This window comes from Quercus robur, chromosome 2, assembly GCF_932294415.1.
Source record: "Quercus robur chromosome 2, dhQueRobu3.1, whole genome shotgun sequence".
In the NCBI taxonomy this organism is placed as follows: Eukaryota; Viridiplantae; Streptophyta; class Magnoliopsida; order Fagales; family Fagaceae; genus Quercus; species Quercus robur.
This window is the reverse complement of record NC_065535.1, coordinates 28060307-28131146: the sequence shown is the minus strand read 5'-3', so window position 1 is coordinate 28131146 and position 70840 is coordinate 28060307. Positions and strand designations below refer to the sequence as shown.

Here is a 70840-nt window from a genome sequence, read left to right as displayed (position 1 = left end):
AGCTGGATGGACCCCATAAAGAACTTCCTCCAAGACGATATCTTACCGGAAGAAAAACTAGAGGCTGATAAGATACGTAGAAATGCTCCTCGGTTCTGGCTATCAGAGGACCACAAACTATATCGATGCTCCTACTCTGGACCGTACCTACTATGCGTACATCCAGAAGAGTCCGAGTCTCTACTTGAAGAGTTACATGAGGGAATTTGTGGAAGTCACACCGGAGGGAGGTCGCTGGCGCATAGGGCACTCACCCAAGGATACTGGTGGCCGAACATGCAAAGAAAGGCCAAAGAATACGCTAAGAAGTGCGATCAATGCCAAAGATTTGCCCCGAATATCCACCAACCTGGAGGGGTTCTCAACCCACTCTCTAGCCCATGGCCGTTCGCACAATGGGGTCTTGATATTGTCGGACCTTTCCCGAAAGCTGCGGGGAACAAGCGATACATAATAGTCAGAACTGATTACTTCACTAAATGGGTGGAAACTGAACCTTTGGCCAACATTAGGGACGTGGATGCCCAGAAATTCCTTTGGAAGAACATTATCACCCGCTTCGGAACTCCACGTACACTCATTTCCGACAATGGTCTTCAGTTCGACAGTAAGAGCTTTAGGGAGTATTGCCGCGAGTTTGGGATCATTAATCGATATTCCACCCTCGCATACCCCCAAGGAAATGGGCAAGTCGAGGCCGTGAACAAGGTCATAGTGAACGGACTGAAGAAAAGACTGGATGAGGCAAAGGGGAGATGGGTAGAAGAGCTCCCGCACGTCTTATGGACCTATCGGACAACGCCGCGACGTTCAACCGGTGAGACCCCCTTTTCGATGACTTATGGGGCTGAGGCCGTGCTCCCAATCGAGAACAACTTCCCCACGCTGAGGTCTAACTCGTTTACCCCAAACGGTAGCGATGAATTATTGGGAAGAAGTCTAAACTTAGCCGAGGAAAGAAGGGAAAAAGCCACGATTCATATGGCCTATTATCACCAGAAGCTGAGACAAGGGTATGATGCCAATGTTAAGTTGCGACCACTGGGTCCAGGTGATCTCGTAATGAGAAAGATTCTCGGTAGCGCGAAAAACCCCTCTTGGGGCAAGTTGGGGCCCAATTGGGAAGGACCATACCGTGTCACATCCGTAGCCGGGATAGACGCTTATTACCTAGAAGATCTGGATGAAAAAACCGTACCTCGACCATGGAATGTAAATAACCTCAGAAGATATTGTTATTAATGAAAATGGCTTCGCCCATGTTTTGTTTCGTGATTATCCTCTGCCTGCTAATCTGTCTACGACCGTTCATAGTTTTAAACAGAACCTAAGTCTTGCATGGCTCCTCGGACCACAGACTTACGGGAAATTATTACTCATGACAATTTATACAAGTTTTAAACAGAACCTAAGTCCTGCATGGATCCTCGGACCACAGACTTAGGGGAAATTATTACTTATGGTGACTATTCATAGTTTTAAACAGAACCTAAGTCCTGCATGGCTCCTCGGACCACACACTTAGGGGAAATTATTACTCATGACAATTTATACAAGTTTTAAACAGAACCTAAATCCTGCATGCATCCTCGGCCCACAGACTTAGGGGAAATTATTACTTATGGCAACTATTCATAGTTTTAAACAGAACCTAAGTCCTGCATGGATCCTCGGACCACAGACTTAGGGGAAATTATTACTCATGACAATTTATACAAGTTTTAAACAGAACCTAAATCCTGCATGGATCCTCGAACCACAGACTTAGGGGAAATTATTACTTATGGCGACTATTCATAGTTTTAAACAGAACCTAAGTCCTGCATGGATCCTCGGACCACAGACTTAGGGGAAATTATTACTCATGACAATTTATACAAGTTTTAAACAGAATCTAAGTCCTGCATGGATCCTTGGACCACAGACTTAGGGGAAATTATTACTTATGGCGACTATTCATAGTTTTAAACAGAACCTAAGTCCTGCATGGCTCCTCGGACCACAGACTTAGGGGAAATTATTACTCATGACAATTTATACAAGTTTTAAATAGAACCTAAGTCCTGCATGGATCCTCGAACCACAGACTTAGGGGAAATTATTACTTATGGCCCACAGACTTGGGGGAAATCACTTTAAGGCGTGCGCGCAGTCTAGCACCGTTGCGACCCTCATTCAAATTCACTACAAGACATCCTCTTCACCTTGATCGTTTATATCGTTATCAGCGTTAAATAAAGGGATAGTGCTAACATAAATCCATGAAAATGAAGGAAACATTCTATATTAATATTCCGAGATTAATACAAAAAGAGAGGTCCTTACAAAAAGAGCGCAAAGGCAGGACGACTCTCGTTCAAAAAAAAATAATAATAATAAAGAGAGGAAGGAAATATAAAAGTTAAAAAGCCTAAAAGCTAAGCCTTGGCAGGAGGGTCTTCTTTCTGCTCTGGCTGAGGAGGAGGAGCCTCAATGGTAGGATCCGCAGCCGGATCCTTCAAGTTGTCAGGCATAGGGACGGCATTTGGCACCGTCAAATCCTGCTCAGAAGCTGCTTGGACGCCGTCAGGATTCTCTCGGATCTCCTGAGGGTAGAAGACGTTCTCAGGAAGTCTTAACACCGAGTCTGCAGGAACTCCTGCAGCATCAAGGGCCTGAGCCCATGAGATGCTGCAGTAGTCCCTGCACACCTCGGGGATCTCCTCGGATAGCCTGGCCTCCGTTTCTTGGACCCCAAGCTGGCGAGCAGCATTCTTTTCAGCCTCCGTAGCCTCTCGGATCAGCTAAGCCTCCTCTTTGACCCGCCGCAGCTCACCCTCAACTTTTTGCAGAGCAGTCTTGAGATCCAGCACTGCCTGCTTCTCGGTGGCGAGGTTGATCTGGGTCGAGTATAGCTCTTTGCGCTGGTCCTCCGCCTGGGTCTCGGCACTCTTCAGACCAGCCTCAGCACTTTTGCGCCGTTTCTCCGACTCCTTGAACTTCTCAGCGAGTTCAAGGTGATCGTGCTTGAGGGACCCCAAGGCTTTCTCCATCTCCGTCCAAGACTGAGCCTCAGCCTCAGCCTCAGCTCGACTTCGATTATCACGACAAAATTCCTCAGCCACAAATACTTGCTGAGTAATCTGCAAACGAAACAAAATCGGTTCAGAATTTAACAGGGTTAAATAAATTAATAAAACAGTAAAAGGATTACTTACCATCGCAAGATCCCTTTTAAGGGATAGGAAAATCTCGGGCTGAGAGAACCGCCTATAGGCCTCCATATCCCGAGGAAACAGTAGGGGTTGCTCTAAGGCATCAGCCACGTACCCTGCTCGGCCCCGGTTGTACTCTCGGATCGACGAGTTGTAGGGGATAGCAACCCTATCCAACTCCAACTTAGGGCTCCACGTACGCGGGGTAGCGCGCACCTCAGCACGGTTCTCCTCGTCTCTGCTCTCGGAGGAGTTTGCCCTCTTACTCCTCTGTCCCTTTGTAGCCTTCTGCTGCTTAGCAGGTCGGGTAACCAGCTCACCCTCCTCAGGGATGTCAGCCTGCCTCTTCTTTTTCAGGTCGGGGATAGCCTTGAGGCCAGGATCAGTAGGGACCTGAGGGGCGATTGGAGGTGGGTCCTGGGTTTGCGCTTTGGCAGGCGCCTTCGAGGACTGACCCTTGCCTCGGCTGGACATCAACTCTCTTAGAGACTTTCCCATATCACCTCCTTCTCTGTCCGAGGAGTCTTCCGAGCAGGTTATTATGATTGGACCACCAGCCACGGAGTTGCGGTCCTGCTCTCCTTCAGGATCAGAAAGCTCAACCACGAGGTCTTGCTGAACTTCCTCCTCGAAATAAAACTCGTCTATTTCTTCCTCAAGGGAAAGACGAGATGATTCGGTTTGCCCCTCAACTGGAACAGCAACACCAGGCTCTTCTGGCGGAGGTAGTTGCTCTGCTATACGGGGATGCCGAACGCCGGGTAGTACGACTGGTGGAAGATCACGTTGAGCTAGGAACCCGGTCTTGGATACGTCAATCCTAGCCAACCTCGGACTGCCAGCCCTTATGGCGTGACCAATAGCTTGGAAAGAGCGGCTTAGAGGTTGATAGCCCAGAACCAGATAAGCCGCACGTAGCTGTCCGTCCTCAGCAACGTAAATCTCCGACCTCAGAAGGTAGTTCAGCGCCGGCACATTCACGAAGTTTAGCCGGGGAGCGACGTGAACTTTATCTGCAAACATCCAAGAAAAGTGGGGTTAGTACATGAAATTCTCCAAGTGTAAGGAAAGCAAGAAAAATAACCCCCCAATGCTAAACTCTTTCCCCAAAAGGATTGGCCCTAAAGACGCCGCACCTGGGATTCTTGCCCTGGTCGGACAATGAATACTATCGAACCACTCCCCCGAAGCAATAAGAAAATCATTCTTCACGGTCTTATTGGATACTGGAAGACAAGAGATCAATCTAACAACCTCGGATCGGGATTTAAGATAATACCCTCCACTCTCGAGGCGGTGACACTCATACAGATAAGCCACGTCGTGCCAAGTAAGGCCTAGATTCATCCGCTCGTCTAAGACATCTACACAGCCTAGTATCTTGAACATATTTGGGGCACACTGATGCGGCGTCAACCTATGGTTGAACAGGTACTCCCTTGTGATCCTACGCATGGGAAGTGTCATCCCTCCCTCTATGAAAGCAATCATGGGGATAACAACTTCTCCCTCGCCTCTATCTGTTAATACTCCTTCAAGAGGACAGTACTGCAGCCCCACACCCGGGGGAATGTGGTATTTTGCCCTAAAGGCCTCCATAGCGGCCGGAGTATTTACTAATTTTTCGAATCTACCCATCTGAGCTGTACTGGAAGAATGAAAATAAAGACCAAGGGAAAAACAAAGTCCGAGGAGGAAGTCGAAGCGACAAAGCGAACGGAACTTACAGGTATCTTCTCAAATGACCAATGAGGAAATCGGAAAGCTCTTCTATGGAGGGTGCCTCGCAGAAATGACTATGAAGATCTGAAGGAAGGATGTGCTCAAGGATTTCTGGGCGCTGGAGTTCTCTGGAGGTCTCTGTTCTGATATGCGGATAAAAAAAAAAAAAAAAGGGAGCCTGTCTGACGTCTTTTATAGCCGGGAGGAAAGAGAAAAGATCGACCTCGCCTAAAAAGTCGAGAAATTATGATGGCCGTTCGATCCACGTCTCACCGTTGGATGAAGGGGACAAGAAACCTCCAGAAGTAAATGGCCGCGCCTCGTAAATTATAGCGCGTCCAAAAGTAACTGCCCGCACGCGTGCCCCAAGCCTTCCTTACTTCCATCCTCTCACTGACATCAAAACCCCGCTTTTCTCCTCGGAAGGAGATAAAAACCGGAGTTTTGAGGGGCTATTGTGGGGCCCAGCCCAAAATAATGGGCTAGTTAAATACAGGCCCATCCAAGAAGCATCGTGTCCGAGGAGAAGTCATAGCTAAAACATTATTCAAGCCCAACTGCGGTAAAAGAAACCTGTCCGAGGAGTAACACCTCCTCGAACACCACGAAGTCCAGATCAAAAAGCTCGCCCCAACCACTGCAGCTCATCCTCCAAGCATATAAAAAAGAATAAAACCCAAAATATCTCATGGAAAGCTGCTACCACCACATTAAATGTGTCACAACCACCCTCTTGGCCGCATTAATGAGGAAAAGACCCCTGAACAGTACTACCTTGGCCACTGCAACTCACAAGGGAGTGATAAAGGTGTCTGATAGGACAGGTGCTCAAGTGGGGACTTAGATGATCAACAAGTGTAAGGTTCAGATAAAAATGAGAGAGCTATATAATGTAAGGGAGTCCCTCAAAGAAGGGGACGGAAAAACTGTATTGAGCATTCCGAAAATAGAATCTTCTGTGGAGTATCCATTTTGGTGTTTTTATACCTGCAACAACATTCTCCATACCTCAGGCCGACTAGGTTCACTGAAACTAAGTTTTTTGACCCATCCTCTACAAACATTTATTGTGTGTTGCGCCTTGGGCCAGGGCCTGATCAAAAGGGTTTAGGCCAGGAAAACCGTGCAACTGCACCAGTCATAACTCATAATTAATACAGTAATTATATTTTATATAAAATAGTCAAATTTAACATTTTATAATATTTTAAAACTCCAATTAGAATAAAAAATTGTTCAATTTGCTATAAACATATAAAAGAATTTAAAAAAAAAAAAAAAGCCTTAGCATCTCCTATTAGAATTGTGCTTGATGATGATCATTCATAAAATAAATTCCATTCATTATCATTTTCATACTGAAATTCTTAACAATTTTCCCCTTTTTCAAATTTGGGAGGGGGTTAATACTTAAGAATGTATCTTATCTCTATCGCAACCTAAATTTTGTTGTAGAAACATATCAATGTTGGTACAACTTATAAGGCACCTAGATTCATAAAGGAAATAAAAATTAACTAAAAATATATAAAAATGAGATGATGATAATGAGAGAAAAACATATAACTATGAGGAAAAAAAATGGAAATATGAGAAAATGATCAAATTTTGTGAAAAAATGATGATGATGGGATCTGAATAAATGAATTTGAAGGCTAAGAATGAAAAAGAAAAACACACCAATTCGAGCAACGCGCTTGCATTTAACAATTGAAAACAATAGGAACACCATCCTTTTTCTATTCTTAAAAAAATAAAAAGAAAGACACCTAGAGATTAGAGATTTATAAGATTTTGGTAAAAGTGTGTGTATTGTTTGGGTGGAGTCCACTTGAGAAACTAACTTAATATTGGAATTGTAAATGGCTAAATACAGTCATTGTTATATTTCAAAGAGACAACATAAAAACTAACAATGAACAGGGCTCTATGACATTTTTTTATAAAGGAAAGTCATTATCCAAAAACAGAGTAAAGAGAAAACTAAGCAAAACAACAGTAAAAAAAATTAACATGAACTGTGAAGATGATAAACATTCATAGCTAATTGGAATTCTAAAACCAGAGACTATAGGAACTCTAAAACTAGAGATTATCTTCTATTCAATAGTTTGAAAATTCCAAGTTCTTGGCATGTTGTGCTAGTAGGTGGGCCACTTGATTACTTTCTCTTTTATTATGATTTAAATTGAGTTAAGAGTAGTCTTGATTCATGTATTAGGTGGCCTATCCAACATGTTAGACCAATTTTCTTTCATTGACACCATGAAGGTTTTGTGAAATTTTTTGGAGGTGCCCATCATTACAATTTGTGGGGCTCAATTTAGGCATAGTTACGTCCCTACTTGAAGCTAGAGAGAACTACCAAAGAAAGGAAGTATTAGAAAAATATTGAAGACGTACAATTTTTTTTTTTTTTTTTTTTAAATTACAATAAAGGTAAGAGGAGTTGAACCATGAAGGTAAACAACTGCACATATCTTCTAACAGTCGGAAGCTAATTCAAAAGGTTCAGATAAGTGGAATAAGCATTTAACTTTTACGACCACTAGAAAATGATTGCATACAACCGTTAAACAAGATATCATACCTTAACATCTCCTATAACATCCATTGATTTCTTTCCAAGTCTAAATTATTCTTTCTGTCTTTAGCAGGAAACATCATAGTTCTGCACAATGGGCAGGTCACTTGGCCCTCATCCACCCATCTATCCAAACATTCCTTGTGAAACACATGGTAACAGTTGCACAGCTCTCTGATCTCATGGCTTCTCTCCACGCAATTCAAGCAGACAGAACATTCCATATCCACATCTTCATCATGCATTACACCATATCTTTCAAGAAAGTTACTATACTCTATCACAGGAACCCTCTTTTTGATCAACACCATTAGACTTTGGACCGGGATTAGCGATGGAGATAAACCATCCATTATTACAAGAACTAAACCAGAGGCAGGTTCTTCACTCTCAGCTTGCTCTGGCGGATTGAGCATATCTAGACGTGTGAGTGCCAACATAACCATGAACTTTAACTGGTCCAGCAGGCCTTGTAAGAATATGATGTTTATGATTCTTGGCATCTTCATTGCAATGATTATGAGAGGGGAATAGATGTTGAAGAGGTAGAAAGAAAATGAAGGTTGAAAATTATATGCAGGAGTAATAGGAGGAGGATTTGGTTAGCGTCTTCGACTCTTGGTGACGTGAAAGAATATGCTGCATGCCGCGGCACTTATTGTTCAGGGGGTTCAACGAACACCTGACTTCCAAAATAAAAAATAATTACATATAAAAAATAATTTTTTATTAGTTTATTTTATGCTTAAAAATATTTTTGCATACATTGGTTGAAATCTTGCACACCCTGATTATAGATCAGTACAACCTAAAACTAAACAACAATTAGACATTTAGTATATTATTTATGTTAGTACATAATTGAAGAAAAAAAAATGGTAAAGTTAGCAATTGTTCAAATGTTTGACTGGTTAAGTAGACACTTGGTATACTATTTATGTATCATTCTAAAAATAAGTATAATATTTATGTATGGATAAATATGGATGTGTGGGTTAATAAATAATATAGTGTAGTGGGTTATGTTTTGTCATTTTAGTTTAAAATATTTTTATAAAAATAATGATAACTACATAAAAATAAATAATTGTTATACAAACTTAATAAAATAAAATGGTCACATCTAGTCACATTGACAATAGATAATAAAAACTGATAATGAACTACCATGTAATGATTTAAAAATATAAAAACTCATAGAAGTTGTAAAATTTCATATACTTTCATTTTTTGTGACTTGATATATTCAAAAAAAAATTATTAAATTTAAATTTCTTAATAACACCTTAAAAAAAATTCGTGAAACTGCTCCTGAGTGTATCACGCATATATTTCTTCATCTTGGTGACCCTCTGGAGAGCATTATTGTTGTGAAAAATAAAACTTAACATAACAGTTTTAAGCGTGCATTGACCTTTCCAAATTACAAGACAGAAATATAGTTAAATAAAAAAAAATATTATCCCAAATCAGGGAAAAATATCCTAACACCCTTATGAATTTTAAAGTAGTTGTCTTGACACCCTTAAACTTTTATTTTGACCAATTTAGTACCTAAACTTTACTGTTGTGACAAATTGCTACTTACGTTAGTGTTGTTTAATAAACTAAAAAAAAAAAAAAAAACTAACGTTCTAACCACGCGTGGACAACATTTTTTTTTTCTTAATAAAAAACGAAGTGTTTGTAGGTTCAGTTTAGAGAGAGAAACCTAGGAGAGAGAGGACTAGAGGAGCAAGCTAGGTGAACCTAGACATGGCAAAACGGGTCAGAATTTTCTGACCCTACCCGAACCGATTTTTTTGACCCGAAGCAAAAACGGGTTGACCCGTGACTTGACCCGTGTTTTTTTTTTTTTGTGGGTCAACCCGACCCGACCCGAACCCGAACCATTTAAATTTTTTTTTTTTTTGGTAAAACAAATAGTGAAATTAAGACAATATTGGTTTAATTGTTTATTGTGAGTTTTAAGGAAACCATTGATATATTTACATAACTGCATGCAAATTAATTGAAAAATAAATGGTTGAGCATTCTGTAATGAGTAAAGATTTTTAGATATCAAATAGCAAAATACATGCCAAGATAATCTGGTTACAGTAAAGTTAAAAACAGATTTAAAATTGTAGATATGTGTGAGACACATTCACAAGTATGAAAATAGTAAAACCAAAGTATCAAATTAGCATAAATTATGAATGCTTAGATCTATTTTTTAACAATTTATGTTCAAAATAAACGGCTTTTCAAAATAAATTATAATGTTTCCTAGAGTGTGTGCTGCTTAACAATGATATGATCTTCATAAAAGAGACTAGGTATAAATAAGTAAGCAATCAAACTTTAATGTATATCTTAAATTGAAATAGAGTGTCAACTACAACTGATAATAGATTATAAAATTAATTTTTAAAATTGTAACTTTCTTATATGTTTTTATTATTTATCAAATGAGTTATCCAATAAGTCATTTGTAATTTTTTTTTTTAGAATGTTGATATTGTGTAAAAATAAAACTTGTATATTTGTTTTACTTATCTTTGTGTTGTTTTGTTTTAGATAGCAATGTTAGGATTTGTATAATTTTAAAATTATTGAATAAGTATTAATAAGTTTAACTGAGTTTATTCTTGATATAAGTAGTGAATTCAAAATAATGCATTTTACATCAAGTAATATGTTGCATAACTATCCAAATGGCAAATACATATTGTTTTCTTTATAAAAAAAAAAAAAAAAAAAAAAATTCATGTGAAAAATACGGGTCAACTCAACCCGACCCAACTGTTTTCAACCCGCTTAAAATGACCCGTTTTTTACCCGTGACCCGATTGACCCGACCCGACCCCAATCCGACCCGCCCATTTTGCCATGTCTAGGTGAACCTACCAGAACCACACCCCAAATTCCTTAGCTTATTCAGGTCTCTATATTTGTCTCTCTCTTTTTGTTTTATTTTTAATCCATGGAATCAAGAAACCCAGAAGAAATTATGGTCTCCAATTCATCTCTAAACACACTTCTTGGTAACCCACTCTTTTTCTCCCAAATTTTAATTCGTACAACTCAAAGTCTCAAATACATCCAAGGAACCAAACTAGCTTTCTATATTCATCACTTTTGACCAAGAGAGGAAGGACTTTACCACACCCAGTGAATGGTGTTCATCAAATTTAAAAATCCTAAAAAGGTAGAAAAAGTACATATATTAAAAGTCAGCATAAACAACAGTTTGAAACAATTTTGAATGGTGGAACTAGCAAAAGGTTCTTTTTTAATCTTGCTAATTTGACGAAGAATCTACAGAAAGAAACAGTTGGAAAAAAAAAAAGTTTTAATTTGATTTCTCTCTCTTGCATGAAAGGGAGAAAACTGAACCAAATCCGGCAGAACCACGAACGCAGCGGCAGTAGTGGAACCCCAAATTCCGGCTTCGGTGGGCCTAGGAATGAAGCGGTCTAGTTCGTTTGATCCTCTCTCAAAACTGAACCTGCAAATACTACTTTCATCCACACTGTAGACGTATAAATTTATTAAACGGAAGTAACAATTTGACACATCAGTACCAAATCGGCCGAAATAAAAGTTTAGGAGAGTGTCCAGTCAATTATTCCAAAGTTTAAGGAGTCTATGAGCGTTCACCCTTCTCAATCATTATAGTTTAGTTGCACCGAACCAGAAGGATTCTTTAAAAAAAAATGCACTAAATGTTTTATTTGCCGATACCCATGCTTGTGGGTTTGGATTAGGTTTTAGTATTTGTTTATTTATTGAAACCTAACATGCATGTACTTTTTTTTTTTTTTTTTTAATAAAGAGAGCCAATCAAAATCACACATTTTTTTCCCTTAAAAAACATGGGTTAAACAAATTATTTTATTTTATTATTATTTTTTTTTTTCTGTCCTTCTTACTTCCCTTCCATGCAACTAAACAGTTATTATTTAGAGTGGTTTTTGTTAAATGTCAACTTGTATATATAGGAGCAGTGAATCCCCAAAAGAAAATAAAAAAGAGCGATGATCTCATGGAACCAAGTCCTGGGAATAACAACTTATCGATTTAAGAATATTAAAACCAAGAAGATATAAAGCCCCATGTTGATTGTCCAAAAGGACCAAAACCAATGGATTATTTTATTTTATTTTTTTTTGATGAAAAAACCAATGGATTCAATTTTGCTTTTACAAGTCCTTGAGAGCCTAGAATAAGCAATGCAAAGCATAGAACAATGAATAATACGCTGTACTTGACACTGTTGACAGTGACAAAGCATAGAACAATGAATTTATTTATTTATTTATTTATTTTTTTGAGAAACAGAACAATAATTTAATTATGCACTAAAGTCCTTTTAAACATATTAATATTTGGTTAAAATATTAAATGTGCTTATCACAAGAGTTATCATCCACGTATGATTTCCTTTGGAATACTCGTACTTGACACTTGACAGTGACAAAATTGTTAGCCCCGTGACCGCCCTTTGTTTGTTTCTTAGGTATGTTAGCTACTGTTTACATTTTTTAATATAAGTAATTAAATGAATAAAAAAGATGAGTACACGAAATTCATGGATCCGTTTGGAACTGAAAGTTAAAAACTAAAAACTGAAAACACTGTAGCAAAATAATTTTTAAATGTGTGAATAGTACCGTGAGACCTATTTTTAATGAAAAAATTGCTGAAAAGTGAAATTTGTGGGTTCCGTGAACAATGCATCCATGCACTGTTCACGGGGGAAAAGTCAACAATTACAGCTTAAAAAAAAAAAAAAAAAGAAGAAGAAGAAGGGGAAACGCTGAAAATGCAAAACGCTAAACGCGTTTTAGCTATCCAAACCACAACTATGTATATTAACAATTTGTAATATGAATGAAAAAAAAAATTATAATATGGATATTTTTTGGTCACTTCTTTAAACATCTTGTATACCACTTAGCGGATCATTCAACCAAATCTGAAAATGAACATACACCATAAATCAATTAGTACAACACTTTAGCTGCAAAAAACATCAAACAATACTAATAATAAAAATAACAACAACAAAGGAGTTAGACAACTGAACTATTTAAAAGATGAGTTAATGGTTTTAAAAACCAGTACGGTCAAAGAACCGGAATAGAGAGTAGTTATCAGTTTTATGGTTGGACCAGGGTCGGACTGATGGTCGAACCAATAATGCCATAAATAAAAAATAAATAATTATAAAAATAAATAAATAAATAGTTTTATCACTGATCATTTTAACTAAAAAATTAAATAATAGTAAAACATTAAACATTAACTTACCAACTTTTGTACGTCACTTAACAAAATTCAACAAAAACAAAAACATATATATATATATATATATATATATATATATATATATATGTACACACACACATTAACTTACCAACTTTTGTACATCACTTAACAAAATTCAACCAAAACAAAAACAAATATATATACACACACACACATAGGCAGCCACAACCAACAAGCCCACTACAAAATATTTTAGTTATTTTTTAATTTTTCAAATAACAAAAAGTAAGTGCACCAATGGGTGACAATATCATTGCCTACTTGATTTTTTCTTTCCCCACCACATATCCTACCCTTAGAGCATCCACATTAGTGGAGTCATAAATTTAGCAATTTAACTCTACCAAAAGCTACTTTATCTATTTTACCATCTCACTTTATAAAACACCCAATATCAGTGGTTTTATTTTAACTTTCAACACAATAAAATAACATAAACAACACAATAAAATAATAAAAACAAACACCACAACCACAGCCACATCCACCAACGACCACAACCACCACTCTACTCTAGCAACCACAACACAATGTAGAAAAAGGAAAACAAAAACAAAAACAAAACCACAACCACAACCACAACCCCATCAACCACAACAGCAGCCATAAACCACGAAACCCATAACTAAAATCCACAAAACCCATTGCCAAAGCCAAAATTATCCACCACCACCACAACCAAAATCCACAAATCCACTGCCAAAATCATCCACCACCACTACTATAGCCAAAATCAACCACCACCAAAGCCACCAAACCCATATGAAAACACATAAAAAAAAAAACCCTCAATCACAGTAAAGAGAGAAGAGAGATGGGCGGCTTGGGGCTTGGGTTGGTAGCTTGGTGCTTGGGTTGATGAGGCTTGGGTCAGCGAAGATAGGTAGAGAGGGATGAGAGAGAGAGAGAGAGGAGATTTGATATGGTCTGTGATGTGAGTAACAGGAGAGAGAGAGAGAGAGAGAGAGAGAGAGAGAGAGAGAGAAAGAAAGAGAAAAGAATAAAAAAGTGGAGAAAAGAATAAAATATATTAAAGGCATTTGGCTTTTTGCTACAGTAAACATGTACTAGTTCCTATTTATAGTAGCATGTAGCCAAAATTTTTTGGCTATGGCATCACCAATGTGCACAATATTTTGTAGTTTGAGAAGGCAAAAATAGCATTATAGCTATATGCCTCCACCAATAATGATGCTCTAACGTTGATATGATATCCCACCCACCACAAATTTTGAAATCTTTACATCCACACGAGAGTGGACCTAAGATTTCAAGTTAGGGGGCCAAAAAAAAAAATATATATATATATATACTAGTATTATGCCCGTGCGATGCATGGCTTAATAAAAAAATATTTTGATAATATAATTAAATTTAATAACAAATAAAATGAAAAATGAATTAATTCAAAATTTAATATTAAAAAATAAATTGTACTTGTACACTTAAAAGAAATTTAATTTTTATTTCTTATTTTGATATTTAAATCATTTGTTTTAGTGTTGATTTCATTTAAATGGTTATAAGTTATATCAACCCTAAACCAGCATATGTATCCATATGTAACATTCTAAATTAATAATAAATAAAAATATAATATTCTAACTTAATGTAACATTCTAACTTACTAATAAATAAATATAACATCCTAATTTAAAGTAATGTTTGTAATTGTATTGTGTTTTAGCCTTTAAGAACACATATATTATTTTTTTTATCATAAAAAAACACAAATATTAATATTACACATGAAAAAATAATGAATTCAATAATTGAAATGGTTGAAAACAAAATTAAGCCAAAACCTCAATTCATTAATTAAAAAATATCCAAATTTTTGAGCTTAAAAAAAACGGAGTTAAGTAAAGATAAACTTACATAGAATTTTGGATGGATGGATTCTTTCGTATCAAATTTCATATTTAACAGCAAATTTTGCTTTTAATTAAAGAATATAGATTACATGGAACAAAGCACCAAACAAAAGCCATAACAAATTAAATCCACTATAAAATATTGATGTCAACAACAAATAATCATGTAATAAGAAATTAAAAAATACAAATATATTGCTTGCTATATTGACTTTAAAAAAAAAACACTAAAAAGTGTGATCAAACATAGAATTTCAGCCTATCTATAAAACTTGTTGATAAAAATCATATTATATATAATAAAAAGGCAACAAATACACAAAATCTATTCAATTTGATGAAAGAAAAAAAAATTACCTGCAAGGTTGTAGGTAGGGCAGAGGGGAGAAAGGAAGAATATAACAGATAATTGTAAAGTACGTAGTAAAAATAATGAAACACTAAAAAACTCTATGTATATATAGTGAGAATTTTAGGTTGCGAAGAAGATGATATGAAGAAAAAGAAGTAGTTTAAGTGAAAGTCAAATATTTTTTTTTTTTTTTTAACTTTATTATTAGGAAAATGATGACATAAGAAGCAAATTTATCACCCAAAAAAAAAAAGATGACGTGTTCCCTCCTTGGTGAGATCACTGGGCTACATTACGTGTTGGGGCCTATGATTTTAGGCTTGGCTGTACCAAATGGTTGGCCCTTAGGATCAGCAATAATTGATAAGCTTAAATCCTTCGTTTCGTTAATTCTCTTGCCAACTTATTATGTGCTCAGCTGCGGGAGCTTGGTATGCAAGTTTATATTTTTTTTCCTTTTACATTTTTTAAAGAGACGTATGAAAAAAAAAAATGCAAATTCGATTTTTTTTTTCTTTTACATTTTTTTATCTCTCTTTTTTTGTTTAAATTCTATCCTTAGGTAATTTTATTTTATTGATTTTAGGCTTTGTTGACAACTATTATAGTTGTAAATGAAATACTACTTTCTTTCATTACTTGATTTGTCATATTTATCCAAAAAATATGTATATATCTATTTTTAAAATCTAAAATTTTATTAAAATTTCTACAATTTGGTGAAGCCACTTGATGCAACCACGGCGTCTAAACCCAACTTTTATTTATCTTTATTTTTTATTTAAATTCTATCCGTAATTTTATTTTATTGATTTTAGACTTTGTTGATAACATTTTAGATAGACACAACTATTATAGTTGTAAATGAAATACTATTTTCTTTCATTACTTGATTTGTCATATTTATCCAAAAAATATGTATATATCTATTCTTAAAATCTAAAATTTTATTAAAATTTCTGCAATTTGGTGAAGCCACTTGGTGCAACCACGACGTCTAAGCCCAACTTTTATTATATATAATATGATATATATATATATATATAAATATATATATGTGCCAACCTGAAATGAGACTGTTGGGCTCAACCTCACTTAGGCTCACAATTTATTTGTAAAGTGGGCTTCAAGATTTCCTACTTTGGGTCGTTCTCGGCACAGACACTCAAAATAATGTTCCTCCCCTCTCTCTAAATGACTGTTTTTTCTCTTTTTTTTTTCTGAACCCCTTCTTCTTCCCCAACTTCTTCTATTTATAGCTTTAAGTTAGTGGAGAGATCATAATTATTGCCATTGTTAGTGCAATTGGAGGTCCAATATTATCTGTTATAAGTGAATGTTTAGGTGAGAGTGGAGTGTAATGATTATGGCCTTGGAACTTGGCTCCAACTCAGGTGAATTTGCTCGGTAGTGATGTTCCCCGGGCATCCTATGGTATGCCCGGACAAGGTTTCACAACCGTTCGGGAAGCTCTATGCCGAGCATAGTTCAGGAGCCGAGGCCCAAAACTCGTATTCTTTGAAGGTAGTTTCAAGCAGAGCTTAGGGCAATGGGGCCGTGCTATTGGGCCTGAGCCCAGGGCCCATCTGGGTCTTGGGACCTTGGTGCCGTACATTAGCCCCCCCTTGATTCATATCCGGTTACCGGGAAGCATCAAGGAGCCAGCCGAGCCTTCTAGTCTCGAAAGTCCTATGGTCAGGGACTTATTCGGTTTCGGCTTCTCATTAATGCTCTTCTCAAAAGACGCGCTGTTCCGGGGCGTTAGGTTCAGATTGTCATTATTGCCTGACGGTTCGCAAGCCGAAGCGACGCGCGTGTCGATTAGCTTTGGCATTCGCAGGGTCGTTCGTGAATCGTGCCCATTTATTGCTTTATTTAACGCTCCCATGCCTCTTTCTGATCCTATAAATACCTTTCCTCAGAACATTCTTTCACTTTTTCCACCTTTGATCTCTTGAGCATACTCTCTGCCGACCACTTTCTTGTGCGCTTACTCACCAGCCCAGAGTTCCTTTCTCCCTTAGAACCCAAAGTAAGTTCTCTTCCCCTTCCTATTCCTTCAGCTTATTTCTTCGAGTTCCTTTTCATAGCATTAAGTATCATAGATGGGTTACTCTTATCTCTTAGAGGCCCCGACAGCCTTGGCCACCTTTAGGCGCAAGTTTAATATTCCTGATGACGTGGAAGTGGCTTATTGCCACGAGAGTGAAATCGCTCTCCACCGAGGGCATGGTACGGCCTTTTTCCCTTTAATGGCAATTCTTGAGGGTGGGGTTAGGTTCCCCGTGGATCCACTTTTGATAAACACACTTAGGTACTACGGGCTGTGTCCCGACCAGCTTCCCCCCAACTTTTATCGGGTAGTTAGCTGCGTTAGTAGGTTGAACCATACCTTTGATTTACAGTTAGATTATCATGATATTAACCATATGTATAGCCTCTGTGGGAACAAAGCTTCCAACTTTTACTTAAAAACTAGAGATAATCGGGTACGGCTGATATCATGCCTACCTGATTCGAATAGGAATTCTGCCGGGGAGTTTGTCCGGGTGCGCGGCAACTGGTTTGCCAGGGAGGTCCCCTGCCCTCTTTCACGGCATGAAATGGGTTTGTACCGATCCCTTGATCTAACCGTTCTTCCCCCCCCCCCCCTTTTCCTTCGCTTCCCTCTTTACTGAAGTAGATTTTGGTTATCGGATATTGATATAACATTTGTTGTTTTTTTTACAGACGACAAGGTCTTCGTTCCGGACATCAGAACAGTCCACGTAAAAGACTTGAACTTTATCCTCCGTTTTGAGGTATTCGTGCCCGGTTCACGGCAACCCTCCTAGCCTCCACCTTCTCAAGGTCAGGTCCAGGTGCCTCCCCCTCCACCCCCTTCTCAAGCTGGACGAGCCCGGAAAAAACAAAGGGTTGCCGATCAACCATTTACGGGTCCGGGAGATTCTACTGTCCAGACTCCTCCCCGGCCAACAGGGGGTATCGTTATCCACGAGCCGCAGACCTAGGTCGGTCCGGGGGTTGCGTCCTCCTCTCAAACTGCTCCAGCGTGGAAGCCCAAATTTTTACTGGACGGCAAGCCTTTGCCTTCAACCGCCTGTGTGCGGATGTGGGAGAAAGGTGAAGGCGGGCGTATTGCCCAAACCCTGGCCGAGGGTCTTCTCCTTCCCGACGACGTGCATGCCTTCGGGGAAGGGTCGGAGGAGTCTGTGGGCTGCCGGTTAGAGTGGCATGCTATTGCGGTAACTCCTTGTTTGTCTTTTACTTTCCGTACATTCCTTTTCACTTCCATACTAACTTCTGTGTTTGTCAGGCTGCTCAACTGGCTCACATATTGGCTGGCCGTGCAAGGGATCTTGCCGAGGAAGTTGATCGTGAAAAGGGGGCGCGGGAGTCAGCTGCCAAAACAGCAAAAGAAAAACTAAAGGTAGCTGAATCTGCCGAGAAAAAGGCTGTTGCCGCGGAGAAGAATAGGGCGCTGGCGGAGAAGAGATGCTCTGAGCTCTTGGCTAAGCAGAACGAAACAGATGTGAAGCTAGCAGAAGCCATTAGCCTCACTACCTCTCAAGCCAAGGAACTCACTGACCTGAGGGCAGCCTTGGAGGCCTGCGAGCAAAAGTGGTACAATGAGGGGTTCGCGGACACCGAGAAATCTGCGGAACCGGTGGTGTCCCAAGCTCGGAGGTTGGGTTTTGAGGCCCGGTGGTGTTCCCGAGGATTCCCCGCTGAGAGACCCCGGCCAGATTCCTTTCCCGAGCCCTGTTGTTGCCGCGCAGGACCCAACGGTGCCTGTTGAGGAGGAAGAAACGACAAGCATGAGGGAGTTGGTGGAACAAATTGATGCTTATGTAGAGCCGGATGAGACAGAAGCCACCAGCATCCCAACTGTGCAAGACTTACTCGGTGAGGACCTGCATTTTCCCGTGACTGGCTAACAGCAGCATGAAGTGATAGATCCAACTCGGCCCTCCATCTGATCAAATTACTTGCCGTCCAGCTTTTCATGCTTTTACTTCTTTTTTACAGCATTTATTTTGTTTTATTATTGGTATATTTGCCTATGTCACCGGGTTGTGGTGACTGAACAATTTCCTCATTTCGCGGGGATTTTCCGTAAACGGTTGCCGAGTTTTGGCGATGAGATATTAACTCTGCTTTTTAATTCTGCTCTTGACTTGTTGCGTGTTTGCTTAGATTATGTTTGTGCCGCCTTTCTTTACCTATTTTTGTGGTCTCTTATTTTGTAGTAGGTCGGGCCGAGAGCTACTTGCTCGGTTAGATCATACCTTAATACATTGCGTTTAAACAATGGGATTTAGTTTCCCCGACCGTAAATGACATGATGCCCCAAAACCTGTTGCACGGTGTTTGGATAATTCGAGAATGAAATTGTAGTTAGTGTTTGTAAGGGTGTTAAGGTTTCCACCTGATCGAACCGAGGATGAGGCTTTTGTCCTTAGAAAATTTTTTGTAACAATAAGGTTTCCACCCGCTCGGTGATTTTGATCGAACCGAGGATGAGGCTTCTGTCCTTAGAAATTTTTTTTGTAACGATAAAGTTTCCACCCGCTCGGTGATTTTGATTGAACCGAGGATGAGGCTTCTGTCCTTAGAAATTTTTTTTGTAACGATAAGGTTTCCACCCGCTCGGTGATTTTGATCGAACCGAGGATGAGGCTTCTGTCCTTAGAAAATTTTTTGTAACGATAAGGTTTCCACCCACTCGGTGATTTTGATCGAACCGAGGATGAGGATGAGGCTTCTGTCCTTAGAAAATTTTTTTTAACGATAAGGTTTCCACCTGCTCGGTGATTTTGATCGAACCGAGGATGAGGCTTCTGTCCTTAGAATTTTTTTTTTTTTTTTTTTTTTACAAAACATGCAATTCTCTTAATGTGCAATGACGGGATCGAAAACAGCTTAGACAAGTAACTTCATCATTATCTTGACTTTTGCAAAGTACAAAGTTTTGACTTACATTTACTATATGGATGGTCACGGGTAGAACTTCTTTAAATTGTGAGCATTCCATGGCCGAGGGAGCGGCCTCTCGTCAAGATCTTCCAGGTAGTAAGCCCCCGCGCTAGCGATGGCAGTAATTCTGTACGGCCCTTCCCATGTTTGAGCAAGCTTCCCGGTAGCTATGTCTCGCATGTTTCCCACGACCCTCCCTAGCACCAATTCCCCGGCGTTGAATTCCCTCCCCTTTACATCTTGGTTGTATCTCTGGGACAGTTTCTGCTGATACTCCGCGAGCCGTATGGTTGCGGCCTCCTGGCATTCTTCTAACCAGTCCAAGCGCTCTATCATCAGGTCGGCGTTCTGGGCAAGGTCAAATCCTGCGACCCGTGCACTGCACAAGCTCACCTCGGTTGGTATTACAGCCTCCGCCCCATATGTCAAAGAGAAAGGGGTCTCACCCGTGGATATTCTGGGAGTCGTACGGTAGGCCCATAAAACATTAGGCAGCTCTTCAACCTATCTCCCCTTTGCCCCATCCAGCCTCTTCTTCAACTCGTTCAAAATCGTCTTATTCACTGCCTCAACTTGGCCGTTGCTTTGAGGGTATACCGGGGTTGAATACTTGTTCTTAATGCCGAGATTGCTGCAGAAGGCCCGAAAAGCTTTGCTATCGAACTGTAGCCCATTGTCTGATACTAGTGAGTTCGGTACCCCAAACCTTGTGACTATGTTTTTCCATACAAACTTTTTCACGTCGACATCCCGGATGTTGGCTAAGGCCTCGGCTTCCGCCCACTTCGTGAAGTAATCCACTGCCACCAATACAAATTGGCGATTACCCGTTGCTCGGGGAAAAGGGCCGAGGATGTCTAGCCCCCATTGTGCGAATAGCCATGGGCTGCTGACGGGGTTTAGACGACCTGCTGGTTGGTGGATCAGAGGGGCGTGCTTCTGGCATTGTTCACACCTCCGGACATATTCCGCGGCATCCTTCTGCATCTGTGGCCACCAAAACCCCTGGGTCATTGCCCTGTGCGCCAGAGACCGTCCCCTGACATGGCCACCACACACTTCGTCATGAAGCTCGGTCAGAAGTTCGTTCACTTTCTCAGGATGAAGGCATAAAAGGTAAGGGCCTGCAAAAGACCTCTGGTACAATTTGCGATCTGCCGACAGCCAGTACCGCGGAGCCACCCGACGAATCTTTTTGGCCTCCTTTTCATCATCCGGAACTTTATCCTTGGCTAGGAAGTCTATGATCGGGTTCATCCAGCACAGATTTGCCATTGACACCATGGCAACCTCAACCCCGGCCAGGTTGTCATCACTTTTCACCTCGATGCTCGGCTCCCTTATAAGCTCTATTTTGACCAGCCGAGGTATATTCTCGGTAGAGGATGAAGCCAACGTGGCCAGCGAGTCGGCATGTCTGTTTTGTGCCCAACCTACCTGGGCTACCTTCACTGTCCTGAACCGGCCAATGATCTGCTTAGCTATACTCAGATAGGCTTTCATCCGAGAGTCCCGAGCTTCAAAGCTTCCTATGATTTGATAAACGACTAGCCGAGAGTCCGAATAAATCTCAACATCTTTCGCGCCCAAACGCAATACGGCCCTCCACCTAACCAAGAAGGCCTCGTACTCGGCTTCGTTGTTTGAGGCTTTGAATCCTAATCTGAAGAAGTGTTCTAATCGTATGCCTTCCGGGGTGATTATGACAATACCAGCTCCGGCCCCCATAGCATTTGAAGCGCCGTCTACAAACACTTTCCACGGACGACGTTTCGCATTACAAATTATCTTCCCGTCGTTCTTAGGGGTGAATTCTGCAATGAAATCAGCAAGAACCTATCCCTTTACCGAGCTTCGCGGTCAGTACCTTATGTTGAACGAACCCAAACGAGTTCCCCATTTGGCTATTTGGCCCGTGAAGTCCGATCTTTTTAACAACGACTGCAGGGGATACTCGGTGAGGACGAATACCGTATGAGCCTGAAAGTAATGCGGCAACTTCCTCGTGGCGTGCACCAGTGCCAAAACTAGCTTCTCAAGGGGCAGGTACCTGGCCTCGGCATCTACTAAGGTTTTGCTTATGTAATACATTGGCTGCTGTACTCCTTGGTCCCTTAGTAACATAGCACTCACGGCATGGTCAGACACTGAGAGGTACATAAACAAATCCTCCCCGGACTCCGGGGCCGTTAACATTGGTGCTTTTGCCAATTATTCCTTCAATTCTCGAAAGGCCTTGTCGCATTCCTTGTCCCAATGAAACCCCTTCCACCTCTTCAGAAGTTGATAAAACGGTTTGCAGCGATCTGCGAATTTGGAGATGAATCGGTTTAGGGCAGCTAACATCTCGGTTAGCACTTGTTCTTCCTTTGGATTGCTCGGCGGTCTGAGGCGGCTCACGACATCTATCTGGTCGGGATTGGCTTCTATCCCCCGAGTAGAAATCAGATAACCCAAGAACTTGCTAGCCCCCATACCGAAAGTACACTTCTCGGCGTTCAAGCGCAACTTGTGCTGCCAGAGTATCTCAAATACTCCCTGGAGGTCTTTCGTATGTTGCGACTCCTTTTTGCTCTTTACCACCACGTCGTCAATGTATTCCTCCACTGTGCACCCAATTTTCTCTCGGAACATCCTCGTCATCATCTGCTGGTATGTGGCATCGGCGTTCTTCAATCCAAACGGCATGACTTCGTAGTGATAGTTTGCACTCGGGGAAATAAATGCTGTCTTTTCTCGGTCCTCGGGTGCCAAGGCAATCTGGTGGTACCCCTGGAAAGCATCCAAGAAGCTCATCCTCGGGTGCCCATACGTGGCGTCTACTAGTTGGTCAATCTTGGGCATTGGAAATGGATCCTTGGGACATGCCCTATTCAAGTCTGTGAAATCCACACAAACTCTCCATTTACTATTCTTTTTCTTCACCACCACCGTATTCGCTAACCACCTCGGGAAGAATATTTCCCTTATCACCCCTGCTTCCTTTAGCCTCTGGACTTCCAAGTTCACCGCGTCAACATGCTCCTTCGATGCTCTCCTCGGTTTTTGTTTTTTCGGGGGGAATGATGGGTCCACGTTAAGCTTGTGGACAATGAACTCGGGATCTACGCCGGGAACTTCGTACGGACTCCGGGCAAAGACATCCACGTTCTGTAAAAGGAACAACAACATTTCTACCTTTTCTCGGTTGTTCATGCTCGTTCCTATCTGGAAATACCTGTCATTGTCCGGAAAAATTCTGACCTTTAAAACCTCCTCGGCAACGTCTGCCCCCGTTTCCCCTCAAGGCTTCTGTGATTGCTATAAAGTTTCTTTTTCGGTCTCCCCCGCTTGTCCAAGCTGTTCGCTCTTCCATCTGACCGTGGCGACCAGACACTGCCTAGCCACTCGTTGGTTCCCTCGCACCACGACGACTCCATACTTGGTGGGAAATTTCACTTTCACGTGCAGGGTGGACGGAACGGCCTTCATTGCGTGGATCCACGGCCTTCCCAAGATTGCAGTGTACGGTGAGAATGACCGGACTACTATGAAGGTCACTATTACTTCCTTGCCTTCCATGTCCACCGAGAGAGAAATTTGCCCTTCGGGAACCACGACCCTTCCGTCAAACGAGACCAGTGGCGTGTTATACTTCGCTAAGTCCTGACTCTTCAATCCGAGCCCTTCGAACAGATCCAGGTACATCACATCGACTCCGCTTCCTTGGTCTATCATCACTCTTTTTACCAAGAACCCGCTTATCCGAGCTGTTACTACCAACGCATCATCATGAGGTTGGATCGTCCCTTCTAAGTCTTCTTCACCGAAAGAGATGGTTAGCCAACCAACTTTCATCCTCTTCTCGGGTGATTCTCCTTCCGTGCAAGCCACTGTCAGTACCCCTTTAGCTGCTGCTGTACCCTTGGGGCAGCGTGGATGACTTCGATCACTCCCAGCGGTGGTGGGAGGGGATTCCTTTTTTGCTGAACACCCTGGCCGGTATCCCGGTTTGCGGAGTCCACTACAAACTCTTTCAGATACCCTACTTTTACTAATTGCCCGAGATGATCTTTTAGTACCCGACACTGCTCGGTGGTATGCCCTTTGTCCTTATGGTATGTGCAATACAAGTTTTGGTTCCTCCGAGATGGGTCACCCCCCATTTTGTTCGGCCACCTGAAGAATGATTCATTCTTAATCCGATCTAGAATTTTGTGCATAGGTTCTTTGAACGCCACAATAACTCCCTCAATTTGCGCCTTTGGTTCTTGCATCCTGAAATCTTTTTTTGGTCTTGTCGGGATAACGCCCTGCCGAGATCTCCCTAGTAATGGGGCTTTCCCCTTATTTTGTAGCCGATCATCTTCCAGGCGTTTATACTCCTCAATGCGCCTCATAAGTTGCCTCATATCCTCGAGAGGTCTTTTCGTCAACGACTCCCGTAATTCAGAATCTTTGGGGAGCCCTATCCTGAAGGTGCTTGCCGCTATCTTCTCATTTCCTCCATCGATCTCGTTGTAGAGTTCCCAGTACCGGCTGGCGTAACTCCGAAGGGTTTCACCGACCCTCATCTTTATGGAAAGTAACGCATCCATCGGCTGCGACACTCGGCTACATGTCATGAATCTACTGCCGAACTCTTGAATCAGCTCGGCAAAGCTACGAATGGAGCCTTTTCGTAACCCATTGAACTATCTCAGGGCCGTGGAGCCGAGACTGGAAGGGAATACCTTACACATCAAGGCATCATTGTGTGCATGCAAGGACATCATGTGGATAAAATGACTGACATACTCCACAGGGTCCGTCTTCCCGTCGTAGGAATTGAATGGCGGTCTTGTAAATCTACTCGGCATAGGGGCCCGTTCAATTTCATCTGAGAATGGCAACTGAGCAGCCCTTTGTAAGGCTCGGTTCATGGCGTCCATGGCAGCATTGTAGGGTCGCCGTTCTTCTGGCGAATCCGACCTTCGGTCCTCATATCCATGTGAACGTGAACGGCTTCGTCGATGACGTGTCTCTCGGGAGTGTGACTGATTCCTACGCCGGTGTGATTCTTGAGAGGGTGATCGGTTTTGGAATCGTTGTGTACCGGATTGGCTAGAGCCCTCTTCGCCGTGATTTCCCGTGCTATCATTTCTCCTTTGCTGGTGGTGGTGGTCCCTTTCTTGGCGTCGACCCCTTGCTTCCAGTTCTAGATCCATCACCAGTCTGCGCAACCGCTTTAGCTCTCGGTCTCTATCATCATACTGCCTGTGTCTCGAGACACCCGACACCGTTCGGCGGGTCTGATCCGACCCTTCTCCCAAGCCAGACTCTTCCTCTCTTCGTAGGCGCTCCCTGTCCTCGCGCCCTTTCTGTCTTCTTTCCCGCCACGTGGATCCCCGAGAAGATCCCACGGAACCGCTCTGAGCACGCCCTCCCGAATGTCCCTCGGACATTTCTCTTATTTGAGCCTCAGTCGAACCACAGCTTCGTAGGAGAGTCCCACGGTGGGCGCCAATTGTGCCAACCTGAAATGAGACTGTTGGGCTCAACCTCACTTAGGCTCATAATTTATTTGTAAAGTGGGCTTCAAGATTTCCTACTTTGGGTCGTTCTCGGTACAGAGACTCAAAATAATGTTCCTCCCCTTTCTCTAAATGACTGTTTTTTTTTTTTTTTTTTTTTTTTTTTTTTCTGAACCCTTTCTTCTTCCCCAACTTCTTCTATTTATAGCTTTAAGTTAGTGGGGAGATCATAATTACTGCCATTGTTAGTGCAATTGGAGGTCCAATATTATCTGTTATAAGTGGATGTTTAGGTGAGAGTGGAGTGTAACGATTATGGCCTTGGAACTTGGCTCCAACTCAGGTGAATTTGCTCGGTAGTGATGTTCCCCGAGCATCCTATGGTACGCCCGGACAAGGTTTCACTGACCGTTCGGGAAGCTTTATGCCAAGCATAGTTCAGGAGCCGAGGCCCAAAACTCGTATTCTTTGAAGGCAGTTTCAAGTAGAGCTTAGGGCAATGGGGCCGTGCTATTGGGCCTGAGCCCAGGGCCCATCTGGGTCTTGGGACCTCGGTGCCGTGCATTGGCGATGGGGTTGTGCTATTGGGCCTAAGCCCAGGGCCCATCTGGGTCTTAGGACCTTGGTGCCGTACAATATATATATATATATATATATATAAATATATAAACCAAATAGGTATCCATATAGTATTAACAAACTATCAATCAAGATAAATAAACAAAATCGTTGTTTTTTAACACATTAAGATGCAATCATTTACCAATAATGACCAAAAAAAAAAAAAATACACACACATGCACAAAATAATACTGTTTCTTAAGAGCATCAGCTATTGCAAAAGAAATTTATTTTCACAAACCAAAAGTTACTTTTTCTACTTTAATATAGAATTTGAAATGTCTCGTACAATAGTGTTTTCGGTCTTTGGTGTTCTAAATACTAAATATTTAGCATTTAAAATACTTGATACTAGTTCTCTAATACTAGGCTGACTAGGATTTTTATTTTTTATTTTAAAGTTTTGTTTTTGTTAAGTTTTTGAGTTGAGTAGTTGCTAGTTGGGTTAGGCTAATTAAAAGGGATGGGATTTAAGTTTTTGAAAGAGGGAGGCGCAACTCTAGAAAAAAAAAATATAACCAATATAAAAAATTTCTTTTTTTTCTTTGGGCAGTGGGGCCAAATTTTTTTTTTCTTTTTTTTTTTGGGGGCTAAGGGTGCCAGGCCCCTTTGGGCCTTCCCTGGGTCTGTCCCTACATCCACACATTTGGTTTTCACTTTTCAACAATAGTTTTGTGCTTAAGGCTGTGTTTGTTTTGGCTTCAAACTAATTTCAGAAATGCTTTTCCGTAAAATAGGCTATTTGGTTGGTCCGGAAAATTGGGTCAAACGGAAAATAACTTCCGTTGACCGTAAAATATGCCCTTTGACCTTGTAAAGGCATTTCCATTTTTATTTTACCTTCAAATCACTTTCGGAACTCAAATGCGCAAAGAGAGGAACTCACAGACGCACAAAGGGAGAAAGAAGAGAGAAAGAAGGACTCACAAACGCAGCGGAACGGCAGAGAGAGAGAGAAAGAAGAGAGAGCAAGACCGATCCACCAGAAGCACCGGCGAGATCGCACCCATTGTCGCTACCATCTAGATCGTCACCACCCAAAACCAATCTTGTCCTCGACCCACCCAAGACTAAGCTCGTTCGTCGAGCAATGCCCAAAGCACCGGCGAGTCGTCCCCTCCATTCCCGAAACCCAGAAACCCAGAAAACCCATTCCTCAAACCCACTACGACGAACCCACCACTTCAACGAACCCATTCCGCAAACCCATTTCTCAAACCCCCACTGGTCGCCGCCGATCTTTCTCTCTCTCTCACGCTTCGTTGCTTTTCTTATTTTTTTGTTTTGATTTTTGATTCTTTGATTGTTTATATATTTTGATTCTTTGTAATAATATATGTTTGGATCCTAAGAAAATGTGAGAAACATGATAAAAATGGGTTTTCTAGAGCATTTTCAGCAAAACAACCAAACACTAGAAAATATTTTCCAAAGCATTTTTTGGAATCCAACCAAACACTTGAAAATATTTTCCTTTCCGGAAAATAAATATTTTCCGGAAAATATTTTACATGAACCAAATACAGCCTAATAGTTTTCCACTTTTCCTATCTCACTTTTTGCTAAATTTTCATCTCTCTCTCTCTCTCTCTTCAATATTATCTCCCTCTCTCGTCAATATGTGCATGTGCAGGCAAGAGCAGCAAAAACAATGCCCCAAGTGAAGCACACTGAAGTAGACAAGAGCAGCAAAAAAAGGCTTCAACTGAAGCACATATCATGTCATTGTAAAATTGTAAATTAGCTTCATCTTTGGGCTTCTTCCTCAACACAAAAATAATAAATCTAATGTTTTTGCCTTTTTTTGGGGTCATTGTGGCCATTTTAGGCTTCACCACTTCAGACTTAGGAGCATTTTCAAAATAAAAATCTATCTTCTCCTTAAATTTGAAACAAGATCTCTCTCTTTTAATTTTAATTTTTTTTAAAAAACACAACAGCAGAAGTCTTTATGAAGAATTTCTTAAAATCGGGTTAACCGTACCAATTTTCGGTTTTGATGGTTGAATTGGAGGTTTCCAGTTTTTTGCGGTTTTTCTCTTATTTTCGGTTTTTAATAATAATCGGACCGAATTAAGGTCCAGTTTTTAGTTGAACCAGTCGATTAAGTCCAGTTTTTAAAACCATACTTAAAACAATTGCCTTGCCGACCATTACTATGGAATCAATTTATGTATTATATAGCATTATATATAGCAAGACAGCAACATCATTTATTTTTCTTTGAATAAAAAAAATATATTTTGCTTAGAGAGTTAACACTTTCATGTATTTTCACATATGGCATATTAAAAACCTGTGTGCCTTCCTATGCAACTCAACAACTCAAATAGAGTTGGGGACTTGGGAGTATTAGAAATTAAGACCAGAGCTGTTGAGGAAGGCATGGTGCTAGCCGGGGACCTCGGACTAAATGACATCATAATAGAATGCGATGCACAGCTGGTGGTTAAGTCTTTAGGAAAGTAGAGTGTACCTCCGAGTTCCATCGGTTTGGATGTGGAAGGAATTAGGGAGGGGCTAAAGAGATTCAATGCATGGGAGGTGTCCCACACTCGAAGGAATGGCAACAAAGCTTCTCACATCTTGGCTAGGTAAGCCAAATTTCTGAATGAATGTAATATTTGGGTAGAAGATACTCCGCCCAAAATTGTTGATCAAATTCAAATCGATGTAGCCTAGTGTAATCTTATTTCAAGGTAATGAAAGTATTGAATGGGTGAATATATATATAAAAACTCAAATAGAGTTGGCCTTCCTTCCCGTGAATCATTAGATGTCATTCCATGCAGAATAGAATCGGTTATTGAAACTCCATACTAATCATGAAAACCCAGCAATGGTTACCAAGCTCCAAAAATGAATAATACAATAGTTAAGTGGGCGACACTAGAAACGGCTACTGTTATCACTTCCTCTTTCTATATTGATCAATTCCTATCCTTCACGTTGCACTGCAAAAAGAGGCAAAATTTTTTTTTGATATTGTACGGTCCATGGCTATTGGTTTGCATCGAGCTCATGACAGTTTCCTAAATGGGCCCATCTCAGTTGCTTCCTAATCGAGCACCTACCCTACTCCCAATATGGGCTTTGGTTCGAGCTCCCGACGGGAGAATCTGCATGCCAAGCAATTATTGGCACCTGGTGCAAGTTCCAAGAGAGTCATGTTTGTCACAAATAGTGGGTCCCATTTGGTCAAGAATATAGCTCAAAGAGACCCACCAACATGGGAAACTCTCATCATGACGACCCCATTAAGGAAAGTCTATAAATAGAGACCGATGGGTAGAGGGTTGGAGGTTGGAAAAATTTGGGGAGAGAGACACGAGTGTAGTAAGGAGAAAAGCTTCCCGGGAAGAAAGTAGTCTAGTCCAGTTTTCTTTAAAAAGGGGGTCGGTCACATTGTGACGTTTTAGTTATGTTTTATGAAAGGGTAACTCTCATTTATTTTTCGTAGAAGCTGTATCGCAATTTTTTGGGCCTCCTATTGTTGGATATTCTTGACCCACAATACATATAAATTGGAGGAATTAGCCCAAAAACTTCACTCCTTTGGGCTTTTAAAGAAATCCGGACTGGACTCCTTTCTTCAGACTATTGAACCATCTCATTGTCGTGGGTCCGAGGCTAGACAGGAACACTTTACACATAAGTCCGTCGTTCTACAAATAGAGGGCCATGAGTTGAGCAAAGTGGCTCACATGCTCTACCGAGTCAGTTTTACCATCATAACAAGTAAAAGGGGGTTGGTCACATTGTTACGTTTTAGTTACATTTTTTGAAAGGGTAACTCTCATATGTTTATCATAGAAGCTGTACTGCCATCTTTTGGGCCTCCTATCATTGGATATTCTTGACCCACAATACAAATAAATTGGGGGAATTAGCCCAAAAACTTCACTCCTTTGGGCTACACCACTATAGATATAAACATATTTTTTTCTGAATAAATGATTCATTGAAAGAAAAGATGGACCAAATACAACACATGGGTAAGAGTAATATTAGACTGTCTTGAGGGAGAAAGAAAAAAACCAAACAATAATAAAACACTAGTCACGGACCAACTCATTGTCTGTATATAGGTGAAAACCTATACCTAACTGGAAGTAGTGGAAATCCTGTGATCTTTGCCATGAAATGAAAATGAACTAATCTTTGAAAATGAATATGTCAGACCAAATTTGGATGAAGTGACGCCTTAGGAAATGGAATCTTGGAAACTAATAAATCTCTGGTTTTATATATATTTGTATCCTACAAAGGAAAAGAAAAATAGTTGGGAATGCTTGCTACTTTGTATCAAAAAGAATCCAAGTAAACAATTCAAGGAAAAAAAAAAAAAAAAAACTATAACTATAACTATAACTAACTATCTATCTAATTAACTAAGTTCAGGTAGTGGGTATCCGATGTGTGTTATGTGGGTTTTACTGAGATGGGTTTGGATATTTTTTCCACTCTTTTGTGGGTTTGCCATGTAGAGAGTTTGGGAAAGAAAAATTAAATGCGAGAGAGTTAGGAATTGGGATGAAGAGAAGAGAGATGAATTTTACAGATGTAGCCATGGATAGATATATAGCAAGAGAAATTAAAAGATAGTGTTTGCGTGGACTCGGTGTATTATGATACTCCATACTGAGAAATTTTGGGGGTTTTATTTTTTTGGCTAAAAAAATGTATGTAAAGATTATTTTTAATAATTTGGTTTGTTTTGGATTATAATGATCTTGAGCTTTTGGTTGTGGAAATGCATATACTGAATTCTACTTTACTTTGTCCTTAGAATTTGTTGTGATAGTAAGAAATTTTAAATTTTATTGTTTAAAATTTTGGGAGGGGGTGTTTGGTGATATTAACTTTGCTTGATTTAACTATTGCAAAGAAAGGATAAAAATAATGAAGATATAATAAAAATTATTTTTATGGAGTTGTGAAAGATAGAGGCTATTTTTTTTAATGAAGATTAAAAAAAATTATTTTTATTATATCTTCATTATTTTTTTTATAATAATAATGAAGATATAATAATGAAATGTAATTGCTTTTCTTTTACATCAAGGTAGTATCTTAGACTTAAAGCCTTTATGTTCCTAGCATAGTATATATGTGAAAGATAGAGGCTAGTATCTAGGGCGTATATTAAAAGAAAGAGAGAAAAAAAAAAAAAAATGAAAGACCTTTTCATGTTGCAATTTAGCCAAAAGAAAATTGAATGTCTTTTATTATGGTTAAGTAGAGTTAGCATTAAAGATGTTAATATTGTATTGTATTGGCTGATCTTTTTCCTATTGGTCACCAATCTAGTACACTTACCCCTTATGCAATATTTGCAATATTTCAGCTTAAATTGGCACATCTCTATATATAAAGTATTTGGGATTTTGTCCCTCCAAAAAAAAAAAAAAATACTTAGAGTCTAGGAGAAAAACAATTTAAATTGCAGAGTTAGCAGCATATTGTAACTATCTAAAAAAAATATTTTTCAGTCCATATGGTTTTTTTTAGGAGAAATAATTTTATTTGGTATTAGTAGTACAACAAAATGTTTATTTTGAAATCTTACAATTGTGAAATACTATCAGACTTTGAGCTTGTTGGCACTTGGCACAAAATTGTGAATGGACTTTAAGCTCACAACTTGTCTAATGGGCCACTCTTCTGGTTTATTATTATTATTTATTAAATTTTCATGCTTCAAATTTCAAAGTTATGTGCTTGTGGTGTTAATTTTTATTTTATTTTATTGTTGTAGTCAAATGGGCTAGGGTATAAGCTTAAAAACAGATTTGAACATGGGATTGCAATAAATAGAGTAAGAATTTGGATTCTAATTAAATTTATTAATTATATATATACATATATTTTATTTTAGGACTATCACATATATATATATATATATATACACACACACTAATGTACCATATTTATATATCTAAATATGTTATTCTCTTAGCCAAATTGAGTGAGGCTTCAATTACACATTTACAATTTGGTTAGCATAGCATTATGTTTGGCCAATAACTTTGTAACTCAATTAGCATTTCTTAAATTCTTATCTTTTTGTAGGTTTTAGTTAACTCAACTGGTAAAATCTTCGAGATTGAATAAGAGATTTGATGTTCAATCCCCGCATTTATCAAAAACTAATTGGCTTCTTGGTCTAATGATAAAAAGCTACCATTAAAATGAGACTTCATAGGTTAAAACTTTCTATATATTAAAAAAAAAAAAAAACTCCTAATTTTTCTAACCCAAAGGTTTGAGTTTCAAATCCAATCTCCTATTATTATAATTAAAATAAATAAATAATAAAAAAAGAAAAAAGAAAAAAGAAAAAAAGAAAAAGAAAAAAAGTGGGGGATTTACTAGGGAGCACATTTGGGGCAAATAGGTATTTTGGTTAGTCCTGCTCTCCCCAAAACCTCGTATACTCACTCCGCCGCAGAAGCATCAGCTAGAGCAAAAACAGAAGAAGAAGAAGAAGATGGAGGCAGCGAGAACTGTAAAAGACGTTTCCCCTCACGAGTTCGTCAAGTCCTACGCCGCTCACCTCAAACGCTCTGGCCGGGTCTCTCTCTCTCTCTCTATACATAAACTCTTTTTTTACATGTACATCTCTATATTTCTTGTTCTGTGAGCCTACAAATTTACACTTCTAAACAAAGCGTGTTATTTCAACGAAACCCAAGTACCCTTTTTTGTACTCGACTCAAAGATAGCTTTTTTGGAATCTTGATTTACTTGTGAAGCAATCTCAAAATTTGACAAACTTTATTGATTTTTGATTAGTTCTGTATAATATGGAAATGCAATTCTGCTTTCTATTATTGGTTTGTTTGTCTCATGTCATGTCTTTAGCTACTTTGTTCGTGTACTGGGAAATTTTGATGTCAAGTTTCTTAGAAACGATTAGGGATTCTACAAGTTAAAAAAAAAAAAAAGAGAAAAAAAAAGGGTTTGGGAATTTGTTATTATGTGCTTTGTGAATGGAGTTTTGTGTGTGTTTATATGCCATCAGGGTCTTGCTTGTTCCCATATTTGTGTCAGGTGTTTAATTTGCTTTATTGTGGCTTTTGTTTTGTCAAGAGCATGTGGGCTTTCATGGGAATTAAGGGTTTTTTTAGTCAAGACATGAGCAACAGTTTTGAGCCCTGCTGCTATGCTTGTTTCTTTTGCTTTGTAAAATTGACAAGTTGCAATCATTTATGGCGGTTTTTAAAATGTCCTGCCAAAATTTGTCTTATGCAATCTCATCTCATATATGTTGTATAATCCCAAAATTTTTTTATTATACCCAAACTTTAGGTGATGTAAGTTAATTTTTTGAATTTTTTTATAAGTTATATAACTACTATGGCAATGTCTATTCTTTTCCTATTCTTCAGTTAATGGGTTATCCATTATAATTACTTCTGAAGCTTTCTACTCTGAGATTTGCCTTTTCCTTTGTGAGACAAAATATGAATCTGCTCTGTGCTGATCAAAGTTGTCAATACTGCACTGGAACAAAATATTTTGGTACTAGTTAATACAGGTGTACTGTTTTGGGTTATTTCTATATATGTAGCCAAGTACAGGCCAGTAATTTACTTAGTACGTTTCAGAGGGTATTCGCACTGGTTTAGTGGCAGCTTTGGTATGGTATTAACAACTTTGGTGTTGATTGTTCTGTGATTTCATGAATGGTGACAATGCTATCTCCATAATCCTTGCTATTGACATGAGATGTTTGATTGATATGGATGTATGGGCTCTTTTGTGGTTACTTTTCTTATGCTGAAGTTTCTTGCTTGACTTATCAATCATGACTATGCACCAGATTTTAATTGTACATTATTGGGTGGTGGTGGTGGTGTTCTCATGTTTCCTTTCTCCATCTCCTTTTTTTTTAATAGGTCGAGCTCCCTGAATGGACTGATCTTGTCAAGACTGCAACATTTAAGGAGCTTGCTCCATATGACCCTGATTGGTACTACATTAGAGCCGGTGTGTCTCCTTCCTTTCTTTTCTCTCTAAAACACCTCCCCCCCACCCCCCCCACCCCCCCCAAAAAAAAAAAACAAAAACAAAATAAAGGATCATGTACACACATGGACAAATACATATATAGTAGAATTTTGCATCTTGGTTTCTATTTTTAACTTAATTTGAACTGTAGCTTCCATGGCAAGGAAGATCTACTTGAGGGGGGGTCTTGGTGTTGGTGCCTTCAGAAGGATCTATGGAGGAAGCAAGAGGAATGGCAGTCGCCCACCCCATTTCTGTAAAAGCAGTGGATCTATTGCTCGTCACATACTTCAGCAATTGGAGACGATGAAGATCGTTGAGATCGACTCAAAGGGGTGAGTATCTTTGGCATCATTTCGGGTTCAAGATTAAAGAATGGAAAAAATGATTAGATGGCATTTTTTCCAATTTAATATATAATTTTTCAACACTCCCTTTGCCCTGCTCTTTTTCCTACATTACCTCAATTATTCATTGGAAAAAAGTAAGGCTTCTGACATGGTTCTTTTCTTCGTATCAAAATTAAGGCTCCATTTACCTGGATAAAATATATCCAAGGAAGTTTTTTTTATTTCCTTGCTGATAAATGTAATATTGTGCCAAGAGCCTTGTAGCTCGACTGACACTTCTTGTTGTTTCAAAGATGTCACGGGTTCAAATTCACCCTCCCCCAATTGCTGATATTAAAAAAAAAAAAAAAAAGTAAAATTTTGTGCAGAAGGGGATTCCTTATTGGATATGTCTTAAAAAGACATGGCAACTTTTCCTTCAATTTCTTGCTCAATGAAAGTTAAGCATTAAGAAAACAGCTTTTAATTACCCAAGGAAATTAAGGAAGTTATTTCTTGGGTTTATAGTCACACAAGAAAGAATTCTTTCTAAATTGAATCTCAGTTTGTTTCTGCTGTTCTCACTGTTCTTAGTTTGTGGATCAGTTTTTAGAACTTTTTTTGTTCTAAAATGGATTCTGAATGAATTTTATTAACATGACTCAATCACATATTGGTTCTTTGATATGTTAGTATGTTACTTTGTCAATTTTGGAGACATCATGTGATGACTGTTTTTCATCGACATATATCATCACATATACTTGATACTTAGAACTGTTCTATTCTTGTTTGCCAGTGGGAGGAAAATCACATCCAGTGGCCGGCGAGATCTGGATCAAGTTGCTGGACGGATTGCACTTGCCCATTGAGAGGTTAATGCAGGCTTGTTGAAGATTGAAAGATACTTGAGAATTTTGGATGTAGTTTTTTCAGTGGAAGTTTTGATATAAGAAGGCATTGTTATTTAATTTTCTGCTTTGGCTTTGATTTTTTTTTTTTTTTTTTTAATTTTTATGAAGGTGGCTTCTATGAGGGTTCACTATACTGGTTGTTTTGAGTCTTTTGACTTTGTTCTTCAATCACTAAACCTACTATTTGATACCATTCTTATTAAATGACTTATGTTTAATGACTTCCATTGCTTTTAAGTGGTATTGTGCCTGTCCTAAGAAATGTGATTACACATCTCATGCGGACACCAATGCACTCACCCTAACTACTCGCTAGGTGATTTTGTGAGACTGTTGTTTGGAACTTTGGATTGATTTTGATGGTTTTTGTGTTATGCTACGTGGTCTGAGTTTTGCAAACTGTGGAATGCTTTGTTTGAAACAGAATTTAGGTCCCAACCATGGACTCGAAACAGGACTAGATGTTTGTGAGTAACAGTTCAAGCATAATGCATTGAGATAGTAGGAGCTGGTTGATAACGGTCCAGTGGTGAAAAAAGAAGATAATATATATATATATATATATATATGAGTGATAAAAGAATAGAGGGTGAAATGTAGAGTGTACTTTAAAAGTGAGCTACTGCTAAACTAGAAAGTAGAAACATTGACCTTTTGAGGAGGCAATTTTTAGTCCGAAGATAACCCATATGTGAATGTGAGTGATTACTCTAACAATAATCTATATCTATATAATATTTAAAAGCTAAATGCTACACTTCTATTAAGTGACATTTTAGTTCAGTTTGATCCATATGGTTCATTTCAGTTCATATTGGTTTATTCGTTCCACTTTGGTTCATTTTGATCTATTTTGGACTAATTAGGCCTCAAATTAATATTTTTTGTAGATTGCCTTTTAGTTTTGGGCCCAATTTTTTTTTTTTAATTTTTGGGTTAAAAAGTATGAAATTTTATTTTATTTGGGCCAAACTATTTAGTTTTTGGCTAAAAATACCAAAAAAAAAAAAAAAAAAAAAACTAGAAATTAGAGAGATGGACACCTAAAATGCAATAAAAATGATAAATATTCACAATATTACCTTAAAATTCAAGTTTCAATAGTATACATTATACCTGTATTTGGAAAGAAGAAAAAAAAATGCTACAATTCTAAACTTGTATAATAATTTGAATTTAATAACATATTACATGTGTTCCATGGAATGAGGAGTACATTTAAAAAAAAAAAAAATTCTTGGATATATTCTGTAAGGACACGAATCTCTAGCGGCCCAACAACGATGTTGGGCTCGCCTACAGAAAATCCCTTACAATAACATTTGTAGAGAGTGGGCTTGAAAGGCCAGCGTTGGGTCACGAGGTGTTGGTACAGGCCGGACTTTAGATGAACCAAGACAAGAAAAGGCTTTAGTCTGGATATTCAGGCCTTACACCTTTGTAACTTAAGGGATTTGGCTCCTCGGATCATGTCCGAGGAGCACTAAAGTTTTCTCCCGTTACCCGACGGTGAGTTTTTCGGGATGATGCGCATATATTATCCGGGCATTCTCCTTTCTGAAGTTTTTCTCAGGAAGTGAGATGGGAGCCCCTCCACTTTGTTACCTTACGTTTTCTTTTATACTAGCCTACGTTCGTTGTCCCTCGTCCACGTGTAGGGTCGACTTTTCCAGGACAGAGATTTGTCCCATCAGTCTAATCCTGAAATTGTGGGAGATGATCAATAAAGCTTGGAAATTCGGTTCTATTAGGTGCAATGTCATATCAATGAAGGGTATTAAGGACTATTTTCCCGATATATTTTCTGATTTTTTAAGTATGCTTGTATTCCACTTTCGTCAAAGGGATCTTGGGCCTGCCGAGGACTAAGCTGTCCTCGGCTGTATTTTCGGGCCACTTTGGGCTTACTATTTTTGAGCTTGGGCCCTGGCCTCCTTCGGTTTGGAGTTTGGACCTGTGGACTCCCCGTAAGCGAGCGGGCCGGGCCCATAAACTATTGGGCCCCACATATTCAAATTAGTCAACCGATTATGATATATTTTATAAAACAATATTATAATTATGTAACTTAAATCTTTTTAATATATATATATATATATATATATATATATATATATACATTTCATTACATAAAACTTATAAAAATACAAAATACTTTTAAGTAGCACATGCACTATTTAACTTACAAATATTATATTATATTCTTATAAAAGTAATTATATTACATTTTCCTACACATTGCATAAGTTTGTGACTAGTTATTATCGTGGTTTTAAAAACTAAATCGAACGGGCTGATTCACCCAAAAATCGAACTCTCAACCAGTCCAATAAAAACCGTAAAAACTAGGAATGAGACACTTTTCCCTTCTTTTTTTTTTTTTTTTGACGGTTTGGGCTTTTAAAACGATGGTTATTAAAAAACGGTGTAACTTGAACTCTTATATAAAACGGGCAGCGTTTAAGAACAAAAGGTTGGAAGCAAAACGACAGCGTTCAAATAGGCATTTGATTCATTGACAAAAAAAGAGAGGAGTATGGTTACTGGTACTGGGGTTGAGTTTTATCCAAAAAGAAAACCACTTTGAGAGCTAGCTGTGGACTGCAGAGGAGAGGTGACTCAAATCGGAACCCATAGGTACAGACTCAGTCAATGGCGTCTTCTTCCTTCTCCACTCTTCATCTCACTACTCCAACAACCCTTTCTTCTTCTTCTTCTTCTTCCACCAACAACAATGTTCAGAAGCTTTCTTCTTCTCTTTTCTCTTCACCCATCTCCATTTCCAGCTTCTCTTCAAACCCCAACAACACTTTCCATTTCCTCAACAACAAACTTGTTTCTCCCACTCCAAGGCGTCTCTCTGTCATCGCCATGGCTCCTCCTAAGCCCGGTGGCAAATCCAAGAAAGGCAAGTTTTTTTTTAGAATGATACCATAATTCACACTATCCACTGTAGTATTATTTCAATATGTTTTTATTATAGGAATATCCGAACGTATTGAGGATTTGTAGGAGTTTGAGAAGTTGGTTAATTTGTGTGGTGATGAATTGCAGTGGTGGGAATGATAAAGCTGGCTCTAGAGGCAGGGAAGGCGACACCGGCGCCGCCAGTGGGGCCGGCACTGGGTTCCAAGGGTGTGAATATCATGGCTTTCTGTAAGGACTACAATGCCAGGACAGCTGACAAGCCTGGTTACGTTATTCCTGTTGAAATTACTGTCTATGATGTAAGTTCTTTTTATTCCATTCCTTGGTTCTATTTCTTTTGTAATTTGCTTGTGTTATTAGTATTTTTCTTATCATTGTTATTGTTTTTTTTTTTTTTTCTTCCAGGATAGAAGCTTTACTTTCATTTTGAAGACACCCCCTGCTTCAGTTCTGCTCTTAAAAGCCGCAGGTATGCTTCTTTAACAATGCCCATTATGTGTTTGATTGTTTTACCCTTCGTTTGTTTGGCATTTACTGAATGTAATTAAGCACCTAAATTCCTGGATTTTAACAGTGTGTTTCGGGGCTATTACCAATTTGATGTAGTAACTTATTGAGTGTTTATTACTTGAATCAAGCTTCGTTTTAATACATCCAACATGTAATGTTATAGCTTACAAGTAGAATCTAGAAAACTAGAATTTTTCCATCACTGATGTTTTCATATGGGAAAATTTACTTATTTGAAAAAGTGGAGCATCTTCTATTTGATTTCGGCGTTGACTCTGATTGTGCTAGATGAAAAGTGAATTCATTATTATCTTGCTAAGGGCTCATTAGAATACTCAGAATGGAGAAATTGTGCGGAAAGTTAATTACGCATTTTGAAAGGCCTCTTAAATGAAATACTCATCTACAAACATAACAAGCGAGCACCTGACAGTTCCAGACCATAACTTTTGAGATGCTTAAATCCTAATGAACTACAAATATGATGAAAAACTTTAAAAGGGGAGAGTTTGGAATAATTTGATTGTGTTCTATACAATTAATTTGAGGTGGAAAAAGTGCTCGATCCTGGTGTCATATTGTTATTGGCTCTTGTCCTTGTATCAACCTTTTAAGTTTGATTTTCAGTACCATGGTTGAAAACATTAGAAGTAAGTTCGTATAATTACGAAGAAACTCAGAGTGACTAATTAGTAATTGCAGGAGAAGAGCAGATGTGACTCTGAGGGTGTTCTAATAGCTATGATGTTGAATGAAATATGTTGTGATAAGTTTTGATTAAACCATCTTAGACTTTTTCGCAAACTCAACACAGAACTTAAGGCTAGGTGGCTAGTTTTCCTTTTTCTACTATGTATTGGTTTTGATTGTCTATGCCACGTGCTATATTTCTTGCTATTTTGTTGAGAAAAATTCTAGTTTTCTAGAGAATTCAGCTTCAAGGTGGTTACCCTGGTTCCTGATGATATATGTATTGCTGGCATGCGTAGAAAGTTTATACTTTATAATGACTTGTTATTATGATGTTATGAATAAACTATTGATGGTGACTATTTATTAGGTTTAAAAAATTAGAGAATTTTCTTCCCTCGTATAAATTCCACTATTGAATAGTGATAGCTTATTGTGCTGATTGATATGTAGGCGTAGAGAAAGGTTCTAAAGACCCAAAGATGGAGAAAGTAGGCAAGGTTACCATCGAGCAATTGCGCACAATTGCCGCTGAGAAGCTGCCAGACTTAAATTGCACAACTATTGAATCAGCAATGAGAATTATAGCAGGGACTGCAGCTAACATGGGAATTGATATTGACCCTCCAGTTCTTGAACCCAAAAAGAAGGAGGAACTTGTGTAGATCCCATTGTTCTTTGTTTGCTTGATTTTTTTCTTAATTGTATTTAGGAATCATATTTGTGTAAGAAGATCAATAAATTCTTGATTTTATTAAACTATACCTTCTATTTTGGTCTTCTGGGCATAAAATTCTTGACTGAAAACTAACTTTCCTTTTTCTTGAATGAAGTTGACCGGATAGGGAGAGCGCCTTTATTCTAGTACCGCTCAATCTCTCATGAGGGATATGCTCCCACCAAGCCCTAATCCTACTGTTTTCCTGAAGTTCATTATTCATAGCCTGGCAAGGAGTAAAAAAGAATCAGATGCTTTAATTGATCGACTAGAAGTGATTTTTCAGCCTGTTGTGCAAATTGGGATTCAATAATTTTTTACTTTAAGAATAGAATGAGAGGAATATGCACTAAGGTTCCCCCACCCACTCTTTTTCCGATTTTCCCCTACCTTATTGACTAGGAATATCCTCCAAGCAACAAAGAATGATGGTAAAAGTTAAAGGTTGTGAGAAGTAATTGAACTAATACAAAAAAGTGGAAACTTAAAAAATCTTAGACAAATGGTTAAATTCAAAAAGAGAAAATCAAAGATAAAATTGTCGCAATTCGCTTGAACGAGAATTGAGTAAAGAGTCAATCAAACTCTTGGAGATGCACATTTGTGTTGAACTTCAAATGGTCATATTTCATTAATTTCAAATTCAAATTGGGTTAAATTTGTGTCCATATTTTGAAATTGTAGATGTTTAATTTTTTGATGAAACACATGTCACTAAAAAATTTGTTACGATGGAAAAGACGTGGGTAAAAAGATCATCAACTCATCGTCTTTGAGTAAATTGATGGGATTGACGAGTTCAACTTCCCAAGACGATCTCGCTAAATATACTTGTCCACCTCGATGCGACACGGACGAACACAGGAGAGTCATTAATTAAAGCATTCAATGCCTTGATCAGTTATCAAACAGTAGGTAGGCTATTGGGGCCTCATCAAAACCCATATTCATGAATCTTGAGGCGTTACAAAAAGGGCACTAAAGCCACAATTAAGGCCTCCAACGGCTAGGAACCATGAAGCTGTATATATACACTTTGATTAGAGACAAACCAGGTACATAGACACACCTAAAAAGCACTCGTAGTTACTTTGATATTCTGTGTTATTCTTTAAAGGCTTTCTTATACTAACTTTGGCATTGAAGGCGTTGTGGCAGGCACCACATCAGTGACCATCTCGAGGGAGCCATCTCACTATATTTGTAGAGACACAGACGAGGTCTCAGCCCCATCTAGATGCACTTACAAAGACTGATGATTTGCACTTAATCAGTTTGGCGCCGTCTGTGGGGACGACATTTTTGTACTTAAGTTTGAAAGCGTAGTTTCCAATTAATTTCTACATTCAGATGGAGTCCAACCAGGATTTTGCAACATTAGCTCTGCAAGTCCAGGCTCTTGCGGCTAGCATTGAAGAGCTCACTAGACAGAATTAGGAAATGAGGCTACGACTTCAATAGGAGGAGAACTGGTCTAGAGCCAATCAAGAGGATGAGGGAGATAGCCATAAAAGGAGCAACCGTCGAGGACTAACTACCCTAGATAAACAAAACTCAGATCTTCTCCGGGAGATGAGAAAGGAGATGGACAAGCTGAAGAATGCCATTAAGGGGAAAATAGATCGAAGCCTGGATAGAATGGTCAGGGCAATAGATTCGCCCTTCATCACGACAATCTTGTAATGCCCTTTGCTATCAAAATTTCAATTGCCTCAGCTTGAGCCATTTGACGGACTTAAAGACCCCTAGGACTACCTCAACACCTTTGAGATGACACTAGGCCTTTAACAGCCTCCTGACAAAATACTGTGTCGTTCCTTCCCCACCACTCTCAAAGGAGCTGCAAAGGAGTGGTTCACAAAGTTACCAACATCATCTATCGACAACTTTGAGCAGTTGAGCAACACCTTTTTGCACCATTTCATCGGGGGACAACGCCCTAATAGGCCAGTAGACCATTTACTCACCATTAGACGAGGAAAAAGAAACCCTGAGGTCGTACGTAAAATGCTTTACTCGGGAGATTTTGGAGGTAGACGAAGCTAACGATAAGATGTAGTTGACGACCTTTAAAGCGAGGTTGAAGTCCAAAGAGTTCATGGTTTCACTCGCGAAGAATCCTCCTAAGATGATGGCAGAGATGCTCCTAAAGGCACAGAAGTACATGAATGTTGAAGATGCGTTAGTCGCCATAAAGGACATGGAAAAGCTAGGAGACAAGGGAAAGAAGTAGGATGATCGCAGAGGACGAAAAAGGGAGCATCCATATCATCGAACTAGTGATGGGAGTAAAAGGAAAGACGAAAAAACTCCTTGAGCGGTAAAATTCACTCCTTTAGTTATGCCTGTTGACAAAATTTTGTTGTAGATTAAGGATGAGCACTACCTTAAATGGCCAAGGCCATTACATTCGTCACCCAACGTGCGTGACAAAAAGAAGTACTACCGGTTTCACAAGGATCACGACCACTACACAGAGGATTGCAGGGACCTAAAGGAGCAAATAGAGGAGCTTATACGGAAAGGAAAACTATAGAAGTATGTGAAAAATGGGGAATCTAGTAGATTCAGAGGTGACAACAAAAACCAGCGCGAATCTTCACCTAGTGACGAGGATCACACGTCCTAGCGCCCACCAAGTGTGATTAGGGAGATAAAGACGATCACAGGTAGGTCATTCAAATCCCTCAGGAAAGCATGCTAGAGGCAGGTGAACAGTGTCCACAGGATGCCCCCATTTAAGCAAAGACGGATAGATGTGACATGTTTTTCTTGGAAGAGGATGCTAGAGGAGTGAAGCAGCCTCATGACGACCCCCTAGTCATAATGCTCACGATAGAAGGATTTTATACCAAGAGAATCCTCATGGACAATGGCAGCTCTATAGACATCATCTACCTCTCCACTTTTTAGCAGTTGAAACTAGATCCAGGAAGGTTTCACCTATTTGACTCCCCCCTCGTCAGCTATAGTGGAGACAGGGTATATCCCAAGGGCATAGTAACAGTGATGGTTATAGTGGGGACTCACCCGAGGCAACTGACTCATCAATTGGACTTCTTGGTGGTAGACTGTCCTTCATCTTACAATGTGATCATCGGGAAACCCATGCTCAACTGTTGGAAAGTAGCCATGTCCACTTACTGCTTGAAGGTAAAGTTTCCAACAGAGAACGGTGTGGGCGAGGTAAAAAGAGATTAAGTATTGGCCAGGGAATGCTACCAGGCCATGCTAGCTGCCAAAAAAACCATACATGGATGATAGAGGAGAAGGAAGAAAATAAATTGAAAGCCCTAGAGACAATGGAGCTGGTTAAAGGAGAAACAACAAGGACGACTAGAATAAGGATGACTAGAATAGGGACGACAGAGTCCCAAGATGAGGATGAGACTCGTCCAATTCCTTAAAGAGAACTTAGACGTCTTCGCATGAAGTCACGAGGATATGCCAGGTTTATCCACGAAGGTTATCCAACACAACTTAAATGTGGACCCCGAGAAGAAACCCATCCAGTAGAGACGACGGGTCTTCGCTTCAAAACGGAATCAAGCAATTACAAATGAGGTTAACAGGCTGCTGACAGCAGGTTTTATTCGAGAAGTCTACTACCCAGATTGGCTCGCCAATGTCGTCCTAGTGAAGAAAGCAAATGGAAAATGGAGGATGTGTATAGATTTCACAGACTTGAATAAAGTCTGCCCAAAAGACAGTTTCCCTCTACCAAGGATAGACCAGCTAGTAGATTCCACAACAGGGAATAAATTACTGACGTTCATGGATGCATTCTCGAGATACAATCAGATAAAGATGGCTGAAGAAGACCAGGAGAAAACTGCTTTCATCATAAGCCAAGGGCTCTATTGCTATAAGGTAATGCCCTTCAGATTGAAAAATGCAGGAGTAACTTACTAGAGGTTAGTGAAATGTTCAGCAAGCAGATCGGGAGAAATATAGAGGTATATATGGATGACATGCTCGTCAAGAGTAAAGAAGAGCTTGCTCACCTGGACGACCTCAGAGAAACATTCGAGACACTCAAGCAATACCAAATGAAGTTGAATCCCAGTAAGTGTGCGTTTAGAGTAGCCTCGGGGAAGTTCTTGGGGTTCATGGTGTCCCAAAGGGGGATAGAGGCAAACCTAGAAAAGGTGCGAGCCATACTCGATATGACATCACCAAAGACCGTCAAGGAAGTTCAAAAGCTCACAGGAAGGATAGCAGCACTTAACAGGTTTGTCTCTAGAGTGACGGATAAATGCTTACCCTTCTTTAAGACGTTGAAGCAAGCTTTTGCTTGGACTGATGAATGTGAGATAGCTTTTCAAGAGCTCAAACACTACCTAAGCAATCCACCCCTTCTAAGTCCGTCCAAAGAGGGGGAAAATTTGTATTTGTATCTGGTAGTCTTAGCTATTGCTGTGAGTGCAGCCTTGGTTTGAGAAGAGGACAAAAAAAAGCTCACAGTTTACTACGTTAGCCAAGCTTTCCAAGCGGCAGAAGCCAAGGACCCAAGGATTGAGAAGATTACGTTTGTGCTGATAGTAGCTTCGCGCAAGCTGTGACCTTATTTTCAGGCGAACCCTATCTTGGTAATGACAGATCAACCCATCAAGAAGTCCATGAACAAGCCCGAGGCAACAGGGAGAATGGTCTAATGGGTGATCGAGCTTAGCCAGTTCGACATCGAGTACCACCCTAGGACAACCATTAAGGCGTAGGCTTTGGCAGACTTCATCGCTGAGTTCACTCTTCTAGACGAGGATAGCCCTACCGATGAGACAGAGCAGTGGATGATATAAACCGATGGTTTGTTAGCCCAAAAAAGGGAGGAGTAAGGGTCGTCACCACCACCCAAGATGGAGAAATGCTTAAATATGGAGTTCAACTAAATTTCTCGGTCACCAATAATGAAGCCGAGTACGAAGGAATATTGATGGGGCCAAGGGTCGGAAAAGCTCTAGGAGCTAAAAAGTTACTCCTCTAAAGTGATTCTAAGCTGGTAATAGGGCAAATAAAGAAGGAGTATGAAGCAAAGGTCGAAAGAATGCAAAAATACCACAGGTTGACGAAGCATTTGACATAGGAGTTTGATAGGGTGGAATTTGTGCAGATTCCCAGGAGCCAAAACATGATAGCAGACGAAATTGCGAAGCTAGCATCCTCAGAAGAAGGATCAACGAGCATGGACTCGGAGATGGAAGTTCAAAAGTGCCCTAGCATTGAAGAATTCTCTACATTTACAATCCAGAGCATAGGTAGCTGGATGACCCCGATCATATCATTCCTCTAAGACGGACACCTCCCACAAGATGTCAAGGAGGCCAAAAAGGTTAGGAAGAGAGCAGCCAAATTCACGATCCTGAATGACACCCTGTACAAGAGAGGCTTTTCCATGCCCTACCTGAAGTGCGTAGATGAAGAGGAAGCCAAGTATATTCTAGAAGAGATTCATGAAGGGGTTTGCAGAGACCATGCAGGCCCCAGATCCTTGGTAAGTAAAGTTGTCAGAATAGGTTACTTTTGACCTACTATGCAAGTAGACAGAAAGGAGCTCGTTAAGAAGTGCAATAAGTGCCAGAGGTTTGGGAATGTCTAACGCCTTCCAGCCGAGAGACTGACGACGATAGCCTCCCCTTGGCCATTTGCACAATGGGGAATCGACGTCGTTGATTCGTTGCCCTAAGGTAAATGACAAGTAAAGTCTCTACTAGTCAATATTGATTACTTCACAAAATGGGTTGAAGCGAAGGCATTAGTAACTATCACCGAAGCAAGAATCCATGGAAGAACATAATTTGCAAGTTCGGAATTCCACAGACAATCATATCAGATAATGGATAGCAATTCGACAATCAGGGCTTTAGGGAATTTTGTTCAAGTCTGGGGATCAAGAACCAGTTCTTATCTGCGGGACATCTACAGGCAAATGGACAGACAGAGATAACTAATCGAACACTACTCAAGATTATCAAAGCCAGGTTGGATGACGCTAAGGGGGCCTGGCCAGAAGGATTGCCCAATGCCTTGTGGGCTTACAAGACCACAACAAGAATCGTAACAGGAGAAACCCCCTTCAAACTCACTTACGGCACTGAGGCAGTAATCCCGGTCAAAGTGGGAATGAGTAGTATCAAACGAGAGATGTTCCATGAGGACAGCAATGACGACCAATTAAGAGTCAACCTGGACTGCCTGGACGAAGTCAAAGATGGAGCCTCTAACAAGATGACGAAGTACCAGCAAAAGATGACCGATTATTACAACAAGAGAGTGAAGCTCAGACGACTTGACATAGGAGACTTTGTCCTACTTAAAGTCACCCCGACAACTAAGAACCCTGCCTAAGGGAAACTTGGCCCAACCTGGGAAGAACCGTACTGGGTTGTCCATTACTCCAAACAAGGCAGTTACCACCTGGAGACCTTAGACGGACAGAGGCTTCCACAACCATGGAACATTGAGCACTTGAAGAAGTACCACCAATAGATGTAACAAATGATTGTATTCATTCTTGAAAGTAATAAAAAAACCTTTCAGCCAATGTCTTAATGTAAGCGAACCTAGCAACTTAAAAGTCAAACATAAAATTGGCTATGTAACAAGTTTCCGCTTAGACGAATATAAGTTACTGACGAAGCCAAAAATGACAAGATCTTTTAATAGATGTAAGTCAAACATAAAATTGGTTAAGTAATAAAATTCAGCCTAGATGGATGTAAGTTACTGATGAAGCCAAAAATGACAATATTCCTTAAATGGGTGTAAGTCAAACATAAAATTGGCTAAGTAACAAGATTCTACCTAGACGGATATAAGTTACTGACAAAGCCAAAAATGACGAGATCCCTTGGGTGTAAGTCAAACATAAAATTGGCTAAGTAATAGAAGTGTTCCTGCAAAATAGCTAAAGTCTTTGCAACTCCAAAATGTCCCATTAATCCCCCACCATGTGATTCTTGCACTAATAACTCCCTCATAGAACAATTAGGTACGCATAACTTATTTTCTCGAAATAGGAATCCATCAAGTTTAAAGAACTTACCAGAGGCGGTTTTCTCACAAGCTCGATATTCCTCACAAAATTCGTGGTCTTCAGCATATAATTCTTTAATATGTTCAAAACCAAGCAATTTTGCATCAAGTGTGGAGAGTAAGGCATACCTGTGAGAAAGTGCATTGGCGACTACATTCTTCTTACCTTGCTTGTACTGAATGACGTATGGAAATGTCTCTATGAACTCCACCCATCGCGCATGCCTTTTGTTTAGCTTGTGTTGGCCTTTCAAGTGTTTCAAGGACTCATGATCGGTGTGAATCACGAACTCCTTAGGCCATAGGTAGTGCTGCCACGTCTCTAAAGCCCGAACCAATGCATACAACTCCTTGTCATAAGTTGGATAGTTTAAGGTGCCCCGCTGAGTTTCTCGCTGAAGTAAGCAATTGGTCGTCCTTCTTGTATAAGAACGGCTCCTATACCAATACCTGAAGCATCACATTCAATTTTAAACGTTTTAAAAAAGTTGAGCAAAGACAACAAAGGTGCGTTAGTCAGCTTCTCTTTAATTAATTGAAATGCCTTCTTTTGTTCTTCTCCCCACCGAAATCCAATGTTCTTCTTGATCACTTCGGTAAGCGGTGCGGCTAAGCTATTGAAGTCTTTCACGAACCGCCGGTAGAAACTAGCAAGTCCATGAAAACTATGAACATTACCTACACTTGTGGGACTCGACCAATCTTGGATTGCACGTACCTTCTCTTCATCAACCTTTATACCTTGTGCACTAACAACAAATCCCAAAAATAAAAACTTATTGGTGAAAAAAGTGCACTTCTTTAAATTAGCAAACAACCTTTCTTTCCTTAGCACATCTAAAATGGATTTCAAATGTACTACATGATCGTCTATGTTTTTGCTATAAATGAGTATATCATCAAAATAGACAACAACAAATTTGCCTATAAATGCACATGAAACATGGTCATAAGTCTCATAAAGGTGCTCAGAGTATTAGTCAAACCAAAAGGCATAACTAACCATTCATACAAACTATATTTTGTTTTAAAGACGGTTTTCCATTCATCTTCTTCTTTTATCCTAATTTGATGATAACCATTTTTTAAATCAATCTTAGAAAATATGCAAGAACCATGCAGCTCATCTAACATATCATCTAAGCGTGGGATAGGATGATGATACTTTACCGTTATGTTGTTGATGGCTCGGCAATCAATGCACATTCTCCATGTCCCATCCTTCTTAGGTACAGGTAAGACCGGAACTGCACATGGGCTCATGCTCTCCCTCAAGTGCCCTTTCTCCAACAATTCACTTACCTACCGTTGAAGCTCCTTTGTCTCCTCGAGATTGCTCCTATAAGCTAGTCGGTTTAGAATGGTTTCACCGGGAACAAAATCAATTTGATGTTCAATCCCTCAGATTAAAGGTAACCCATATGGTGTTTCCTCGGGGAAGACATCCTCGTACTCCTGCAAAAGAGAAATAATAGAACTAGGCAAAGTAAGGTCAAGTTTGTTAGTGTTTAAAAGTGCCTCTTTGAACAAAAGTACAATCATCGGCTTATTTGAAAACATTGCTCGCTTGATCTCACTCACTTTTGCATAGAAATTCTTTTGTTTTCTCTCTGATTTTCTCTCAAGGGCCGAACTTTGATTTTCTTTTTCTCCCTCATTTTTCTTGGCCTCTTTCTGATTTTCACTCTTTTTCTTTTGCTCACTCTCTTTCTTTTGATCACTCTTCTTTTGTAATCTTACTTGATCCTCGTATACTTGCTGCAATGTCAATGGTATAAGAGTGATTGATCGTTGATTAAGTACAAAAGAGTACTTGTTCGTAAAGCCATCATGCTTTACTTGCCTATCGAACTGCCATGGACGCCCTAGCAATAAGTGTCCCGCTTGCATCGGTACTACATCACACAACACTTCATCTTCGTATTTACCGATTCGAAATGCAACTAACACTTGCTTGTTCACCCTGATCTCACTACTATCATTTAGCCATTGCAACTTGTACGGTCTAGGGTGCTTTACCATGGGCAATCCCAAATTCTCCACCATAATTGTGCTTGCAACATTAGTACAACTACCATCATCAATAATCATACTACATACCTTGTCTTTAACGTAGCACCTAGTGTGAAAGATGTTCTCCCGCTATATTTCATCAACTCCTTTTGCTTGCAAGCTCAATGCTCTCCTCGCCACCAATGTCAATGCGCCAGGGGCTAAATACTCCTCCTCGGAAACATCCTCTAATGGCGGCATGTCGTCGGTGTCGGAATCTTCATCATCGGTCACAATTTCACCATTGGCTTACAACACCATGAGTTGCTTGTTTGGACATTGACTTGCTATGTGGCCCCTGCCTTGACATCTAAAACATTTAATATCACGATTCCTAGAGGTAGAGGCTTCAGTTTTACCTTGAGGAACGTGGCTGGTGGTCAAGGATTTAGGCTCGAGTTTGGGCGTTTGTGACTTGTCCAGCGGCTTAGCATGACTCGATTTCCAAGAGGTAGAACTAGAGTTATGGCTTGCATGTGTCCCATTCCCTCTCTTGAGTTATTGTTCCACTTTAATAGCCATATGCACCACATCTTCCAATTCCACATAATGCTGCATCTCTACCTTATCATAGATCTCCCGATTTAAGCCAAGCAAAAATCTAGCCATTGTAGCCTCCCGATCCTCCTCTACATTAACGCGGATCATAGCAATCTCCATCTCCTTGTAGTAGTCCTCTACGCTTCGACTCCCTTGTCTAAAACCTTGTAGCTTTTTGTACAACTCTCGGTAGTAGTAACTTGGAATGAATCGCTTTCTCATCACTACTTTCATCTCCTCCCATGTGTCTATTGGGTGTTCTTTGTTCTGCCTCCTGTTTATCACAAGCTGATCCCACCAAGTAATAGCATATTCAGAAAATTCAATCACAGCTAATTTTACCTTCTTTGCCTCGGAGTAATTGTGGTAATCAAACACGAACTCCATCTTCTTCTCCCACTCAAGATATGCCTCAGGATCAGACCTACCTTGAAAAGACGGAATCTTCATCTTAATACCACCCAAGTTGTTATCTTCGCAATTCCTAGCTTCTTTAAATCTTCCTCCAGGTCTCCTATTGCTAACAATGGAATCCCGATCTTCTTCTTCATCAAAACCAGACCCATAACGCTCTTCATCCTCCTCCCTCGGTGGAACTCTTTCCCTTCTACGCAAATTACGACCGTTTTGTGGTTGCTCCTCACGTCTATTCTCCATTTGATCTATCCGTTCGTGAACTTGCATCATCTCTATCTTCATCACATGCCTCATCTCACTCATCATGGCCTCCAAAAACGCTTTCGGATCAGCCAATTTTGTATCATTTTCGGCAATGCTCTTACCACTATCGTGAGACATGATTGCTGCAAAACAAAGGTTAGAAGAAAAAAAAAAAAAAAAAAAAAAAAAAAAAAAAAAAAAAAAAAAAAAAGGAACCTCACAAATCACTCCCTTACGTGTTTACACTCAAGAATGTGGATCACTCTCCACTCGTGTTTCACTCAAAATAATATGGCTTTTACCCTCTGATGTTCTCACCACTATTGCCTTTTTCCACTTGATAATTCTCTTTCAATTCTTTTGAAACTAAACAAACAACTCAAAATTTCCAGTAACAATTCACCAAGAACTAATCAAGGAATCTCAAATTTGAACGTAAGGAATATGGAAATTTTCAGATTAGAATTAGAAGGAATATGGCAGTTTTGGAATTTTGGAAGCACAGAATAGTGATTTTTTTTTTTTTTTTTTTTTTTTTTTTTTTTTTTGTTTAGACTCCTTTTTGTCTTCTTCTTCGAGTCTCTCTCTCTTTTTTTTATTTTTTTATTTTTTTTTATATGAGAGAATAATGAAATAAGATTTCGAAATAACTAAGAGATGTGAGACCAGACCAATAGTTTAGACATCAACAAGACAAACAAAGATTGAACAGATAGGGTAAAGGAAATTCGGCTAAGAAGAGATAAATATGTTAAAGGATAAGCAAACCTGAACTAGAAACCTTGCTCTGATACCAAATGATGTGAACTCCATCAAGAATAACGAGACCCAACAACGAAAGGGAACCCAAGATCGTTCTATGGACAGATTCAAATAGGAGACCTCGACCTGTTGTTTATGACAAACAAGAACCTCGGTATAAGAAAGACGCCACAAACGGTGGTGGAAACTCCGTTTGATAAGTCGAGATGAACGCCACGGGAATTCCCGATAAGTTCGAGTAGTTCTTCAAAGAACCAAAGAGAATAAACCTCACAAGTTTTTATCAAAAAATATATGAAAAACGTTTACAGACTTAGATAACTATTTAAGGGCTCCTTAAAACTTGACAGACAAGAAAATATATTCTAAAATAACTCCTAATTGATACCTAACCATATTAGGAATAAAGTTTGACCTAAAAAGCATTAAATGCACCTAAAAACAAGGAAATAAATCACTTAAACCTAGAATAACATTTTTTACATAGACCCAAAATATTTCATGCCAACTCTTAGCATTGACCGGATCCTTCTAGAACTTGAATCAAGGTGACGATTTTTTGTTGCCCACGTGGATCATGCTCAACGGGCCTCCATGAGTTTGCTTGAGCCCATAACTCTTGGATGAGTCCGTTGAGTACATCCTTGAACTTCTTTGCTCGTGCTCTTGTAACCGACCCAATTGGTACTTGAACGAGATCCTTCGAAGCGGTGCCTTGATCTCCATCACTACCCTAACCTCAGAGCTATTGACCATGAAAACTAAAAAGAAAACAGAGGGAAATAGATGAATACTAAAAACCTCGAAAACCAAAAACAAACACAAAAAAGGAGAGAAAATCAGAAATTTATCATAGTTTATATCTACACCAAAAAGAAAAAAGAAGTAGAAAGAAGGAAGAAAAGCATACCTCAAAAGAAAAATGTAGAAAGCTCAGCCACACACCAGCTCTGAGAAGAATCGCAGAGAAAGGTTGGAGAAGAAAAGGCTCAGAGCAATGATTGAGAGTTGGAGAAAGTGAAAGGGAAAGTGAAAAGAAGAGAAGTTTTAAAACCAAGGCACAAAAACTGAAATCCAACGGGAAATTCAAGAGTTACACAATTGGAGTATTAACTCCATTAATCAGAATACGCCACGTGGCCACGATGGGTGTGGCGCCACCACCATGCATTAAATGTGGAGCAAAATCCCAAAAGCCATGTCCAGGTCAGAAAACCTTTCACCTTTTGATGGTCATCATAGCACATTATGACAACCACAGAACCTGGGGGGCAGCCAATGGGACTGACGAGTTTAACTTCCTTGGACGATCTCGCCAAATATACTCGTCCACCTCGACGCGACATGGATGAACACAGGAGAGCCATTAATTAAAGCATTTAATACCTCGATTAGTTATCAAATAGTAGGCAGGCCGTTGGGGCCTCATCAAAACCCATATTCATGAACCCTGAGGCGTTACAAAAAGGGCACTAAAGCCACAATTAAGGCCTCCAACAACTAGGAACCATGAAACTGTATATATATACTTTGATTAGAGACAAACCAGGTATATAGACACACCTAAAAAGCACTCATAGTTATTCTGATATTCTGTGTTATTCTTTAAAAGCTTCCTTATACTAATTTTGGTATTGGAGGTGTTGTGGTAGGCACCACACTGGTGACCATCTCAAGGGAGCCATCTTACTATATTTGCAGAGACACGGACAAAAACTCAGCTTCATCTGGACGCACTTACAAAGATTGACGATTTGCAATTCATCATAAATCATAACCTTTTTGTCTTTGAACGACTTTTGATTTTTGCACCAAATTAAATCCTAATTTAATTCTATTGATGCAATCCAAATTTGATACATTTTGACACTAAACTTTGTCAACACTTGTATGAATCCCAACCGGTTCATGTAAATGGAACACGTTTCTACCATTTTGGGCTTAGTGAAATCATAGGACTAAAGAATCAGCTATGCTTTGAAGTTGACAGCTTCCCATGCTAGAGAGTAGAGACAGAGAGAAGGCACCAGTCTTGATGCTGATGTAGAAATGACACATGCATCGTTCTATGGATTACGCATAACATGGAAAAGGCCGAGCGTGCTAGTAGGTTTTGGTCAATTCTGCTAAAAAAAGACAAGTCGTTTTTGGTCTGACGAAGGAACCATGGTCGGGTTCTAAATTATTATTATCCGTAGAAAACATCTTCAGGGCGTCAATGGAGACCTTGACTTATTTTTACTACCAAATACCAATACCAATTATGAGGTTTGGAGTTTAGTGGACGGCAGCGAAAACATGGAAAATGTGACACAACTAGGAACATCATTTTGAATGACAATGATAGCCTTTTCTTAATGGAAATCATACTTTTAAGTTGTAACCCACTTCACTGCACTATTTTTGTCAATAAATACACGTAAATATAAATACTTTTCAAGTTTAGCACTATATTAGTATTTAATTATTAAGGCTGGACACACTTAGCATGGTGTGTGTATATATATATATATATATTGTTTGATAAAAGCGATAGTTATTTTATTTATGAAGTAAAATCGTTTTGTACAATGAAATGTTAACATGGACAGTTCTCTGGTCAAATATTAAAATTATTTTTCTCCATATATCCAGTAAAGTTTGAACCACATCCAAGTAACAAGATTCTTGAGTTGCTCCTGGAATATCCTGCTTATTTGCTTGTTTTTTCATCATTCTCGCCGTAAAATTTTCTAATTCCTTGACAAATTTTCAATTGTCTTCATATTCCTTAGGATTCTGACCTATTGTAGCCTTGTAGGTATAAAAGACCAGCCAAGACTTTCGGCCAAAATACCCTCTCTACACCGAGTCGTTTAAGCTCTTCAATTGATTTTTATTTCCATAATTTCAATGGAAGAGGGGAGATTTAAACCGACGGAAACTTCAGAAGGCGTACGCCACAATACTCTTGACTCATCTGAGTGTTATTACACCACAAACAAGGCAAAAACTCTCATTTATTATATCTAGTGAGATATATTATGAGTAGTTCTAACCTTTAGGACTACAAATTATTTCAAATTTTTTTTGCGCAGTTCTGATATAGTAGACCGTGAGTGATTAACTATCATTTACATATAGATTTATTATTTTTTCTTCACCAATCACACTCTGTCACGTTACAGTTATGACAAGAAGTTATGAAAAATTTGATGGTCCTAGACTTTTCCTATAATTATTATGAAAAAAAACAACAGACAAGAACACTTTGTCACACGTTTTTATGATCAAAAAATTTAGGGACACACTTTGTCACACTTTATTGTAATTTGCACATATATCAAATGATGATTGGATTATTTTTCACCAAGTATCAATGATGGTCCATATGCTGGTTATGACAAGGTGTGTGGCAAACTATGTGATGCTAAGAGAATTGCTTTTTAGGACCTTTAAGCATAAAACCACGTCATATCTCTTGTCTCTCTCTAAATTTAAGCGAATGATTTATGTTTGGCATAGTGGATGCACATTGGGTAATTTTAGTCATATATGGAATGTCACATTGCCAAGTTTATGTTTTTGGATTGTGAGTTGTACTGACAATTAGAAGGGCTATTGCATTGCAACACTTCAAAGTAAGAGATAATTCCCAATATGCTCATGTAGTATGTGCAAGTAGAAAGAAATGAGAAATTATTGTTTTACGATGTTTATATTTTTTAAAGTTATGTATTCACCTTTTTAAGAATGTCAAAATTTTACAAATGATGTAAATAAGTATATAACTATGAATACTGTTGGATGTAAACTAATCAAAGCTCAAAAATACGAATTCCTTATTAAAGCTTTTACTACTTATTCTTCTTCTTCTTTTATTATTATATTTTTTTTAATGCTAGCTAAATATATAGTAAATACTCATCATGCACCAGAGGGGTGTATGTATTAATTTGTTAGTGTCAAGTACCAAAAAAATTTATAAAATAGTTTATAGTTTTAACATTTTCAATATTTCGTTAAGCAATTTTTTCCTCAAACAACATATAAAGTAAAATATTTAGGGTCATATTAACAAATACCCTTAAAGTAATTGTTAGCAAACTAAATTAGGAAAGTTTTAACACTATTTTCATGAGAGATATAAAAAATTGTCAAAAAATTTAATTATTTTTTCTAATAAAATATTTCTAATTTTCAAGTCGTGGGATTAATATGGTTTGTTCTTCCTAGAATCACCGACCTAATAAAAAATAAATATTTTATTTTTGAGAATCAACAATAAATAATAATGTTATATAAAAAATAAAATTATAACCTCGAATTGTACCTAAAAGTGGTTAAAGTATATTCTATTAGTAGTAATTTAATCACACAAAAAAGGTACTTACTATTCTATTAGTATTAAAATTGACACTTCTAATGATTGCTCACGACTAATAAAGGTACCGCTGGCAGCCGAAAAGGGTGAAAAGGTAAAATTGCAGAGTCCTTAATTGACATTGATTTAGTACCAAACAAACTCCTCTCAGAACATAAATCTAGAATCTGCTTGAGCCCTTGAGGTTTTGCCTTGGAGTAATAGTCTTTACCTTTGTCTTTTAAATACACAAATAACGTAGTGTAGTTTAGGAGTAACTTTGCTTTCTTTTCATTCCAATACTCCGAGAATCTGGGGACCACCACCACCACCAACCACATCCAATCGATACCCAAAAGCTGCTTTGTGTTGTTTCAATCTTTTGCTTTTGCAGACTGAAGGTTCAGGGTATCTCTCTCTTTTCTTTTCTTTTCTTTTTTTCTCTCTGTTAAGTTTTTTGTTTTATTTCAGTGTATCCATTGGAATCCAATGCCTTTTGGGTTTTCAAGATAATGATTCATGACGCTGTATGTTTTTTTTTTTTCTTTTTTTTTTTTTCTTTTTTATAATATAATATAAAACCCTTTGAAATCCTTTTCTAGAAGAAAAAATTGTGCCTTTAATGCATTGATAGGAAAAAGCATGTTGCTTTGTATTCCTTTTTGGGCTGTTTGATAATTAACGTGATATGAAGTTTTTATATGCGTTATGAGTTTCGTGATTTTTGGATTCTTGTGGGGGATATTTGGAATTAGTTCGTTTATGGATTAGTGGGTTTTGGCTGGTTTTGTGTTTGTCTTATTTATTGACTGTAATTGGAGGTCTTCGAATAGTTGAGGTATGTATATATGTGTGTGTTCAATGCTTGATTTGTTTGTGGGATTGATCTTGTTGGCTGAGAATAGCTTTCCGTGATTGGTTAATTTTTGTTTCTGTTGTTTATTTATTTATTTATTTTTGATAAACATGCAATCAGTTGATAACACAGTGCGGATGGACCCATATTAATATTTATTCTATGCATCTTTCATACCTGTTGATATAGGATAATGGGTGTTTTTGTTTGTTTTAAATCATTGAGTTCTGCGTGAAAATTTAGAGTGCAAAATATGTGATCCCCAATCTCCTTTTGAGAATTTTGAACAAATTAATTAAGTAATTGGTTGTATTGTGTTTCGTTTAGTAATATGCAATCACTGTCAGTTTTGATTTTACTGTTCTGAGAGTTTGTTTTGCTCAAGATTTAACTTGTGCTGATTAGTTTTCTAACCTTAGTTTTATGAATGGATTATAATGCTGGGTCACTGATTGTAGCAGATTCATCATAGGATGATGGATATGTTTGAGCTGCATAAAACACCTTTCAATCAACATGAAAAATAAGTGAAACTGTTGTTTGCTTTCAATACAGTAGCGTTGTAGGGCTCTGAATATGTTGTAGGGATGTCTGTTTGTACTTGCTTATTTGTTGGTCCTATCCAGGACTAAATTATTAGTAAATGCAATTATTATGGTGATTGATTACAATAAAATGAAGTAAAGAAAAGGAGTAAAATCTGGTGAAAAAAAGAAAAGAAAAGTAAATACGCTACCCATTCAAGAGCTATTCCTTCATCCAGCTATTAGCAGAGGAAACATGTTGTCTTAGGCGTTATTGGTTGCTTCTATAATGGGACAATTCAAAGGTTTACATTGCTGAAGTTCACGTGCAAAGTTGAAAAGGAATTATTGGTTCCATTGATGGATTCCTATCATACTGCATAAGCTTGTTTCTGCTGCAGTGTTCTGCACGGTCTCTAATAAGTAATCCAATGATGCATTAGATTTATGATGTTGTTTTATCTTGTATATAGCAAAATGATAGGCTTGCATGTGCTTTAACTAAATCCGAAAAGGAATTCATGTTTGTCATTTTTCGTTTATTTACAGATGGAAGTGCAAAATTCTGAACATGGTCATATAATTGAAGTGTGTGGAGATGTGCAAGCTGCAGCAACGAGTTTCACAGGGAGTAAGATTTGTGGGGAAGCACCATGTGGATTTTCAGATGCTAAAGCCAGTTCCAAAGATGCCAAGGAACGGTCAGCATCTATGCGGAAACTTTTGATTGCTGTTGTACTGTGTATCATTTTCATGAGTGTGGAAGTCGTTGGAGGTATTAAAGCCAACAGTCTTGCAATTTTGACTGATGCAGCTCATCTATTGTCCGATGTTGCTGCATTTGCAATTTCTTTATTCTCACTTTGGGCATCAGGATGGGAGGCAACACCACGTCAGTCATACGGTTTCTTCAGAATTGAAATATTGGGTGCTCTTGTTTCCATACAGATGATATGGCTTCTTGCTGGGATCCTTGTTTATGAAGCTATTGCTAGAATTATCAATGATACTGGTGAAGTTCAGGGCTTTCTCATGTTTGTAGTTTCTGCATTTGGTTTAGTGGTTAATATTGCCATGGCTCTCTTGTTGGGACACGATCATGGTCATGGTCATGGCCATGGACATGATCATGGACATGGTGGACATGTTCATGGCCATGGTGATCATGGTCATAGCCATGGTGGTCATGATGAATTGCATAACCATGGTTTAACTGTTACCACCCATCATCGCCATCATCATCACAATCATCATGATGAGGGGGACTCTGAACATCATGATCATCATGACGAGGGGCACTCCATAAATGACCATGAACACCATCATGATCACAAAGCTGATCACGCCGAGCCTCTACTGAAGAAATGCTGTGAAGGTGAAAAGAAGCCAAAGGATGAAGCTAAACAGAAGAAGCAACGGAATATTAACGTACAGGGGGCTTATCTTCATGTACTTGGGGATTCCATTCAGAGTGTTGGGGTGATGATTGGTGGGGCAATTATATGGTATAAGCCTGAATGGAAGATTATTGATCTGATATGTACCCTTGTATTCTCTGCAATTGTGTTGGTCACAACAATCAGGATGCTGCGGAACATTCTGGAGGTTTTGATGGAGAGCACACCCAGAGAAATAGATGCCACAAAGCTTGAGAAAGGTCTCTGTGAGATGGATGAGGTAGTTGCTATCCATGAGCTGCACATTTGGGCCATAACCGTAGGGAAAGTCTTATTGGCTTGCCATGTTATAATTAAGCCCGATGCTGATGCTGATATGGTACTGGACAAAGTTATAGACTATATCAGGAGAGAGTACAAGATCAGTCACGTGACTATTCAGATAGAACGCCAGTAGGTACTGAGAGAGTTATTGATGATATAGGTAGCATGTTGCAGTTGGTGGGTTTGGACATGTCTTGAAAGTTTCAAAAAAAAATTTCCTTCTATATATTCAAGATTGTGTCTGCTGTATGGCTGGTTCTTTTAGTATCTGTACATTGCAGAGAGGAGAATTGCTATTTAGTATATCTCTTCGTGCAACAATTTCAATCTCTCTACATTTGCCTTTATTATCAGTTGCTGAAATAGATCTTTTTTATTCTTCTATAGCCATCAAAATTAAGAGCTATTGAAATGAATGGTTTGAATTGTTCAAAAGTAGAACTAATAAGTTGTGGGCCTGCTGCTTTGTTTTTTGTATTTTTTTTGGATAAATAAAATAGGCTGTTTATTTGAAGTTTGTAACCCTGAAATGGGGCTTTAGCGGGGGATCACTAAATAGATACCTGTATACTGGTTAGTATTGTAGTATGCTGTGGCATGATCATCTTATTCTTATCTAGTATCCACCAGTGACAGAGTCTTAGGGGAGGTTCTATCTGCATTTTTATCATTCATATGGTACATGCTTTAGGGAACATTTTACTGACTTCTGTTGGTGCAAGAACAGAACATGTCATGACTAAATGTTACATATTATTGTAGAACTCCACAACTGGAAAATTATAAGCACAGCATGCAACTTGAATACCCTAAAATCCTGCTACTTTTGCTTGTAACAGAGTCTCAGCAGATATTCTATGCATTTTTATTGCTTGTACTGGACCTGTTTTAGGGAACATTTTACTGATGCAATTGCAGAACATGTGATGACTAAATGTTACATATTTTTGTACAACTCCACAACGGAAAAATTATAAGCACAACATGCCACTTGAATGCTGGAAAATCCTGCTTCTTTTGCCAAACTTTCGAATTCTCTTTCTGTCCTTTCTTTACCATCCGGGTTTGTGTTCATCAGGAACAAATATAACTGAAACAAGCTTTTATCAGCACCGGTAGTTGCAGGGGCTTCTGGAATCACCATATCTACTAGTATCACTTTCCCCTGGTCTGGTAGTGCTTCATGGCAGTTTTTTAGTATCTTCAAGCAGTATTTGTCATCCCAACCATGAACTATCCACTGTCTCATACAAATCACAATGTCAGTTGAAAACTGTCCAGAATCTACAACCAAAGAATTAGTAATCTATGTTTGTTGTCCAGAATCTACTCAGTTTATACATCATTAACTAGTGCTTATGGGGGGGAATAAAACCTTCAAAAACCGGTGTCACTGAGAGGGATATAGACAATATTTGTTAGATTTGATTACCTTCATGAAAATGGCATCTCCTTTTGGAATGTTTACAAACATGTCTCCTGCAACGTGCTTGATACCTGCAAAAGTAACCTCCCAGGAATTAACAGAGAAAATTATGGAAGTGAATTAATTTAAGAGCAAAATTGCAGATGCCATACTAGTGACTCCTGATTGTTTCAATTGACACTTCAAATCCATTTTTCTATTTTTATGTTGACTAAAGGTTGAGAGCCTAACATGACCCCTTAGTATTAAAATGGAGCTAGTCTAGTCTTGGGCTAGCCTTGCCATGAAGCAGGAACATCTATGGGTCACTCACTGAATAGCTTTGGTACACCATGAAGTCCATAGACTCCATACTCCATATTAATCCACTTTAGGTTTGGTTTAAATCAAAGCATGACACAAGTAGGTTCCCAAGCTCTTATAGTACAAAAATGCACAATTTTCTATCAAATTTTGATCTGAAGTAGCATTTTCCTATTAAAGAAGGAGATGGTTATTTGATGAAACCCAAACATTGAAATTCATACCAGGATAGGAGGGTGACTTTTCTAAAACAGAGGCCAAGTCAAAGTTGACACCCTTAATGGTAGGGTACTTGGAGATGATCATGTTAAGGATGGTGCCATCACCACCTCCTACATCCACCAGCAATTTCAGACCTTCAAAACCCTTGTATTTCTCAAGAATCTTCTTCATAACTAATGGGTTAAAATCTTTCATTGAGCCCTTAAAAATTTCACGGAATTTGTCATCCTTCCCAATGTACTCAACTGCATTCATTCCATAAGCCCTGTAAAATGGAAGTCCTCCTTCCAGAACTGCATCTTTCAAATGGTACCTGTTGTGATGGTACTTAACATGACAATTTTTACAAGATGAAAAAAAGAAAAAATAAAAGATGGTAAATGATAATGATAATAAAGAAAGTCTTAGCCTTTTGTTAAGCACTTAGTGTGCGTTTGGATTGCATGTTTCCAGTGTGTAATCCAACGTTTGCGTTTTTGGTTGGATCCCACGACACTATTCACAACCTAGCCAAAAATACAAAAACACGCGTACCAATGCATTCTTGGATCTCACGGTACTATTCACACTTTTAAAATTTATTTTTCTACAGTGTTTTCAGTAATAAGTTTTCACTTTTTAGTAAATAAGTGGTATCCAAACACATTTTTAAAGTGATACCTAACATTAAAATTTTGCAAAAATTCAATTTAGTCCCTTGACTTCTATTTCAATTGTCAAATTAGTTCATAATGTTTAATTTTCATAAATATAGTCTTCCACTTTGTGAAAATAAATCAATTTGACCCTTCCCCACAAATTTGTTAACAAGCAATGCTGTTTAAACATTTTTTAAATGACAACATTTATGAGATGCTCCATGTAATAGGTCTTGTTGTTTGATGAATATTATTTAAAATAATAATAATATTTAAACACTTCCATTAACTAGCATATTTGGACAAAAATGACTAGATTAATTTATTTTGATAAAACGTTGGACTGAATTGACAATAATTAAAATTTAAAGACTAATTTGATTATTGAAGTAAAAGTCAACGAACTAAATAGAAGATGGTACTGATGATAAACTTAAGGAAAGTTTTAGCCTATTGTTAGCTTTAGATAGTAATACCAGGTATTCGTCTCGACCTTGTCCTGGAACAAATCTAACAAGGGTGCAAGTGATCCTCCAATTCCATCCTGGTTTTTGATGAAGTATTTGGAAACAGGTGCCAAACCATAGAGCCTTGAAACCTGGCCATCATGCTGATGGGTGGCAATAGAGCAAGTGAGTACAGCGTGGCTAGCAAGAAGCTTGAGCATACAATCAAGAAGCAAAGACTTGTCTTGATTGCTGTGAGTGGGGAGCTGAGATGCTATTTGGGAAGTAGAAAGAAGTGCTCCAGGACCAGCTCTATCCAAAATCTCAAGCACACCAAGCTCTACTGCTGCTTTCAATACCATGGGCAACACTGATGCAGTTGCTAGTTGCATTGCATACTGGGAAAGACTGTCCTCTTCATTGGTGGATGCACCAATCTGGCTTTCCTTGGAGCTCATGATGTGGTTTTGTTGTCAAACAGAACTTGTGAACCAGGTCGAGTATGCTAGGTAGCTGCAGGATCTTGTTTGATAAAACCAGACCACTGTAACTTTGTTAATTGATAACCATGAAATCAGAACTTAGTGTTCAAAAAATCACAGCTCTGACCCCTTCCGCTGGGCGGCTTGACTTGCACCAGGTTCTTTTTTAATCTTCAAAATTAATTAAAATATGTGGTGACAAGGCTTATTGGATGGCAAATCGAAGAAGAAAATCACAATCAATTGAATAACATATCAAAAAGTCATGGATACAAAGTTTTTCACAGTTAGTTGATTTGACTTGTTAGTGCATAATAAAAATGATTTCATTGATAAATGATAACCTTATGAGAAATAGATATTAGACTAATCTTGCTCCAATCACAACTTGTTATTTTACAGCATTTACAGCAGTGGAGCTAAAAATTTAGCTATTTAGTACCACAAAAAGTTACTTTATCTATTTTACCTACTCACATGCTGCAGCAGTGAATCTCTTTCAGCTTTCAACACAATAAAATTATATATCAATTACAATAAAATAATATATTTTCTACAATAAACAACAATCACAGCCATTGCCACCACCACTGTCACAACCACCACCGCCATCACCACCACCACAACCGCCATCATCAAAAAATTTATTTTTTTCTCACTAGTATTAGATAATAATAACCTATCACTTAAAATTTATTATAAAAATATTGTAATAACATTTCTTAATTTTAATTTCTTATTATTCTTTATTTTATTTTTCCAATTATCTTATTTGATTTCATCCAAATATACGTTTCTTTCTTTTCTTTTTCTTTTTTTGTCCTTTTTTTTTTTTTCCCTCTACACACATATACTTTCTTATCTTTACTTGCCTTTTTGTTTTTCTAGTACTTCAGCTGTGTCTTTTTCTCTCTTTCACTGTGTCTTCACCGCCGCCCCACAACAGCCACATTGGAAAACACTGTAAACAGACAGTTCCTAACATGGATGATGAGATCTTCTTGGAGGTTTGTGAACTTTTAGAAGATGAAAGAAAGGCAGTGGCAGCGCCACATAGAGGTCAGGGTAGTCCTAGGACCACCCTGACCTGAAAAAAAAAATAAATTATATGTAATAATTAAATATTTTTTATTTCTTTACCCTTAAAAAAAAAATAGGAACACCCTCAAAAAAATTAGGAACACCCTCAAAATTTTTTTATGCCAATAAAATTAAAGAGAGATGCTATGTTCACAACATTTTTACAATATTTTCATAACAAATCACAAGTGGTTAGTTGTTATTAGTTCAAATTTGAACCTAGTACTAAGATTACTTTTTTATGACAACAATAATAACCAGTAACAACCTATCACTTAGGATTTATTGTAAAAATATTGTAAAAATGCCATGGACATATCATTTCTCAAAATTAAATTTTGGTGGATTATTTGTTACATTTCGGCCGATACCAGTTTTTAGAAGAAAAAAAGAAAAATCCCTAAACGGACAAACTCGTCAACACAACATGTCATTACCTGCGTCGAATGCCTAAAAAACAAATCCAGCCATCGCAAAGGTCGCCCCTACTTCTTCTTATTGTACTATTTTTGGTTGTTGTTTTTTATTATTTAATTACATATTTATGTTTTAATATTATAAAATAGTAATTGTTATGTAATAACTAAATGATCTGAGTGTCAATAAAGAAAAACTAAATGATTTGTTTTATTTGAGATTTACTTATTTGGATCAATAATTTTATGTTGTATAAGAAAATATAAATATAAATATATATTATTTTTAATTTTTTTTAGAAACCCCGAAATACCCTGAAATGGTACGTCAAAATAGATCAGTACCGAAATATTTCGTTCCACTAAACAAATCGAAACAGTGTCCAAAACAGTATTCATAACATTGCTTTCAAGCAAAAAGAAAAAGCTAAAAAAAAAAAAATTGAACTAAAATCTAAAAAAGAAAAAATTGTAATAGAGCAAGGCCACCCAGGAACACCCTGAAAAATATTCCTGAAGCCGCCACTGAAGAAAGGCCAAGATGTTCGTGGCCATGGATGTCACAGCACGGAGGAAGTGGTTACTAAAAAAGCTTCAACTGTAGCATCTATTTTTCTTGTTAATGTCAGATATAATTTTGGTTTTTTTTTTTTTTTTTTTTTTTTTTTTTTTTTTTTTTTGTGTGGATTTTTTCCAATGTAAATCAGATTTGATATTAATGTAAAGGCATTTTTCAAAGCAATATCTCGTATGATTTCCTTGTTGAAATTGGGAAAAAAAAAAAGGTATTGAATTTGTTTTTGCTGGGCGGCCCTACACATGGCGATGGTTGATTGTAGCCGGATTTATGGTTGATTGCCTTGAACGTTGATGATGGAGAGGACTGAGTAGAGAGGAGCAACGGGCAGAAATGGAAAAGAGCAGCAAAGAAATGAAAAAGATAAAAATAATACTAAAATATTCTTATCAGTGTGAACGCAATATAATATAGTATTTTTTTTTGAGCTACAGTACACATCTACGAGAAGTTCGCAACTTTTTTTTTTTTTTTTTTTTTGTTTCTCCCAGGTGAGAAAAAAAGTTGGGTTTAAGCAATGACTCATGATATATTGGTTATTAGTTCAGCTTTTAGTCAATGACTCAGATATTTTAACTTTGGTGAACTAAGAGCATTCTCATCAGCTTTTTCATAAAAAATCTCATTTTAACATACTAAAAACCTACTTTATCATTTTAACACATCATTTTACAATTCATCATTTATCACATCTTTTATTTTTCAATTCTATACACTAAAATAATATATCTAACACATTAAATAATATTAAACAAATTCCAACACATTAAACTACAATCTCAATCAACCTCCACAAACCACCAATGACAACAGCAACGGCAACGGCAAATCACCACCAACGGCAAACCAACCTCCACAAACTACAATCACAATCACTGGATCTCCAACAAATTCCAAATCCAAAAACCTCAACAAAAGAGAAAAGAAAAAGAAAAAGAAACTCAAAATCTTCAACAAACACTGCCAGCCAACTATAGCCACAAACATCGCCGGCCCAAAACTCAACCAACCACTGCCGCAACCACAACACCACCACTGGCCCAAAATCCCAACCCAATCGATCAATCAATGACCCAAAACCCACACATCGAAACCCACTACAGCCACAAACATCGCTAGTCCAAAACTCAACCAACCACTGCCGTAACCACGACACCACCACCGGCCCAAAATCCCAACCCAACTAATCAATCAATGACCCAAAACCCACACATCGAAACCCACTACAGCCACAAACATCGTCGGCCCAAAACTCAACCAACCACCGCCACAACCACGACACCACCACCAGCCCAAAATCTCAACCCAAACGATCAATCAATGACCCAAAACCCACACATCAAAACCCATCCCAAATCTCACACCCACAACCCGATTAAGAGATCTGAAGGTCGGCAGCTCTGGCTATGGAGGTCGGCGACTTTGGCTGTGGAGGTTGACGGCGAGGTGAGGCGGCGAGAGATCTTGAGCAAGGATGAGAGAGATCTTGAGCGGACTGAGAGGGAAGAGATAGAGAGTGACGGAGAGAGAAAAGAGAATAAAAAAACATTAAACCAAAATGGCATTGCTGTCCATACGCTCTCATATTTGAGAGCGTACTATAGCATGTCTCAAAATTTTAAGACATTTAACACAGCTGATGAGGGTTTGTTTTTGTGTTTGGTGTGTCAAATGTACCAAATATTTGACATTTGGCACATTTGAGAGAGCTAATGTGAGTGCTCTAATAACTCAGATGTATCGTAGGTACAATTTAGTAGATTTGCACTAGAAATATAAACGGTTTAAAAACTGAACTTAAGATCAACCTTTTAAAACTGAACAAACAAATAGACGAAAGATAGAAGGAATTTATTCATTTTTGAGAGCCGTTACAACTTTATCTAATAATCAAAAGATCAGGCCAATGACATGATAAATACTACATATTTTAAAATTTTGAAACTAATAAGAAATGATAAATTTAAGTAATTAAATCAACATTCCAACAAAGACAAGCATGTTCTAGGAATTGTACATTGTGAGCGTTTGGATTGTGCTTATTCTTGTGTTTTCAGTTCCAAGTTTTTTTTTTTTTTTTTTTTTTTTTTTTTTTTTTTTTTTTTTTTTTCTGCACGTGAAAAGTAACGTACTGTTCATGTACTGTTCACGTATTAAAAATGGGTCTCATGATACTATTCACACATTTAAAAATTATTTTCTTACAGTATTTTCAGTTTCAGTAACAATAAGCTCAATCCAAACGGACCCATTATGGGTCCGTTTGAATACAACTTATTTTTGCTGAAACTGAAAACACTGTAGCAAAATAATTTTTAAATGTGTGAATAGTACCGTGGGACCCATTTTTAATATTTTTAAATGCATGAACAGTGCTACTACAGTGCTGCTACAGTGCGTGAACAATAATAATTGTCTCCTGCACAGTAAATCCATATGATTTTACTGAGGATGGAAACGTGAAATAGAAAACGTAGACGCACAATAATCTCTATCCAAACCGGCACTATAGGTTAAGCACTAGATGTTTTGAACATGTCTAAACAACATTCAGTTGCAAGTCCTCTGTTCCAGAATCTCTCAAAGTATTCTGCATATGTAAAATTTCTATAGATTGCAGGATGATCATCATCAATAAGATCCTTAGCAGGTCCTATTAGAGCATCATTTGATGGACAGTAGAATGTTGGGATTGATATTCGCTCTTTGTTGCAATTCACAACAGCTCGATGAAGCACACTTTTGTATTGATCATTGCTAAGTACCTGATGCAATGAAAAGTTTCTTGTTTATTATTTGAGTAACTACGAGAAACCTCAATTATAACTCAATTAATTTAATCCTTTTAGAGCATGACGCATATTAGTTTATCTTGTTTATTGTATAAAAATATCCCTCGAAAAAATTGATACTTAGAAAAAAAGTATATATTCCTTTTCGAGATGAAAATAAGTTCAATCAAACATGTAATAAAATAATAACAATGGTCTTAGAAAGTAGCTAAGGGTATAATTGTACCTGCATTTGGTCACCAATGTTGACAATGAAGGTATTGGGAATAGGATTGACAGCAATCCATTTGCCATTTCTTAAGACCTGCAATCCAGGCACATCATCTTGAAGAAGAATTGTGATTAAGTTAGGATCAGTATGACCAGGCAACCCATAAGTAAGCTCTGGCTGTGGACAAGGTGGATAATAATTCAATGCCATATGTTGACCTTGCTTGCCTAAAGCCTTTTCAATGCAGTCTCTTTCTAGGCCCAGGCTCTCTGATATGGCCTCCAGCAACCTTAGCACTAATCCTCTAACACTGGTGCAATACTCAGCCACATCCTCCCTATATAAAATTAAAAAACAACATAATCAGTTGTAATCAAAATCTAAAAATATAAAGGGTTTTTTTTCACACTATGGAATATTCTTTAGAACTTTCAATTAAAATATAGTCATCATAATAAGAGTAATTCTAGAATTACAAATTATTTCATAACTTTTATGCCACAATTTTAATGTGGTAGGTTATGAATGACTAACCATCACTTTTACATGAATACACTATTTTTTTTTTTTTTTTTTTCCATCCATCACACTTTATCACATAACAGTTATGACAAAAAATCGTGAAAATTTTTACACTAACAAACTTTTCCTTCTTTTTTTTTTTTTTTTTTTTTTTTGATAAGAACAAACTTTTCCTTCTAATAAACGAAAAAAGGTGCACCATGGCAGTACACTAGTACTTCGTTAGCCTTGTATAACCCTTGTGGCCATTTGAAAAATGTTTCTATTAATTTTACTGTGCAAAGGTTTTGATGTGACGGGTATTTTTTCACCGACCTTGTATTGTTGATGTACCGTGTTGGCCAGTGGCCACAGTATTTTTGACAAAATTAGAGAAATTGAAGTCACCGATTACGCATGTGGTGCTACTGCTACATGCGTGTGGGTTACGTAGGTAGTGCTATCTGTTTTAAAATTTTGGGGGATTTATATTTATGTGACTTAACGTGTCTTGTTCTTCTACTAAAATAAACGTGTCTCGTTGGATTATTAATAAAAAAGAAAAAAGAAAAATAGTGTCATTTTCACAATACAAGGACCAATAGGAAATAAAGGGATATCGTATGGTAAGGACTATAGGGTGACATTGGAAAGTTTTCAAAATATTCATCACAACTACATTTAGTTTTTGCTTGTTTTTATAAGCTTATTTGCATTGTATTTATTAAAAGATATATAGTTTTTGGTAAGGGTGAAAATGGTATGGTCTAGTCTAATTTTTTTGCATTTTTTGCGACCAAATTTGTCTGTTCGGTCTATGAAAAGCTTGAAAAAAAAATGACCAGACAATTGACCGGTTTCAATTTGTTCGAGTCTAATTGGTCCTGATCAATTTCGTTCGAATTTTGATCTTGGGCCTGTATTGTTGGGTTTCCAATTTTTCGGTTTTTTGCAAATAATCTTGGGTTTTTTTTTTTGTTTTTTTAAAAGCTAATTGAATTTTTTTTTTTTTTGGAGAAGAAGCTAATTGATTTTTAAAAACCCAAATATATGTTCAATTTTATTAAAATAGAATGAGAGAGTTAGATTATTTGGGTTTTTAAAAAATATATATAATATAATATGAAAAAAAATATATATATGTATATAGAATTGGTTTGCTTGGTTTGGACTATTTTTTTTGTAAATCTGATACCAAATCAAAACCCAGAATTTTTTTTTTTAAATGGAGAACCAAACTGGATACCTCAGAAAACTGTTCCAGTCGGTCAATCAGGTGTAAACATTTTTTTTTTTTTTTTTTTACAATCCTAGTTTTTAGTAAGTTTTATGTTAAAGTATAACAAAAAGAAAAAAAAAATCTAGCTCATTCTCACACCAAAAAAAAAAAAACTAAAATTTAAATTATTGGAAGAAAAAAAAAAAGACAAAAAGCAAAAAGTGAAAAGCAGTAACAAAATGCATGTTAGGAATTATTTGTTTTCACTCATTTATTTGCATGGTATTTATTAAAAATATAATTTTTTTGATAACTTTTATATTAAATGTGTTCTAAAAATGTGTTTAAAAAATTAAAATATAAAGCCTTTGGTAGAGTGGTTAAACAACACATTTTCAGTTTTTAAACAATATTACATACATTTTTATACATTTTTTTATTTACATATATTTCAAAAAAATATAAACAACATTACTCAAACTTCTCTATTAATATGTTCCTAAATTATTTGAAAAAATAAAATAATGTCAAAAAAAAAATTTTCAACCAGTCCCAATTCCCAAAGCCACACTAAATTAATATAATATATACTTTAGGTACGAAATTAAAAAGGTTTTTTTTTTTTTTTTTTTTTTTTTTTTTTTTTTTTTCTTTTAATAAGAAAATAACAGAAGAAGGAGATAAAAGGATTAAATCATATAGGGATGCTCAGACATAAGCTAGTCCGAAACCTATGGCTTCACATGTGGGGAAGGATCAAAATCATATTTTTAAGTTTTAACCAAGTTTTAAATTGATTAATAAACTGAAAGTAAAGTAATGGTAAGAGGCACACATAATTAACGCGAGGACGCATATGAATCACCATACCTAAAGGAAGGAGGATTCGAAGGCCATTCGTTCACGTAGTCCTCAAGAGGGTAACAATGGAGTCTTAAAAAATCCCTCCAGTTTGATACCTTCTCAGTCTTTACATTGAAACTAGTAGAAAGCCTGGTGGTTTTTGTTGGGTCATCTGAGTAACTCTTCATTCTCTCACTCTCTGGCAATCGGAAAAATTCTCTTGCTATGTTCATAATTGTACTAATCAGTGTCTCTGGTATTCCATGGTTTTTAATCTGACAAAAAGTTCAGCAGAATATATATATTAATGTAAGAACAAAGTTCAAATACAATAATAACAAAGGATTAGAGAGTAAGTACCTGAAAGAAACCTTCTTGTTGGCAAGCTTGGGCAATCTGTTTGATAATGTTGGAGTGGTTGGGGCCGTGTAAGCCTTGGAGATCAATAAGAGGAATGGAGGCATCTGAGGATTGAACATCAGAGAGGTTTGGTCGGTCGGAAATGGGTCGAATGTAGTTTGAGGGAACATGGTTCACACTTGAAGCAAGGTCGGTTAGAAGTACCTTGGTGGCGGTGGTGGTGGTGGTGGTGGTGGTGGTGGCTGCCATGTTTTGCTAATTGCTAATTGCCAATTCGTAATGCTATCTATAATGATGCAAATTTACTGATTTTGTGAGTTGAGTTGGAAAGGGAACATTGTGAACCTATATATAAACTAACGGATGCACAGTTACACACACATATAACGCGCACAATCAAAATGACATCACATTCTGACATAGAACCTGTGACGACATTCTATACGAATTTATAGTTTTCTAATTTTTCTGGTTCTTCTGCAGTAAATTTGAGAATCTCTATTTTTTGTTTTATTTATAAAATACTAATAATGTTTGGGAAAATCGAAAGGTTGAAGAAAATAGGTGATTCTGCTGTCTTCTTTTTTTTTTTTTTTTTTTTTTT

At 38.1% G+C, this 70840-nt stretch overlaps 7 protein-coding genes across 11 annotated transcripts; 3 read left to right on the top strand and 4 right to left on the bottom strand.

Moving 5' to 3' along the window:
• Positions 1-23316: 23316 nt before the first annotated feature.
• LOC126697074 (uncharacterized) lies at positions 23317-24569 on the bottom strand. Its single transcript, XM_050393909.1, has 2 exons — positions 24175-24569; positions 23317-24019 (listed from the first exon to the last, which is right to left on the bottom strand). Exons 1-2 carry the CDS (start codon positions 24567-24569, stop codon positions 23317-23319), a joined length of 1098 nt encoding a protein of 365 aa, XP_050249866.1.
• A 7951-nt stretch (positions 24570-32520) lies between these two features.
• LOC126713177 (40S ribosomal protein S19-3-like) lies at positions 32521-35606 on the top strand. The gene is made up of 4 exons (XM_050412858.1): positions 32521-32703; positions 34031-34121; positions 34294-34477; positions 35271-35606. The coding sequence occupies exons 1-4, from the start codon at positions 32620-32622 to the stop codon at positions 35341-35343; spliced, it is 432 nt and encodes a 143-aa protein (XP_050268815.1). The 5' UTR covers positions 32521-32619; the 3' UTR covers positions 35344-35606.
• Positions 35607-37883: 2277 nt separating this feature from the next.
• On the top strand, positions 37884-40288 carry LOC126713175 (50S ribosomal protein L11, chloroplastic). Its single transcript, XM_050412857.1, has 4 exons — positions 37884-38293; positions 38440-38612; positions 38719-38782; positions 39967-40288. The coding sequence occupies exons 1-4, from the start codon at positions 38038-38040 to the stop codon at positions 40176-40178; spliced, it is 705 nt and encodes a 234-aa protein (XP_050268814.1). The 5' UTR covers positions 37884-38037; the 3' UTR covers positions 40179-40288.
• Positions 40289-48664: 8376 nt separating this feature from the next.
• LOC126697058 (uncharacterized) lies at positions 48665-49354 on the bottom strand. The gene has a single exon (XM_050393886.1). The coding sequence runs from the start codon at positions 49352-49354 to the stop codon at positions 48665-48667; it is 690 nt and encodes a 229-aa protein (XP_050249843.1).
• A 6439-nt stretch (positions 49355-55793) lies between these two features.
• LOC126713173 (metal tolerance protein 1-like) lies at positions 55794-59106 on the top strand. 5 transcript variants are annotated; one of them, XM_050412854.1, is made up of 2 exons: positions 55794-56020; positions 57549-59106. In XM_050412854.1, the coding sequence occupies exon 2, from the start codon at positions 57549-57551 to the stop codon at positions 58851-58853; it is 1305 nt and encodes a 434-aa protein (XP_050268811.1). In that variant the 5' UTR covers positions 55794-56020; the 3' UTR covers positions 58854-59106. The 5 variants fall into 5 exon arrangements, with proteins under 5 accessions (XP_050268811.1, XP_050268809.1, XP_050268808.1 ...); XM_050412852.1 differs by having other exon boundaries at positions 55794-56027; XM_050412851.1 differs by lacking the exon at positions 55794-56020 and adding an exon at positions 56032-56146.
• Positions 59107-59456: 350 nt separating this feature from the next.
• Positions 59457-62454, bottom strand: LOC126713174 (caffeic acid 3-O-methyltransferase 1-like). The gene is made up of 4 exons (XM_050412856.1): positions 61786-62454; positions 60674-60984; positions 60153-60217; positions 59457-59960 (listed from the first exon to the last, which is right to left on the bottom strand). Exons 1-4 carry the CDS (start codon positions 62211-62213, stop codon positions 59658-59660), a joined length of 1107 nt encoding a protein of 368 aa, XP_050268813.1. The 5' UTR covers positions 62214-62454; the 3' UTR covers positions 59457-59657.
• A 3686-nt stretch (positions 62455-66140) lies between these two features.
• Positions 66141-70562, bottom strand: LOC126713172 (protein DMR6-LIKE OXYGENASE 2-like). Its single transcript, XM_050412850.1, has 4 exons — positions 70237-70562; positions 69904-70151; positions 67329-67650; positions 66141-67075 (listed from the first exon to the last, which is right to left on the bottom strand). Exons 1-4 carry the CDS (start codon positions 70483-70485, stop codon positions 66824-66826), a joined length of 1071 nt encoding a protein of 356 aa, XP_050268807.1. The 5' UTR covers positions 70486-70562; the 3' UTR covers positions 66141-66823.
• Positions 70563-70840: the final 278 nt, after the last annotated feature.

What these genes read in the sequence shown, in the direction of transcription:
- LOC126713177 (XM_050412858.1), top strand. Translation starts at nt 32,620, where the DNA reads ATGGAGGCAGCGAGAACTGTAAAAGACGTTTCCCCTCACGAGTTCGTC. An exon ending in TTGGTACTACATTAGAGCCG is followed by an intron (nt 34,122 to 34,293) that starts GTGTGTCTCCTT and finishes TTTGAACTGTAG; the next exon opens with CTTCCATGGCAAGGAAGATC. An exon ending in GTTGAGATCGACTCAAAGGG is followed by an intron (nt 34,478 to 35,270) that starts GTGAGTATCTTT and finishes CTTGTTTGCCAG; the next exon opens with TGGGAGGAAAATCACATCCA.
- LOC126713175 (XM_050412857.1), top strand. Translation starts at nt 38,038, where the DNA reads ATGGCGTCTTCTTCCTTCTCCACTCTTCATCTCACTACTCCAACAACC. An exon ending in CGGTGGCAAATCCAAGAAAG is followed by an intron (nt 38,294 to 38,439) that starts GCAAGTTTTTTT and finishes GATGAATTGCAG; the next exon opens with TGGTGGGAATGATAAAGCTG. An exon ending in TTGAAATTACTGTCTATGAT is followed by an intron (nt 38,613 to 38,718) that starts GTAAGTTCTTTT and finishes TTTTTCTTCCAG; the next exon opens with GATAGAAGCTTTACTTTCAT.
- LOC126713172 (XM_050412850.1), bottom strand. Translation starts at nt 70,485, where the DNA reads ATGGCAGCCACCACCACCACCACCACCACCACCACCGCCACCAAGGTA. An exon ending in AACAAGAAGGTTTCTTTCAG is followed by an intron (nt 70,152 to 70,236) that starts GTACTTACTCTC and finishes ACTTTTTGTCAG; the next exon opens with ATTAAAAACCATGGAATACC. An exon ending in TCGAATCCTCCTTCCTTTAG is followed by an intron (nt 67,651 to 69,903) that starts GTATGGTGATTC and finishes AATTTTATATAG; the next exon opens with GGAGGATGTGGCTGAGTATT.
- LOC126697058 (XM_050393886.1), bottom strand. Translation starts at nt 49,354, where the DNA reads ATGATTATTGATGATGGTAGTTGTACTAATGTTGCAAGCACAATTATG.
- LOC126697074 (XM_050393909.1), bottom strand. Translation starts at nt 24,569, where the DNA reads ATGAGGGTCGGTGAAACCCTTCGGAGTTACGCCAGCCGGTACTGGGAA. An exon ending in AAGAATGAATCATTCTTCAG is followed by an intron (nt 24,020 to 24,174) that starts GTGGCCGAACAA and finishes AAGAGTTTGTAG; the next exon opens with TGGACTCCGCAAACCGGGAT.
- LOC126713174 (XM_050412856.1), bottom strand. Translation starts at nt 62,213, where the DNA reads ATGAGCTCCAAGGAAAGCCAGATTGGTGCATCCACCAATGAAGAGGAC. An exon ending in AAAGTCACCCTCCTATCCTG is followed by an intron (nt 60,218 to 60,673) that starts GTATGAATTTCA and finishes TTACTTTTGCAG; the next exon opens with GTATCAAGCACGTTGCAGGA. An exon ending in GAGATGCCATTTTCATGAAG is followed by an intron (nt 59,961 to 60,152) that starts GTAATCAAATCT and finishes TGTATGAGACAG; the next exon opens with TGGATAGTTCATGGTTGGGA.